Below are 60,948 nucleotides of genomic sequence, written 5' to 3'. Positions count from 1 at the left end.
AGCCTATTTTGATGAGACGTTTTTGTGTGATCGGTTGATCATGTTACAGCGTATGAGAGCTGCTGGATTTTTCTGAACACACAGAGAGTTCAGATGTTGAAGATTTTTGTGTTGAAGATTTTGTGTGATTGATTCACATATACCGTGTTGCTGATTGGTGTTGACAACACTCAAAAACAACACTGACGCAGAGTGTTGATCGAAGAGTGGTTGTGTTTGTTTTAAGCAATACGTTTTTATTTTATGCATCTAGTTTTTATGTGGTTTATTTTGATGCATTTTTAATTCCTTGGAGTGTCAAGGAATTTGGTTTTGTTTTCTCACTAGTATTGTTTTTTGGTGTAAACGATTTACATAAATTTTCTTGTGAATTTTTTGTCATGAGGCATCGCACAAGTATTCGTACTTGTGCATAATTTAAATATGATATTAATTTATTAAAGTTATATTTGTGTGTTAATACTTAATTTTCGCTGCATGTTGTGTGCTCGTGTTAACAACACCAGAGCACAACACTAACTTCTGATACACACATTATAATGTTTTAATTTATTTCCTGTACGTTTATGAACAACATCCCTTTCAATACTGAATATTAATTACTGAGAAGACCAACTTAATGTGACCAAAATTACAAAACGACCAATACTTAATGGAACAAAATCAACAGAGTGGTAGTAGTGCACTTGGAAACACCTTTGTGAGCAAGAAAATGTGCCATATCAACATCTCCATGTTGGCCAAAATCGACTACCCAATTAAAAAAATCCATGAACATAGCACACTTGCACGATATCAGGGCATGCGCGCCATCCTCCGGGAGAATTTACGACCTCTCCTCGCCGAAACTGGCGCAGAGCATTCAACATATCTCTCCATAGGTCCATTTTGATCAAGAATTAATATTTTTAGACACTGTTTTCCTACTCTCTTAAAAATTGTGTAACATAAGCAAGTATGTCATCCACGCCCATATTTCTTGACTCAGGTGGGTGATAATAGTCTTAGTATTGTGTTTCCTGAATACTTAAATAAGTTTGGTCAATTTTTTTTTTTAAATGTTTTTCTCATATGTATTTGAAAATATTCACTTTGAATTCTTGGATCCCATAACGGGTGAAAGAAAAATACGATGACATGGCGAAGCGGAGATGACGTGGCGTAAATGATCCATTTATTATTTTCAACAAATTTGTATGATATAAGCAGTTATTTATGACTATATGTAAAATATCAATTTCTCTCGTCCTTAACGCATAAAATCCAAATTACTCTAATCCAACTCAAAGACATTAGTCAATAAAAAATTAAGTAATGGAGAACAATCTTCTCTTGTATTCCCATCCGTGGATAGAGAACCTGATGATATATTTGCTTTCTAATTATCGAAACCTTCAAATTTTCGTAATTATGGGTCAGCTACATGCTTTCTTCTTTCCCTTGTTGGCTCAAGGTCACATGATTCCTTCACTAGAAATGGCCAAATTATTCATTTCAAGAGGTGTGAAAGCCACCATAATCTCCACTCCTTTCTTTGCAGAACCCATCAAAGAAACTCAAGAATCAGGGATCGATATAGGTTTAAAAATCATCAAATTCCCAAGTCCAGAATCCGGATTACCGGATCATGTCGTTAGCCTCGAGCTAGCAAACACGGATGAATTAGTTTCACAGTTTGGTAAAGCCATAGCTATGATGCAAGAACCATTTGAGGAGCTGGTCCAAAAATTCAAGCCAGATTTTATTGTTTCAGACATGTTCTTGCCTTGGACGGTCGATTCTGCCGCGAAATTCGATATCCCGAGATTGGTTTTCCATGGAACAAGCTGTTTAGCGCTCTGTGTGGCAGAGCAAATGCAGCGGCACAAGCCTTTCAAGAATGTTTCCTCGGATTCGGAATCGTTTTTCGTGCCTGATCTTCCTCACCGACTCGAGTTTCTTAGGACACAAATATGTCAAGCCGATTTCGAAGAACATGAGAGTGACCTTTGGCAGGCTTCTAAAGCAAGTGAGGGAATCGGATTGGAGAAGCTACGGTGTTTTGGTAAACAGTTTTTACGAGCTGGAACCTGCTTACTCTGATCATTACAGGACGGTTTTGGGAAGAAGATCATGGAACATAGGCCCTTTATTTTTATGCGACAGTGGAAATAATGAAGGAAGAGGACACAGGGGGAAGAAATCTGCCGTTGATGCAGACAAATGGAAGTCATGGCTGGACTCAAAAGAGCCTGATTCTGTTGTTTACGCCTGTTTCGGAAGCCAAACAAGCTTTACTCATGCTCAGTTACACGAAATCGGAATCGGGCTCGAAGCATCGGGGCAAGATTTCGTATGGGTACTTAGAAAATGTGAAAACAAAGAAGATGAAATCGAAGATTGGATGCCCGAAGGATTCGAAGAACGAACGAAAGACAAAGGGTTGATCATTAGAGGATGGGTGCCGCAGTTGCCGATTCTAAATCATCCAGCAATAGGGGTTTTTGTGACGCACTGTGGATGGAATTCGACTTTAGAAGGCATATGCGCCGGGGTCCCTATGGTGACATGGCCCTTGTTTGCAGACCAGTTTTTTAACGAAAAATTGGTGACTGATGTTTTGATGACCGGAGTTTCTGTTGGGAATAAAATATGGCGGACAGTCGGCAGCGAAGGGGTGGCGAGTGCGACGGTGTCTACGGCGGTGCGGCGAGTAATGGTAGGGGAAGAGGCGGAGGAAATCAGATGTAGAGCTAAGGAGTGGAAGGAAATGGCAAGAAAGGTTGTTGGAGAAGGTGGATCTTCTTACAATGATTTAAGTGCATTGATTGATGAATTGAGCAAACAATAAATGGACGTTGAAATATAATAAATCCTAAAAATTGTAATTAATGTCGATCATTTGTTACATAGTCGATCCTATATTAATCGTTACAAGGGATGGTAATGGTTGTTCTTCGGTGGTGTTATCTGCTGGTTTCAATCATTCAAATTTCAAGGTTACAAAATGACTCAAAATCGAAAAGATATGACTCTCTTTGCTCCTTTGGAAAACCCACCTCGACAGATCTTCTACAAGATTGAGATGCATGTTGTGTATATGGTTTACTAAAATAGTAAATTAACAACAGACGGCAAAATACTACAGATTTACGTATGAGTAAAAATACACCAGGAAAGGAGATCGAAAAAATGAATTTATAGAAATTGTGACTGCTATTTCAACAGCTATTCACAAAACCGTTGCGCAACATATATAAATGTGTGCGCGCAAAAGGTGACGAAGATTCACACGGCGGGCATAATTGTTGGAAATTTGAATTAAATTTTAAGTTATTTTAAAAAAATTATGAATCATAAATATAGGAGTATCTTTTGACTCTTCACATTATTTAGTTGCTTGTTAATCATGATCGTAGAAGTGTCTTTTGGCTCTTCACATTCGTAAATTAATCGGAGACTTTTTGCTCTTCATGTTCTTGAGTTAATTTCAAAATTGATTGAGTTAATTAACATTGCATGACTTTTAGTGTGTATTTTGGAGCTTATAAATAGTTTGTTCATTTCTTCAATTCATATATAAAAAATATATATTTTACAAACACACTCAAGATCTCACTCAAGTATTTTTTTTGTATTTCATATTGCTAGCTTTCATTTGGCATCTGTTAAGTTTTAGTGATAAAATGAAGTTACATTTTCAGTTCGCCAGTGTAGTTATTTCGTACTAAGTTGTTGCATGGTTTTGCCATTGTATCCTGGGAAACAGTTGTCCGTCCTGGTCCTCGAATCATCATCGAAGGGGACGATTTTTTTTTTTTTTAAAAAAAAGAAAAATGTACTTTGTACATTACTTGATTTATTTGCTTGTTTTCTATTATTTTATCTACTCAATATTTAGATTTCCAATTGCATACTTATTTTGTTTAGTGCTCGATCTATATCTATATGACACTGTTTTTGTTTATTGTTATATAAAAATTGTTTTTCGTACTACAGATTTTAGCATTTTGACTAACAATCTTAAAACACATTTCTTATTTCCCAAATATTTGATTTTTTTTTCTTGTGTTTCAAGAGATGACTATTGAATCAAATACGTCAGCACCATGTCTTCGGGTGAATACAACAAAAGTCATGCAACATTAATCGACTCAATTTTATTGCAATTAATTCAAGAATATGAAAAATCAAAAGACACTTCCAAAATGATACACAACTAACTCAAAAATATGGAGAATCAAAATACACTTTCACATTCATGAACCATAAATTTAATCCAAACTTCTAACAATATTCCCTTGTTAATCTCTACACATCATCCGAAAAAGTTTTTCATAATTAAAACTAAACCTAAAATACAGATTAAGATCAATGAGAATTAATCACCGTACATTAATCACCGTACAATGAGCTTCGGATATTTGTCTTCGTTTTGCCATAGAATTATTAAACATCGAATATAATAATTAAAGTATAAAATCTAAATATATCCATAACTAGAAATTAAAATTGTGATCTTTAATTTCAAATTACTAATGCAGTTCATTATATTATGAATAAAACGATAATGCCTAGGGATATCTGAGTTGGTATAGTAGGTATACGCTCAATCAATGATCAGGAGTTCGATTCCCCTGCCAATATCTTCTCGGACGAGCTTGTCACATAGGCTTGTCCGGTGGTATACGTAACTAACGTAATTCGCAGGCTATTATGTTAATATGAGAGTTTATCTAGTGCGAATCAAATGATAGCGACCACGAGTTTTCTTGTAGGGGTGTTCAAACCTTTGTTGCCAAAGAAACCGTAAATCCAAATCGAAGAAACAAAAAACATAACCGAATCGAAAACTGAATTTTTTAATTTATATGTAAATGTCATAACCGAAGTTTATATGGTTTGGTTTAAAATTATAAATGTCAAAATAGAACCGACTAAAAATCGGATTATAATTAAATTAATAATTTAGTTTATGTTTTATTTAGATTATATATTTTATGAAATGATATTTAACGAATTAAAAATATTTTTATAAAATTTTAATTGATTGTTATTTATTTAATTCATTCATATTTTATATTTAAAGATTTTAATTAAAATACCTAACAAAAAATGTATATTTAAAAATAAAATTTAATTACTAATTTAATTTTTGTCAAAATAGAATAAACTAAACCGAAATCACCAAACAATTTTGATAGAAAACAAAACCGAACAGAAAGAAAATAGTCATAATATCATATTATATATTTATAAAACCGAAAACCAAAAAAACTAAAATAAATTGCGTAAAACCGAACCGAGAGATGAACAACACTAGTTCTCACATAAAAAAAATAAAAAAATAAAAAAATCTTATCCAAATGATCAATCATAATATTATTGGAATGAAATCACTTTATATAATTTGATATGGATACATCGGGTTTGTGGAAAAATAATCATTGAAGAGCCTTGCGTGTACGACTTCACGATTTTTTTCGATGAACCTTCTTCTTTGCTGCATCTCATTATTACTTTGACATGCTTCAACTATTTGTTGGCTTTGTTGAAGTATCAATAACATCGGTTCTTCCCCCCGATCATAACATTTGTCATCAATTTCAACTTGGACTTTTTTCACTTGTGGAGCCGGAGCTATTGGAATATTGAGACATTTTTGAAGAAGCAAATGAAAGGAATATTGTATTCCGAATTCATTTTTGATATTATTTTGATTTTGCACTTCTAGACAAATTTAATAGATTTGTTTTCCAATATTTAATATATTCTATCATTAGGAATGATTCAATTTAGTTGGAAAATTATCTATAAGATATAAGGTATTATATTTAAATTGGACTTTGATTCCTATTAAACTCTAGTTTTCTTGTTTATAGGTGTGAAGGATCCATGAAGATCTAGGTCAAAGAAGAGTCTATATATAAGAGGGTCAATTATCAATAAAGGGGGAAGGAGAAAAAAACACTTTGACGGCGACATGAGTTTTGCTCAAGCATATTCAGTTCGTGAAGAGTTGCATACGAAGCAAGGGTGGTCCGTCTATCGAGTGACCGTGTTGCAAATTAGTGTTGCCAACACTCGAAGAACAGCACTGACGCAGAGTGTTGATCGAAGAGTGGTTTCATTTGGCTTTTAAGCAATACGTGTTTGACTGATGCATCTAGATTTAATTTGTTGTTTTTTTATGCATATTTCAATTCCTTGGAGTGTCAAGGAATTTATCTTTGTTTTTTTCACTAGTATCGTTTGAGGTGTAAATAATCTACATAAGTTTTCTAGTGAAATTTGTGCCATGAGGCATTGCACAAGTCTTTGTACTTGTGCATAATTTAAATTCAAGTATTCATTTGTTAAAGTTACTTCCGTGTTAAATAATAAATTTCTGCTGCTGTGTTGTATGCCGTGTTGACAACACCGAGCACAACACCCAATTCAAATATACCAGTTTTTTAATATTATTCCTGTTAATTTATGCGCAATAATTCTTTCAAGTGGTATCAGAGCCTTCACTTGATACACTAAGTGATTGATTCTGGTTTATTGTTGTTTTTACAGGAAATACACTGATAGCTTAATGGATCCACTAGCGACTAACACTGCTTTTAGACCATCAGTCTTAGATGGTTCGAATTATGCTATCTGGAAAGTCAAGATGAGGATGTACATCAAATCTATCGAAGAAAGGGCATGGCAACGAGTCTTAGATGGTTGGTCTCCACCAAGGATAGTTGATGATGATGGAGATAGTCGAAGCAAACCAGAGAGTTCCTGGTCCAATGATGAAGTTCAAACCTCGAACTTCAACTCAAAGGCGCTAAATGCTATATTCACCTCTGTTGATGTCAATATGTTTAGTCTCATTATCAACTGCACTTCTGCCAAAGAAGCTTGGGATATTCTTCAAAAGCACTGCGAAGGATCTGAAAGTGTTCGCAGAACCAAACTCAGGATGTTAACCTCTAAATTTGAAAGCTTAAGGATGGAGGAAAACGAGACTATTGTGGAATATGATCGGAGATTGCGTGAGATTGCAAATGAAGCCTTTAGTCTCGGTGATCCTATGTCAAACGAAAGACTGGTTAGCAAGGTCCTGAGATCCTTTCCTGAGCGTTTTAATATCAAAATATGTGCTATTGATGAATCCAAGGACACCTCTACACTTAATCTGGAAGACCTAATTAGCTCTCTCAGAACATTTAAGATGAATCTAGACTTACAGAAAAGAAATACTAGGAAGGCTGTTGCCTTACAAACTACTGATGATTCTGTGGATAGCCTAATTCAAGAGGCAAAGGACTCTGATCTTGGCGAGGAAATAATCTCCTTAATCACAAAAAAAATTGGCGACTACCTAAAAAGAATGAGAGATAAGAAGAAGATTGTATCAACATCAAGACCACAGATTGTTCCTTTTGAAAGAAATAAAATAACTACATCAACTCAAGGGAATTTCAGATCGATAAATGATTCATCAGCTCGAACAGAAACAAAGAAACTTGATTCAGTCCAATGTAGAGAATGCTCTGGATTTGGTCATTATGCAAATGAGTGCGCAAATCGGCTTCGCAAAAACAAAAATATGGCAGCTACACTGAGTGATGAGGACCCTGATGATGATTTTGAAACCAAGGAAAGAGATGATTGCACCTCTTTATCTGCCATCCAGGAACAAACATACAAACTGCAGGTCAATCCCTTTGGTGTTGCACTGGTGCTGCAACATCAGGGCCAACACTGTGTCAGAATCACTGTGTCTCAATGCTAACTCTCTGGAAATTTCAGAAGCTGACAAAATTCAGGAATCTGACCAAGAAGAGCATACTATGGAAATTGTCCAAATGATGTATGAAGAACTTTATGATGACTGGCTCAAAAGAAATAAGGCAAACTCATTACTGTCAAAAGAAAACACTGAGTTGAAGAGCAACTTGTCTCGTCTAGAAGTTTTGCTGAATAGGAAGGATCTTGAACTATGTAAAGTCAAAGATGACCTTGAGAAAGCATCAAAAACTCTTGCCAAATTCAATTCAAGCTCATCAAAACTTGACACAGTACTGAATATGGGAAAGGACAGCAGATCTGGCCTTGGTTATGTTGCAAGTATGTATGAACATGGTGAGTCGTCTAACTCCAGTTCAAGGACCACAATATTTGTGAAGGGTGTAGGAGTCGACGCTATCGCTAAAACAGAAAATCCACCCATGAAAACTGTACAAAGCTCAAAGCTGGTCTCTGAACAGACACTGAAAACATCCTGTTAAGCTTCCTCACCGTCAAAAAGTCACTTCTCAGCAAAGATGGCTCAAGACAAGAAGCATGTATCAATCTCAAATCCAAAGCAGCGAAAGCATCATTTCATCTGTCACTACTGTCGTAAGTCTGGGCACATCAAACCATTCTGCTACAAATTCAGAACTGACTATCTCAGGTGGCATTCAAATCAGGTGTTGCATAAGGTGTTGTCCAACACCATGTCCAACATCACAGTCAAAAGTTCTTCCACTAAGAAAATTTGGGTACCAAAAACTGTTATACAATGCAATGTCATTTATATATCACTAAAAACTAACATTGCAGGAGCATGGTACTTTGACAGTGGGTGTTCCCGTCACATGACAGGTTCTAAAGAACACCTCATTGATTATTCTGAACTAAAAAGTGGACGTGTAACTTATGGAGGTGTGCCAAAGGGAGAATTGTAGGCAAAGGAACCCTAAATGTTGATGGGCTTCCCATACTTCACAATGTTCTACATGTTGAAGGACTTAACTAAAATTTAATAAGCATAAGTCAACTTTGTGACGATGACTTACATGTTAGGTTCAACAAGAATAATTGTGAAGTTTTTTAATGATGCAAATGTTTGTGTTATGTCAGGAACACGGTCTGCTGATAATTGCTACCTTGTGGGAGATAATGATAATTGTCGAAGTGCCAAGGTAAGCAATTTGGATCTATGGCATCAAAAAGTGGGTCATGTGAGCTTCAAGACCTTGAAAAATCTCTGTAAGTATGAATCCGTGAGAGGTATGCCTAATTTGTGTTCAGATAATGCATATATATGTGGATCATGTCAAAAAGGTAAACAAACCCGTGTTGCACACCCGGTGTTGCAACACTTTGGGACAACACGGTGTCTTGAACTTCTACACATGGATCTAATGGGTCCAATGGATGTTGAAAGCTTGGGTGGTAAGAAATACTCACTCGTCTGTGTTGATGATTTTTCACAGTTTCACTTGGATAAGGTTTATAAGAGAAAAATCATATACTTTTGATGTCTTCAAGAAATTGCATGCAAGAATAACTAATTTGCATGATGAGAGAGTTGTTAAAATACGGACTGATCATGGCAAAGAATTTGAAAAATCTCTTTTTACTTCCCTATGTGAAAAGGAAGGAATCTCTCATGAATTTTCTGCCCTCTAAAACTCCTCAACAAAATGGAATAGCCGAAAGGAAGAATCGAACTCTTCAAGAAATGGCACGAGTCATGCTGAGCTCAAAGAATGCGTCAAAAAGGTTTTGGGCTGAAGCCTTGAACACAGCTTGTCACATTTCAATCGTGTATTTCTAAGGAGTGGATCCACTATGACCTCCTATGAAATCATCATGGGGAGGAAACCAAACCTCAAATACTTTCATGTTTTCGGATGTATTTGCCACGTTCTAAATGATCGAGAACATCTCGCGAAAATTCGACTCCAAAAGTGATAAGTGCCTATTTCTCGGATATTCAATGAATACTCGGGCTTATCGTGTGTTTAACTTAAGAACAAGAACAACCATTGAATCTATTAATGTTGTTTTTGATGATCTTGCAGGACTAACAGAAAAAACCAAAGAGGATGATACTGAGGGACTGTTGGATTCAAGTGAGCCATCAACCAGCATTGGTGTTGAGGCTAGTGTTGAGCCCAGTGAGGCAACACCATGTACAACACCGCCACTAACCAGAACGGAAGCCATGGAAAATGAAAATGACGATGATGATGATGTGATACACAATGAAGGAAGAGATATTCCCAGCAAAATTCAAATGAATCACCGATCATCACAAATTATTGGTGAAATACATGAGGATGTGCAAACAAGAAAAAAGGAGAAGGTTGACTACCGAAAAATGATCGGATTAGTGTGTATGAACTCCACATTCGCCCAGGTAAGCCACTCATGCTTTGTGTCTTTAATTGAACCTAAAAATGTGAATGAGGCTCTAAAGGATGAATTTTGGGTTAATGTCATGCATGAAGAACTAGAACAATTTGTCCGCAATGATGTGTGGGACTTAGTTCCCAGACCTTCGAATGTCAATGTTATTGGATCAAAATGGATATTCAAAAATAAAACAGATGAATCTGGTAACATTATTCGAAATAAGGCTCGATTGGTAGCTCAAGGGTATACACAGGTTGAGGGGGTGGATTTTGATAAAACCTTCGCACCTGTGGCACGAATGGAGTCTGTCCGATTGTTACTTGATGTTGCATGTCATATGCGTATTAAATTGTATCAAATAGATGTGAAAAGTGCTTTCTTGAATGGCATTTTAAATGAAGAAGCTTATGTCTGTCAACCTAAGGGATTTGAAGACCCTCACCACGTGGACCATGTCTACAAACTGAAAAAGGCCCTGTATGGACTGAAAAAGGCTCCACGGGCCTGGTACGACAGGTTAGCTAACTATCTGATATACTTGGGGTTCAAACGAGGTGAGGTTGACAAAACCCTTTTCATTCAACAACTAAATAATGATATTTTGATTTGTCAAGTATATGTTGATAATATTGTTTTCGGTGCCTCATCCCAAATACTTGTGAGTAAGTTTGTGGACTGCATGGCGTCTCAATTCGAAATGAGCATGGTAGGTGAACTAAATTTCTTTCTTGGATTACAAGTTAAGCAATTGCATGATGGTATATTCTTGTGTCAGTCCAAGTATGCAAAAAATTTGATCAAAAAGTTCTCTACTGACAGCTTAAAACATGTGAAAACACCTATGGGGTCGAGTGACAAGTTATCTAAGGATGGTGTTGCCGAGAGTGTTGACAACACCATGTATCGCATCATAATTGGGAGTCTTATGTACTTAACTGCTACTAGACCCGATATTATGTTCAGTGTGTGCTTATGTGCTAGGTACCAAGCAGATCCAAAAATTTTGCACCTAAAAGCTGTGAAACGTATACTAAGATACATTGCAAGTACACTAGAATTTGGTTTGTGGTACACTCATGACACAAACACAAACTTGGTAGGTTTCTCTGACTCTGATTGGGCAGGTGATTTAGATGATAGAAAAAGCACCTCGCGAGGGTGTTTTTATTTAGGAACTAATCTTGTATCTTGGGCTAGTAAGAAACAAAACTGTGTCTCTCTGTCCACAGCTGAATCTGAATACGTGGCAGCTGCCAATTGCTGTTCTCAACTTATGTGGATGAATCAAATGATTGATGATTATGGGTTTCATAGTGACATAATGATTGTGTATTGTGACAACTCTAGTGCCATAGACATTTCTAAGAATCCTGTTCAACATTCTCGAACTAAACACATAGATATAAGACATCATTTTATTCGAGACTTGGTTGAAAAAGGTATTATACGACTCGAGTTTGTCAGGACTGAAAACCAGCTGGCCGATATCTTCACGAAACCTTTGGATTTTGAGAGATTTTCCAATCTTCGGAAATCTCTCAGCATGTGTGTACTTTAAAAACATTTGTTCAGTGTTGTCCATGGTGTTGCCAACACCAGAGACAACATCCGTTTGTGCATGACTATTACTAGGATATTAGGCATACTGCATATTCATAATCATCCTATTTATTTGTGCAATGACTGAGCAGTGAAGGCAAATTTCTGAAAGGCACTCTCTGAGTGTTCATACTTCCAACCGAATGATGGGGAATAAATTATGCTCAATCCAAGACATCGAGTAGTTGAGGATATTCATGGAAATCGTGATTTTGTCTAATGTGAAAAAGTGACTTGGAAAATGTGAGCATAAGAAGAAAAACAGAAAAGAGGCAAATAAAAAAAGGAGTTTTAGAAGAAAATGAAAAAAGCTACCTAGAAGAGTCCATTGAAGACCGTTCTTCTAGTGTGGGAGCTACCACTTCTAAGTAAAAATAGTAATGGAAAAAGTTACCTAGGGGAGTCCTTTGAAGATCGTTCTTTTAGTGTGGGAGCTACCATTTCTGAATCTAAATAAAATATTACGGAATTTTGAATTAAAACTCAGTGGTGTTGCCAGGAGGTGTTGCCAACACCAAGTTCAGACACTGCACAATTTATACACTGCCTGACATTTTGAAAAACTCATCATATTGGATGCATATGTAGGACATGCATATTGACTTTTGTTTCGTGATTTCATCATATACAGTGACATATCAGTGTTGACTCATGACAGTTGATAAAAACCTTAATTGGCCATGTTGAAAAGAAATGACATCTTATGGATATGGGGTGAACTCGAAGTGTTTTTGCTCAGGCTGGTCTTTAAAAGTTATTGTGACTTGAATTGTTCTTTACCATTGGATGTAAGGAGTAAAAGTGCAATTTAGTAAGATAATTTCGAAAATGGTAAACGTTGAGTCCGGAATTTTTTTTTACCGTTACTGTGCAACGTTCCGAAATTGAAATTATTTGTTACCATTGATGTGTTGTTTTTTATACCAATTTATTTGAATTCTAATTAATTTCGTTTTTGCTCTCTTCTTTCGGAGTTATCAAAATTTGATTATTGCTCTCTGTTTTCTTCCGTAACTTTGACAATTGCCCTTCTTAATTGACAGTCTCTCACTCTCCCTCTCGATAAAACAAATGGCAGATCATCAATTCGATCCACAGGACATACGAAGTGAAATGGTGGCAAGTCATGGTGTTTCTCCTCTGGCGACAACACCTCCAACAACACCACCGTCTGAGAACCCTCATGAAAACCCATTGCAGATGATGGCTGTTGACCCAGAAGCAGTCCCGTTGGAAGAAATTCTCCCTGGAGAGCCTGGAAATCCACTGGATGCTGACAACCCCATTGATAACGAGATTTATCGAAGGGTTTTTCCCACTCAACCTCCAGTTTTTCGAAGGAAATCAAAGCGACAAGCAGGGTATAGCCCAAACTTTGATGCGCCAAAGAAACCCCGAATGGCCACCTATTTTGCTTTCGATCCAGATTTTTCATCAGGAGATGATTCAAATGATGAAGACTTTGAGCTGGTTGCTCGAAAGCGGCCCTCTCCCACGAAAAGGACATCGGCTTCCACCTCTGCTCCTGCTGCTCCGCCTGACCACCCTCCAGAGGTCAGTCTCTCATCGGATGACGAACAATCGCTGGCTGATTTTCTTAACAGCTTGCGCGAATCAAAGAAAAAACAAGAATCTGAGAATAAAAGTGGGGATGTTCAACCTGAGATCTTTGAGAAGAGCCTATCAGAATCCGAGACTGAAGGCGAAGAATCTAAGGATGGTTCTGATCAAGGAGGTAAGACTAAGGAAAATACTGATGGTGTTGAGCCCCGTGTTGAACCAAGTGCTGACAACACTGATTTGGATGACTACAACCTTGCATCCTCCTTCTCCTCGAAGTTCTACACTGAGACGGCTGTGGCTCAATGGTATCTGTACGCTCATAGAGAGTTTATCGAGGAACGCAACATAGATTTCGAAGCATACGGGAAATACAATCTGACTGCCTTCCTACAATCCCGCCGATTGAGTACCACTGTCAACTCAGTGATGCATTACACATGAAGACCAATCCTCGAATTCTACTGCAATTTGGTCTCTAGTGTTGGTGATAGGAGATCTGCCAAGTATGAGAGGGTGTTTGTCCGAGATACCATATATTATTTTTCTCCCTACACCATTAATGAGTTCTACAACACTCCCACTCCTGAATATGAGGATGAACTCCCGCACATCAACGATATTACAGCTGAACTCACGGGGGGCCTTATCACTGAATTTCCTAGTCTTCCCAAGCGACTTGCTGCGGCCAATCTGACCTCATTTTACTCTGTCCTGCACAAAACTGCTATTCGCAACTGGACTCCGTCTTCTAACACCACCGTGGTCACTAGACCACAATAAGTTACTCTCTTAAGATCGGAACGGGGCGCAACTTCAATTTTGGACAGTTGGTATTCACCATTGTTCTTCAATTTGCAGAAGGTGGGTTGAAATCGACGAAGCTCCCATTCCCTTCCTTGATCTTTGGCATTCTGGAATCCCAAGGCTTTGTCTCTGATGCTGAGGATCAGTTGATCGACATAGGAGAACCATTGAAAATTTCACTTGCATACTTTAAAGGGAAAAGAGTAGTTGATCTTCCGTGGTCTGCGACAAGTGCTACACCACGCACTGCTCCCACTGCTCCCTCATCTGCTCCTCCACCTGCTGCTGGTGTTGCTCCCAGTGTTGCCCCCGGTGCTGGCAACACCACTACTACGTCATTCTCTGACTCTGAAGACTATATTGTTTTGATGGTCTTCGAGGTCCATGAACAAATTGCTTTTGGTCTTCAACAAATTCAACAAGCCCAGGAAACCATTGCCTATGCAAACACGCAAATCAGCCAATCAAATGCCACAATAGCCTATTATGAAAAACTTATTGCGGATTATCGGCTGCTCCTCGAGGTAGGTGTTCATTCTGGCCAAAAAGGGGGAGATGGAGATGCTGCTCTAGGATCGGAGGCTGGTCCCTCAAATACTAATCGGGAAGACAGTGATAATGAGGAAGACACTGATGAACAAGTTGATTAGGCTCATGTGTTGCTCCTTGTTTTATGCCTACTTTGTTTTGTTTTGTTTCTAATGAACTTGTTTTATGCTTACTTCTCTTTGTTATTCTCCAGATATATGCTGATTGAAGTAATGATATTGTGTCTTGACAATTCAGGGGGAGAAGCAATTTACAACTCAGGGGAGTCATGGCTCAGGGGGAGTTGGGTTATTTTTGTCAAATTTTTTTTTTTTTTTGAAGTAGTTTTTTGTCCAGAATTTCAAAAAGGGGGAGAATGAAATGAATATTGTATTCCGAATTCATTTTTGATATTATTTTGATTTTGCACTTCTAGACAAATTTAATAGATTTGTTTTCCAATATTTAATATATCCTATCATTAGGAATGATTCAATTTAGTTGGAAAATTATCTATAGGATATAAGGTATTATATTTAAATTGGAGTTTGATTCCTATTAAACTCTAGTTTCCTTGTTTATAGGTGTGAAGGATCCATGAAGATCTAGGTCAAAGAAGAGTCTATATATAAGAGGGTCAATTATCAATAAAGGGGGAAGGAGAAAAAAACACTTTGACGGCGACAGGAGTTTTGCTGAAGCATATTCAGTTCGTGAAGAGTTGCATACGAAGTAAGGGTGGTCCGTCTATCGAGTGACCGTGTTGCAAATTAGTGTTGCCAACACTCGAAGAACAACACTGACGCAGAGTGTTGATCGAAGAGTGGTTTCATTTGGCTTTTAAGCAATACGTGTTTGACTGATGCATCTAGATTTAATTTGTTGTTTTTTTTATGCATATTTCAATTCCTTGGAGTGTCAAGGAATTTATCTTTGTTTCTTTCACTAGTATCGTTTGAGGTGTAAACAATCTACATAAGTTTTCTAGTGAAATTTGTGCCATGAGGCATTGCACAAGTCTTTGTGTTTGTGCATAATTTAAATTCAAGTATTCATTTGTTAAAGTTACTTCCGTGTTAAATAATAAATTTTCGCTGCTGTGTTGTGTGCCGTGTTGACAACACCGAGCACGATACCCAATTCGAATATACCAGTTTTTTAATATTTATTTCCTGTTAATTTATGCGCAATAATTCTTTCAGCAAATATAAGTCTATGTTGTTTCCAAACAGGTGTGCTTTTAGAATGAAGAATTGCAGAGCATAAGGTGTCTATATAGTATTATTGTCATGCAACAACTACTTTTTTTACGGTTAGTTTGCAACATTTTTTTCCAATTGCCACTTTGCAATAGTTAGTTTCAAACAACTACATTACATTAATTGAAAGAAGAAATACATCAATTAAAATTTAAGTTAATTGAAAATTACATTAACTTAAAATAAAATTACATTAAAACTTAAAGGTTGACTACACATTTTAGACATTTCATCTTCTGCTAATCTCCTGAAATAGACGTTCATAAAATATAAGTCATCTGTTATTTGCGAAGTATACTTGGAAAGGATTATGTATTTCTTCATCTTATGTTGGTGATATTTAACTTCATATTTGGCTAAGATAACTTTTATTTCATCTCATCTATTTCGACTTATCTTTGTTTCACTTCAACTTTAGTCATTTAATGTTGTATACTCAGTAAACTTTTGCAAACATATTATTTAAGTTTACAGTCATATCCTTTATGATCGATTTTGCTATTCTTTTTTTCTTTTGTTTTTGCTACCTTCTGACCATTGGACGAGTATCTCGAATATGAGGTCCTCGCTTTCTTCCTGCCAACAAGGTGATCAGTAAATTGTAGAGTAAACATTGGACGATATTTCATTATTGTCCGCACATGCTTGAGATTAAATTAAAAGCCTATTTTTCATGATATTTTCATTCGCAAGCCTCAATATATCCTCATCGTTGTAATTGATTTCGATATCCACTTTAAACTCTATTATAATTTGCGTTAAAGCGATATACTTTCTTTTGAATTGTATTTTGCCGATGCGATCATATCACACTTGCACTTCTGTTGGGTGAACCTGGTAGATGATTCTCATTGCAGTAGCTTGCAACATGTCCCCTAAAAGAATTTGTCTTCTGACCATTTTCGGTGATTGAGTCATCGCTAATAGCGACGAACGATCTCGCTAAGACCTAGTCTCAAACATTTCTCTAGGTTGACCACTTTCTTCTACCCTCAATGTCTGAATTAGTATTTCCAAATCTACAAGGTCAATTGGGGATTTATATTTATATATATATATATATATATATATTTATGAAAAAATAATTAGAAAAAAAGAAAAATAGAATATTTTTTAGATTTAGCCGGTGGCTACGTACACGTCAGTGTGAGATGCGACGTTGGTTTTGGTGTTATTACATGTGGCCGGGTGCCCTTTGATCCACGCCAAGTTCTGTACAAGGAGGACGCTCACGACCTTTAAATTTGATGGATTTTGTGCGGTTGAATGGACATTACAGAAAAACAGCTTTATCTCCAAACTTTAATCGTGGCGAAGATAAATAAGGTGGAGGAGTAGAAAGAGATCCTGAGAAAATATTGTTGTCTTCTCAACTCCTTTCTAATCTCTTCAAATTTTCCGTCATTATGGGTCAGCTACATGCTTTCTTCTTTCCCTATTTGGCTCAAGGTCACATGATTCCTTCACTAGAAATGGCCAAATTATTCACTTCAAGAGGTGTAAAATCCACCATAATCTCCACTCCTTTCTTTGCAGAACCCATCAAAGAAACCCAAGAATCAGGGATCGATATTGGTTTAAAAATAATCAAATTTCCACATCCAGAATCCGGATTACCAGATCATGTCGTTAGCTTCGAGGTAGTAAACACAGATGAATTAGTTTCACAGTTTGGTAAAGCCATAGCTATGATGCAAGAACCATTTGAGGAGCTGGTCCATGAATTTAAGCCCGATTTTATTGTTTCAGACATGTTCTTCCCTTGGACTGTCGATTCTGCGGCGAAATTCGATATCCCGAGATTGGTTTTCCATGGAACGAGCTGTTTAGCGCTATGTGTGGGCGAGCAAATGCAGCGGCACAAGCCTTTCAAGAATGTTTCCTCGGATTCGGAATCGTTTTTCGTGCCTGATCTTCCTCACCGACTCGAGTTTCTTAGGACACAAATATGTCAAGCCGATTTCGAAGAACATGAGAGTGACCTTGGCAGGCTTCTAAAGCAAGTGAGGGAATCGGATTGGAGAAGCTACGGTGTTTTGGTAAACAGTTTTTACGAGCTGGAACCTGCTTACTCTGATCATTACAGGACGGTTTTGGGAAGAAGATCATGGAACATAGGCCCTTTATTTTTATGTGACAGTGGAAATAATGAAGGAAGAGGACACAGGGGGAAGAAATCTGCCGTTGATGCAGACAAATGGAAGTCATGGCTGGACTCAAAAGAGCCTGATTCTGTTGTTTACGCCTGTTTCGGAAGCCAAACAAGCTTTACTCATGCTCAGTTACACGAAATCGGAATCGGGCTTGAGGCATCGGGGCAAGAGTTCGTATGGGTACTCAGAAAATGTGAAAACAAAGAAGATGAAATCGAAGACTGGATGCCCAAAGGATTCGAGGAACGAACGAAAGACAAAGGGTTGATCATTAGAGGATGGGCGCCGCAGTTGCCGATTCTAAATCATCCAGCAATAGGGGTTTTCGTGACAGCACTGTGGATGGAATTCGACTTTGGAAGGCATATGCGCCGGGGTCCCTATGGTGACATGGCCCTTGTCTGCAGAACAGTTTTTTAACGAAAAATTGGTGACTGATGTTTTGAAGACCGGTGTTTCTGTTGGAAATAAAATATGGCAGAAAGTCGGCAGCGAAGGGGTGGCGAGTGCGGCGGTGTCTACGGCGGTGCGGCAAGTAATGGTAGGGGAAGAGGCGGAGGAAATCAGATGCAGAGCTAAGGAGTGGAAGGAAATGGCAAGAAAGGCTGTTGGAGAAGGTGGATCTTCTTACAATGGTTTAAGTGCATTGATTGATGAATTGAGCAAACAATTAACGGACGTTGAAATATAATAAATTGGAATTTGTATTTGGTGTCGATCTTTTCTTACAGATTCGAGCATGTACTAATCATCAGAAGAGATGGTTTTTCATCTATGCTATCTTATATTTCTATTCGATTTTACATGATTTATTTCCATTTTAGAAATATATAATCTGATATCCGAATAATTTACTTAGTTTTTTTTTACGTAGAGGGTTAGATTTCTTCGGTTTTCACGTGTAAATCAATCACACCTATAGTTGTTCTTGGTCATTTCTCACATATTTTACCTTATTTCTTCCTTTCAAATTTAAGCATTCATATTTAAAGTGTGTTTTTTCATATAAAAATAATTTTTTTAGAAGAAAATAAAATCTAGTATCACTAGCTCCATGTTACGAAATTACTCGAGTTCTCAAATGAGCATAATTTACCATTTGGGAGAGTAGATTAAGTCTAATCGCTGGGAGTAGCTTTTGGGTGATGCAAATATTGGTTCCTTGAACGTTGCACAAAATGGATTCATGCTCCATACTCGCAGTTTCAAATAGCTCGTTCAAAATTATTTCCGAGTATTGGAGTTTCTATGTCACACCTTCTTCTTTTTGGGAAGACTCACATTAGAAGGTTTTGATCTTCAGAAACAATTTGCAAAAACTCAATCAGTTTAGACTTGAAACTGCCAAACTGAAACTTCTAGTCTACTCAACTGAGCGAATAAACAGTATACGAATTGTTCTCGAATACAATGAATTACAAAGAATTTCTAACACTTGATGATCTTCAATGATAAGATATAATATTTTGTAAATTGTGGCTTAGTGTGGGAGCATTTTTGCTTTAATTTTGGGACTCGGTAAGTGTTCATGAAACTTGATAATATCGGTAACTTGGTCACCTCTGCTCAACTGATTTTCATCTCTATTTATAGATTCTGAATTGCAATGGTCTCAAACTTAAAAAAGAATATGTTTCATATAATGTAGCAGTTGCTATTGTCCAGGTTATCATTCGTTACATCCTTACAAAATGTAATGAGGTTGCTTCTGGCTATGTCAGCAAGGTACGAAAAAAATTATCCAAAAATCATTTTAGCCCCATGGTATAAACTGTTGTCTTTAAGACTGAATGATGATATCTGATAATTGATAAGAGTCTTAAGATACATTTCAATTTAGGTCCGAGTGTGTTCTGCTTTGACTAGCCCAATTTATATAAATCAATTTAGCTTAGTCAATATCGTTGGGTTTGGAATTCAGTTTACTAAGATCAATTTTTCCTCAGTTCATGAGTTATTGTTAGACCGATACATCCAAAAATAACATTTAAATATGGATAATAATTGTAAAATCAGTAAATACTAAATTCAAAATTTGAAATATTTAAAATCGGACTCTTCAATAAGATTAATTTGTTTCAAAGAAAAATGGCAAGAGCATTTGATAAGACTAAGTTTCCAAAAACTCTAGCCAGAGCGGACAAAGTTGTGTACTGATTGAGTACATTGTTTTATTATCTCGAATTTTGTTCACCTAAATTTATGCGTTAATTTAAATCAATTAAACAAAATATATTTCAGAAATAATAAAATTTATCATCTGGAAGTGGTTTAGTGAATATGTCGGCAGCTTGATTGTGTGTTAAAATGTATTCCAACCTGATATCCTTCTTCATTACATGATCTCGGATGAAATGATGTCTGATGTCAATGTGTTTGGTTCGAGACTGAAAGATGGGATTATAGATGATTGTTGTGATATATGTATTATCACATAACATTGGGTACTCTGCTGCTTGAATTCCTTAATATCATAATTGTTGTTGAATCCAAAGTAGTTGTGCATATCAACTCATAGTGACTAGATACTCAGCTTCAGTCGTTGATGTGGATATCGATATTTGATTCTTGTTGAACCAAGAGATCAGCGTGTCTCCTAAGAACTGACATGATCCAATGGTGTTTTTCCTGTCGATCTTGCAACATGCATAGTCTGCATCTAAATATCCAATAAGTTAAAAACTTGAGTCTTTGGAATACAAAAGACCCACACATAGAGTTCTTTTAAGATATTTAAGTATGTGTTTAGCTGAAGTATATTGAGATTGTTAAGTATTAGTGTAAAGCGAGCACATAAACAAAACACAAACATTATATCTGGCTGGCTAGTGGCCAGATATAGAAGTTACTCAATTAACCATCTGTACATTGTAATGTCTATTTAGATTATCCGTGCGTATTTTTCTAGTTTGATTGATGAATTTTTTGGAGTGACATTCACAATACAATTTTTCATGCCAAACTTCTTTAATAAATCCTTGGTATATTTGTCCTGGTTGATGAAAATGCCTCCTTCTAACTATTTTACTTGTAATCCAAGAAAGAATGTTAATTTTTTCATCATGTTCATCTCAAACCATTTCTGTTTAATCTTAGATAATCTCTCACACAGTTTAGCGTTAGTGAAACCAAATATTATATCAACATAATTTTGCACAAAAAGTGAATGATCACCATTACTGAATCTAAACAGTGTTTTATCTGCGGTTCCAATTACAAATTCATTTTCAAGCAAGAATTTAATTAATGTATCATATCATGCACGAGAATTTTGTTTTAGACCATACAATGCTTTATCGAGTTTATAAACATAACTAGGATGAATGTGACTAACAAATCCATGAGATTGTTCAACATACACTTTTTCATTTAGTAAACCATTGATAAATGTGAACTTAGCTTAAATTTGATGTATTTTTATGTCTTTAAAGGCAACAAATTCAAGAAATATTTTAATGACCTAAAGTCTAACTATAGGAGTAAATGATTCATGAAAATCTATGTCTTCTTTCTTTCTATAACCTTGAGATATAATTTTATATTTATTTCTTACAATTGATCCACTCTCATCCATTTTATTCCTAAATACCCATCTTGTTCCAATAACATGTAGGTTTTCCGATCGGGAAACTAGATGCCAAATCACGCTTCTCTCGAATTGATTAATTTCTTCTTGAATTGCATCTATCCAGTTTGAATCTCCTAGGCCCCATCAATCTTCTTAGGCTCAAGTTGAGAAACAAATGCATCATGCATAAACTCATATATCATTTGTTTTCTAGTTCTAAGAAGAACGGTCAGGTTACCGTTGATCAGCTCGAGTATATGCTTATTATTATGCCCGAGGCTTGGTGAAAATGAATTTGGATCTGACTATTGAACGGTTGGATCTTCATTAGTTTAAGCTTCATCCTATTCTCGATGTATTTCGAGCCGGTGATCAATCATCGGCTCAACTTCTTCAGCGATCTGATTCTGTGTAAGTTCTTCATGGACGGCTGGACTTGCTTCATGGATGATTTCAGTCATTCTTCTTAAATATATCTCATGATCACTGCTAGGATCAAGGTTAGTAGTATCAAAGTTGCTTCTTATTTCATGTATATTTATATTACTAGTAACTTGACAGATAGAAAACTCATCAAATACCATATGCATAGTTTTTTCAGCTGTTATAGTTCTATAATTTTAAATTCTATAAGCTTTACTAACAGAAAAGTAACCTAAGAGCACATTGGCGTTATATTTAGCAGCAAAAATGGTTAAATGTATTTTCGTTATTATGAATGAAATAATTACAACCAAATATGTAGAAATATGATATTTCTGGATGTTTTTCTTTCCAGTTCTCATTGGGAGTCTTTCCATAATTCATGTTGATTACTGATTTGGTCAGTGTATAGCTTACAATGTTCACAACTTCAGCCAAAAATCTTTGAGAGAGACCAAAGTTAGGTAGCATAGTTCGAGCCACTTTTTGAGTGTTCTATTTCTTTTCTAAAAAACTCCATTTTGCTGAGGTGATTTAGCAACTGAAAACTCATGCTTAATATCATTATATTTCAGATATGTTGAAATGAGTTTATTTGTAAACTCGGTTTCTCTGTCACTCTTTATTCTATCCATCACGGGTATTGGACCAAATAAGTCCATGTGTAAAAGTTCTAGACATCAAGATATTGAGGTACTTTCTTTGTTCTTGAAGGTTGATCTGACTTAATTATTTAACTGACATATAGAACAAACCTTATCTTTTGTAAAATAATGTTAGGCAACCCTAAGACCAATTTTTGTTTGCTAAGATCAGTAATCGATTTGAAATTCAAATGATTGAGCCGTTTATGTCATAGCCAATTTTTATTTTCATGCAAGACAACTAAACATGTAGCAGCATTTATTTATCATCATTCTGGATAACTTTATAGGTATTTTGTTCTTTTGGTCCGATTAATATTATAGCACCATTTGTAGATTTAACCATGCAATCGTATTTGTGAAATTCAACAAAGTAATCATTATCAAAAAGTTGACTTATGCTAATTAAGTTGTAAAAAAAAATTCAACCAATGAAACATCTTTAATGATTACCTTGGCATAGATAATCTTACCTTTACTCACAGCCTTACCTTTGGAGTTATCTCCGAATGTGATTTTTTGTCATTTGTGGATAGTGAATGTGAATAACAGTTTGATATCACTAGCCATGTGTCTAAAACATCTACTGTCCAGAAATGAAAAATATTTTTTAAGAATCATCTTCTTTAGTTCTTCCAATCATTGAAACAAGATTTTGTTACCTAAATCTAGTTGGGTCTTGAATGAATTAACCCTTTCAAGACTCATACTAGAATTAGCCTAATCGGCTTGCTAGTGTGTGTATCCAAAAGAGTGCAAGCTTGTGCATAAACCAGTGAGGTTATGTGATGTATTCTCTCTCTCATCGAATGTTGTTTATGTCGTTCATTCTTCTCATTTGGTTGGTATCTCTTTTGAACAGGTCCATAGTCGTGGTAATGGCTAACTTTCCCTTCGCAGAGTAATGTCCGGTTGGACTTGGTTTTCTTTGAGAAACGTTTGAGCCATTGTAACCGGATTGACTTCGTCTACTTTTTAACATGTCGGGTTGAAATTAGAAGTTTCTGGTTCCATGTAACCATGATAAGATCTGTGCGTATACCTTCGTTTGAGTCAAAATCAAATACCATGTCATCGTCAGTTTCAATTCGACTTTTGTGGTCTCTGGCTCAGTATCTTCCATCAGAAACTGAACCTTCTCATCATTACTCTCGCTGGTAGATGTATGTGAACTTGATTTTTATGAGTCTGAATAAGCTCATTTACTCTTATTTTCCTCATCAATCAACACTTTTTGGTCCTTTTTTTTCCTATAGGATATGTTCTCGTCTTTGGATCATCTTCTCTCAAATGGATTTTTATTGTCTTTCTTTTGCCTGTTGCAATCAGCAATAAAAGGACCTTCCTTTCCGCAGTTAAAAAAGCTTCATTATCATCATTTTGGTCTTTTTAACGATAATAATTGAATTTAGACTTACTTTTCTTCATAAATTTTTTTAAAAAAATTAAACATATAATGATATAGCCTCATTAATTATCTGGTCAACAAATTTTCTGTTTAAATCTTCTTCGTTGCAGGTTTGAATTGAGTTTGTGGTAGCTAGAGCTTTTGTTGATTGTAAAGTGGATGACTCTTTTTATGTCCGGATCCGTAGCTCAAACTCATGGGCTTTAATATTAGCAAAGAAGTCGAGCAACTCAAATTTGTTGAGATCTTTGAATTTCCTCATGGTCACCATCTTCATATCTTATTCTCTGGGTAATGCTCTCATAACCTTCAAAGTAATTTCGCGGTTAGATTATTCTTTGACAATAGATGTTAATTTAATGATGATGTTACTTAAAAGGAAATATTTATTCCTAATTTTAATTGATATATCTTATTGATTTATTTCCCTAATATTATCTTTTCCTTGTTGATTTAATTGAGTATAATATTTAATTATGGTTTTGCCTTTCTAGATAATTATGTTAAGATTTTATTGTGATATAATATCTTCCTTAAGTCTAATTTGATTCTTGATAAGATTATATGGAATATTGGATTTGACTTTTCTAGATATTATATTTATGATAAAGATTTTGAAGATATTATATTATTGATTTAACTCTTGATTTCTTTATTTTGTAGATTTCCTTGTGAGATGAAGTGAATTATAAATAAAAGAGATGAAGATTAAAAAGTGGGCGACTGTGATTTAATAAAAAAAGGGGCGAGAAGAGTTTACTTGGAGGAATTTTTCGTGGAGATTTTTTTGTGTGAGTTTTCGTGAGACTGTTTTTCGTGAGAGAGTTTTAGTTGAGGAGTTCACGTGTAGGATTTTCGTGGAGGTGATTTTCTTGAGAGCTTAAAAGAAAGAATTTTTGTGGGAAAAATTCAGAGAGTTTGTGTGTAGAATTTTCGTGGAGTCGGAGTGTTTTTCGTGGGAAGTTTTCGTGAAAAGTTTTCACGTGAGAATATTTTCTTCGAGTTTTTAGTGAGAGTTTTTCTTGCGGCTTCTTTCTCTCGGTCAATATTCACTCATGTGTGCACGTTCAGAGTTTCAGAGAAAACCTTATTCAAGAGACGTGCTGTGATTTAAAGAGTTGTGATAGGGTGTTGCTGTGAATGTTGAGAACATCTGCGGACAACATCTGGGAAGAAGTTGGCCGAAGATTGCTTCTCGTGGATCTACTGTTTGGCAACACGTTTTTGCTTTCTTGTTTTAGTTTTATTCTGGTTGTTTGTTTTTAGAAAGCATTTGTTTTCTCAACTTGTTGAGGAAATTGATTTTTGTCATAATCATTAGTGTTAGGTTTTTGTAAACGATTTGGTTTTTCTAGTGATTAATTTTTGCCATAAGGCACCGCACAAATATTTATACTTGTACATATTTAATCTAGTCCATCTATTTATTTCAAATCAATTTGTGTTATAAAAGTTAATTTTCCGCTGCATATAGATGTTGTCCGAGATGTTGTAACATCTGGTACAACATTTTAATTCTGATAAAACACAAATTTATTATTTGTTAATTCTATTCTGATATTTTTATTATTTTCGATATTTGTCGGACAAAATAATCCTTACATTACTAAACCTTCATCAAATTCACTTAGATATTGTCGAGCTTCATTTTTGCATTATCAAACCTCTGGATTGCAATGGCCAGCTTTTTATCCTTGGTTTGATCATTGGCTACGCAAAATTAGGTAAGCTTCACCCATATCTCTTTGGTCGTTGAACAAGTCTTGATTTTGCTAAACATATTATTGTCAAGGTATTGTAAATAATGTTTTTGATCACATTGTCAAGGTTTGCTTTCTTCTTGTCATCTGCAGTCCATTCTATCTGGGGCTTCTCGACCATCTGTGGTGCACCCTCAGTCATTGCAATTGCTATATTGGTTTTTAATATCTTCATCGGATCATTGATGATGACATGAGGTATGTCATCATCTTGAGCTGTTAAATTTTCCTGCATATGTATTTTTCGTTCATCATAGTCTTTTTTTAAAATATTGGAATCTTGTTAAAAGACGTTATTTTAAAATATAGTTATCCGAGTTTAAGAAAAATCATTTTTGATATCATTTGTTGAGATTAGATTAGAGTTTAGAGGTGTTGAATAAACATTTTAAATTTTTTTAAATTTTGAAATGTTCTTAACAATTTGTATGATGTTAAGAAATATTCCTGTGACAACTAATTTTGCCATCTAATCAAAATAATGTATCTGTTTCCAAACACAGATGTCGTTGTTGTCATGTCATGTCATCATCCTTTCTGACATTTTGTTGTGCGCAGGAACCTGACATTCTGTTAAGATTCAGTGATTGTTGGTACGAAAAACTTTATCCGCTATTTCAGCTGGATTTTGATTCTTTTTCAATGATTATACTGATTCTTCGTGGATTATTTAGATTTGGACTGACTGATTAACTTAGGTAGACTGTGAGTTGGGCTTCATCAGTCAACCTTTAATCGGTTTAGCAATCAATATATTTCTTAAGCTTTATCATCTTGGCTCTGTAGTAAATCTTCTTAGAAAGCTTCATTTTAGGAATATTAAGTTTTCCTTCTTGAATTCATTTAGATTAGCTCTGTAATTATCCGTTGAATCAGCAGACTTATTAAATCACCAAAACTTAAAATGTTCAACACACTAGCTGTGTTATCAAAGATACATGGTATTCATGGTCACCAAATATATGTTCTCTATTTTTTCCTTCACTAATAATGTTTAATTAAAAAGATTGTTTTATCCGCAATAAAACAAAATAAAATAAAATCAAAGCTCAAAAATAAATTTTTTAAAAATTCTACTTACACACTTACATCTATATAAAAATTTAAGTGAGGCTTAATTTTCCACCTGTTGCAGCAGAGGCCATACTCAATACTTTTTTTGAATCGGATTGGGAGTGAGGACATTCGTTACTGGAAAGATAGCAAAGACGAAAAATATTCAGTTAAGACCGAATATCTCTCGGAAATTAAATATACAGCTCCCCCACCATTTCAATCGAATCACACGCATCATGATTGGTGGAAGAGAATCTGGACTCTAAACATGCCTCCCAAGGTACGCATTTTCTTGTGGCGTGCTTCGAAAAATTTCATTCCGTCTTCGATGAATTTATTAGCGCATCATGTTCCAGTTGATGGTTGTTGTGATTTGTATAAATTATCTTTTGCAACCGCATGCCATGTTTTATTCTTTTGTCCTAATATTAAAGTAATGTGGAAACCTACTGTATTTTGGATTGTGTTGAAAAATTTGACGGGAGTTGTTTTCATTGAGCTTGCATCTGTGATATTTAAGCATTTTGATACTGAGGCATTCGAGTTGTCTGTGGTTATGAGTTGGGCTTTGTGGACAGAAATTTGTAAAGGTAAGCATGCTGCGAAGGAGCTTAGTAGCGATTTTAGAATTGATTGGGTTTACTCCTTCCTGAGCGCTTTTCGGCAGCATGGTAAGACTTTGTCCACCAGACTAGTTTCGGTCAGATTTGAGAGTCTTTGTTGGGTGCCTCCAGCTCCGAATAAGTTGCGCCTAGACGTTGATGCTGGATTTGATGAAGGTAGAAACCAGTTCAGTGTTGGGCCTGTGATCCGAGATAATTATAGTAGAGTTTTGGGAGCTTCAGCTTGCATTATTCGTCATCGGGGGTCGGTTAAAAATGCGGAGTTATGTGCTATCAGGTTCGACATGGAGTTTTGTTTGAATCTTGGTCTTTACGATGTTAATATTGTCTCAGACTCGATACTTGCTGTTCAAGCCATTAACAGCTCCTCAGTTGACATTGGTACGAGTGGAATGCTTACAATCGACATTCTCAATATGCTGAAGACGGATGCATTCTTGTCTATCGACCACATGCCGAGATCGGCCAACTGCGCTGCTCATCGGATAGCTCGTGAAGCTTCTGATGTTTATTCTTCTGTTGTTTGGTGTTCTGGTGATATACTTACAAAATTAATATATTTAACAAAAAAATAATATGATATTTATCTCGTTATCGAAGTTGGTTACTAGGCGAGCATCTCACGTGATAGTGTGATGATGTATTTAAAAGACCTCTTGAAATTAATTAGTCAATTAGTTATAATAAATTTCAAATATATAATTTAAATCTTTCTTTTATATAATATAAACTCCAAGTTCTGTGCACAGTGCTGATTATTTACAAATATATTTCAAAATTTAAAAGTAGGGTAATTAATAAAGCCATGTTCTAGCTATTAGTCTAACAGTCAATGGACATTCCATCTCCAAAATTCCATAATCCAAGCCACTTTTCACTCCAAAATTCCATAATCGCAGCGAGTCGCCTATATCGACAGTTGTCCACTAATCGGCGACGGTTTTACGATAACCGTCGCTTTTAACAAGGCGATGGTTTGCGATAACCGTCGCTTTTAACGACGGTTATTATCAAACGTCGCGAAAAGCAACGTATACACAAACCGTCGCTGGTATAGATCGGCGACGGTGTTTTCCAATACTGTCGCTCTTAGCGACGGTTTAAGATATTGCCGTCGCAATTAGCGACGTTTTTTATTGACCGTCGCTATGATTCTATATATACCGAGGTTGACGAACATTTTCCTTGCGCGATATTCGCCTATCTTTGGTAGTAGCGAAACTCTATAAACTCTTCGAAGTTTCGGTTTTTTATTTTGTACTAACATTTTTTCATATTTATTTTGTAAATTTGCTAGTCGGTGCGGTCTACCAGCGTTACGTGGAACTGCATATCTTCGCGCACATCAGGTTTTCAAGATTTTTTTTTTACAGAAAATTTAATTCATGATTTTAATTTTTGCGTAGTAGTTTATTTGTGAATTTTATGGCAGTGTTTATATACAAACCGTCGATTCATTAAACGACGGTTTTTTTAAAAAACCGTCGATTAATATAGCGACGGTTTTAACACCACCGTCGCTAACAAACCGTCGCTCAATATAGCGACGGGTTTGTAAAAACCGTCGTTTGAGGATATGACATAGTAATATTATAAGGAAACTCTACCAAATTTTTCTTAAAAAAGAACAAACATCATGTTTTTCAATGTTATACATAATCATTGGCAAAAGCACAATCTGCTATGAAAACAAACAACATAATTTTCTTACAATCCATCAATCACACAACACTATTAACAAAACTTTCTCATGTTTCACGGCTTGCATCAACCAACGTTCCTTTTATCATTAATTTGACCACTAAAAGTCAACAAATCCACAAATACATCCCCCAAGATGCAGTAAGAACAACACATTCTATAAACAACAATTTTTATTTATTTGGAAGTGCTTCATCATAATCTACAATTAAGTTTTGTAGGAAATGAGTTATCAAGGTTATTCTCCACATTCTTACGACTTTCTCGATACACCTTTATAAAGAAAAAAAGAGCAAAACTAATAAAAGTGGTCACACAACATACTTCATACAATATTTCATATTTTTCTGCACTAGAAAATTCAAATTTCATGAAATATTTCAAATCACGCATCTTCAAATATCACAAAATGTAACCATCATACCGTAATATTGAGAGAATTCACTTTAATTGGCAATCAATGTTATGACAATTTACACTTCAACCCTTACATATTATGATATTTCCACGCGAAGCAATATCTCATTCTCTTTAAACAACTCAAATATTTCTTGATTCACATCCTCCTCTAACAACATACTGATATAAGTAGGTTTAGATCATTCTGTATTCCTGAAGTTCACTTCTTTCAAGGGATCTTGGGTCTCCGGCTATCGATCTTCCATTTGAGTTGGAGCTAAAATTAAATCATCCAATTGCAGCTCTACTTCTTCCTTATCTTCACATTATTTCTCACATATTATTTCGTCCCATCAATATTCCATAACTCCCAAGACAACCAGATCAGGTTTTCCGAGTTCTGACCTGAACACGATCAGGGGAAGTGTTTCGGGTAAATCGGGTTTTTATCCGAACCCATATATTATTAACTGGATCAGTTTTGGGTGGAAAAATTCTAACCGATTAGTCTGATCTAGTACTCGATTAAGAAATATTAAAAAGGAAAATTCAATATGGGCTTGGATGGATGTTGGCCCATTAGTAAACTCCAATGCCCGTTTCCAGAACTCCCAATTCCTAAATCGATTTTCAGACCATTCTCAAACCCTTCTGTGGTTCTTCCCTATTTTACTGAACGCCGCTCCCTTCTTCAATCTTTGGTACATAGCAAAGCAGTTAGCAACACGCCAAAACCCATCAACGATCGATTTCACCAGGACGTCGCTTCCCTTGAGAAATCTGTCGAACGATTTATTTCTTTCAGGTGATGCCTCGACGCTTTGTTATTTTTCTCTATTATTGATCATTTGATTTATTTTTTGTAGTTTATTGACTAATTATGTAGAGTGTATTGTTTGGATGACTGCAAATTTTTTTTAATGTAACACATTTATATTTGGTGCTATTGTTATTTAATATATTAACTGAAAACTGATTTAGTTTCTAGTTTGATATTCATATCATATTGTTTTGATGTTGTTTGATTAATATTGATTTGTTTATACAACCTGGCATCTAGGTTCTTGAAAAAGTAGAGTATTTTTTAATAGGTGAAGGATTAAATTTTTTTACTAGGTCAAGGGTAAACTATCATAGTATAAATTTCTTTGTTTTGAGTATTTTTTTAAATAATACTTTTAAATTTACAAAATATTTTTGATTTTGTTGGGTTGGTTGCTGTACGGCCGAATGAACAGAGGCTATTTGAATTTTGAACATTAGTTTGGCTGAAAAAAGTGAGTGGCATTAACTTCAAAGTTTGCCGTATTAGTTTATTATAGAGTTATGTACTTTAAATTACTTTTAAATGTGTCCCTTTGAGGCACAATGTTAGGTGCAATAATTGTCCTTGCTTGGTAGAGCGATCGAACCATGGTGATTTGAGTTGCACAATTACCATCAGCTATAGCTTTTGGTAAAGCGGTAAACGCTCGGTCCTACAATTGGTATCAGAGCCAAGGTCACGAGTTCGATTCCCATTGATTGCAAGAAGTGCAATTATTGGGAGGGATATTGTTGAGTGCAATAATTGTCCTTGCTTGGTAGAGCGATCGAACTATGGTGCTTGAGCTGCTGTGCGGTTTAAAATATTTGAGTTTCACCATTATTACTAGCTATAGTTTTTGGTAAATCGGCAAACGCTCGGTTCTACACAGAAGAATATTGATTTTTGAACCACCTTGCCGCTTGTCCTAAAAATAATGTTGATGTCATAAATTCGGTATATACATCATTTGTCATTCTTTCTTGGTGAAATATCTTACCTTCTCTTTTCCTCCTGGCCTTATATTATCCAAGTTGTTAAAACAATGCCTCGGAAACCATTGAGGTGTCATAAATCATTAAGACATCGACAGCTCAGCTTTTCTCCATTTGCTCGTTCAATGGCTATGATTGCATGTGCTAAGAAGGCCAAGAACAAGAGTCAACAAATCAAGTTAAGAAATAAAGACGTACAAAGTGCTTCTGGTAGGTTTTTCCCATAATTTTAGCTGTTTCAGCTGGTATTTTTTATTTATTATCCGTCGGCCTTTATGAAACCAACATCTGTTCCTAGGTAATGGTAAAGTTGAGATGTCAGACAGTTCCGTGGATGAAGAATTTCAGGTTTGCTTATATTTTCACCTTTATATTACCATTGATTCCTTTCGTGATTGATAGTAAATGATTTAGAGCAATGTGCCCTTTGAGTCGTGTGCAAATAAATAATTTGTTTGTGTGGGAAGGGAGTTGTGCAAGCAGATTTTGTCTTCTTTGATCCAAAACCTGGCGACTTCCATGGAATTAAGGTCCTGCTACAAACATATCTTGACCATAAACAGTGGGATCTTAGTGGTTTTGTCGACTTGGTCTTGGGACAACCAACGGTTGGAACTGTTGTCAAGATAGAGAATGATGATGATGACGGAGTATATTCTGTTGTGACAGTTCTTAGTTTAGAAAGATACAAGGCAAGCTACCTACTTTTTGATATTCATTTTTTTGCCTTTTATTGTTCTTCTCTTGTCTCTTAAGAATTTTTGAAGCTGATCATCTGCTGCTTTTGGTGTTATGACATATCACATAGGGTCAATTAAAAGCAGAAACAAGTGGCTTAAATGCAATATTGATTAAAGTCTTCTTAAAAAATAAAAAATAAAGAAGCATAAGCAGTTGTGCGTTTGGATAGAACAGAGAAAATAGAATCATAATTTTTTTCAAAGAGAAGTTGAATCAAAAACATAATCTTAGTTTCCAATAGTATTTTTTCAAATCTAAAAGCTCAGTCAAGCACCATTATTCTAACAAAATCATTAAAAACAACATTTTCTTTTAAGTTGGCTTCATTCATCGAGCTTGTAAAAGCCGTGCTGTAGGAGTACATCGTTGATGTCCATTAATCAACTTCAATTTAACATTTCTATTAACAATTCATGGTTAATATATAATGGTTTGGTTCAGTGCAGAATAACAAATGTTTGACCGAGTTGAAGGATTACCTTCTTGAAGTCTGCCAGGGGAAGGACGTGGTAGCTAGCCTCAAATCTTTATTTGGAGAGCATGCACTGGGTGTTGGTATTATCGTTTCTCAGCGCGTGGTTAACCTTCCATCTCAGTTGTTGCCTCCCCTTTATGATGCTCTCTTTGATGAAATAGCATGGGCAACTGAAGACGAGGTTAATATGATGGTTAAGCTCAATTGAATTATTCTGTGTGTTGGCATTCAGCAATTTAGCACTTATCTTTTGTTATTTTGCTTGTTCTAGCCCACAGAGGAGCTTCGGAATTCATTCCGTTTTAAAACGTATATAGTTATAAGCAAAATATACAAGGTATATTCTCGGAGGAGCTTAATAAATAATCATTAATCGGATAAACAATTGTTGTAAATCGGCAATAATTATTTTTTCTTTACTGCTAATGCCAATAGCACAAGAATGAAGACCAGAATGCAGGGAAAGCTAGAAATGGAGATGAAGTCGTGATACATATTAAACCTGAAGATGAAATTTTTCTCGAGGTACTGGAGTTCTAATTTTTCTGCAATTGCCTTTTACTCATTGATACTGGTCACCTGACCTTTTTAAAATCTTCTGCAGCTTAGCTCATGGTCCTTTTGTTTTCCCTTACATGCTCAGCAGGTCACCACAAGTGAGGCAAGTACCAGTATTTGTCATCGTTTTAATTTGTGCGTAAAATTATTGCAGATTATGCATATTACGTTCAACTAATTCATTAAGTTCCCCTATTTGATTGTTTTTAGACCTTTCGTTTGTTCCATGGTTTTTTACCAAAACAGTTTTTTTATTAAATCTCATGTCAGTGCAGCTTAAAAACTATAGATTGATGGGTTTGGCCATGGTTGTTGATGCCAACAAAGTCAGCATGTTCAGAAAACAGCTGCACTCATTGATAGACGAATCGCAGTACCATGAATCCTTCCAGCAGGTTCGCAATTTTCTTGTCATTTGATTTCAGTTTCACCTTGATCTCGGGGAATCAAGAAGTGCAGTCTGCTAACTTGTCATTGTCAATGATCAGAGCTGCCAGATTCAGGATTCGGTTGTATCTCGTCATTGTCTCTGATCAGAGCTGCCGGATTCAGGATTCGGTTGTATATCCTCATCGGATCAACGAAAAGATCTTCCAGGAATAGCTGAAAATTGAGACCCGAAGGTCATTAGTGCGTACCTTGTCATTCTCTACTCCAAAGTGCTGGCTGATTGATATCATGGGGAGTGGCTTTGAGCCATAAATTTTGATGTTTAATTATCATGATTTTTTGTTTGGCATAATATTAGCTTTTTATTACTCATCATTTCAGCAGTTTGTAAGGATACTCGTACACATTATTCGTCATAGCGACAAGTTCAATGATTCCTTAGTTTAAAGATTCCTTTAACAAGGTTTGTACTTGGCCTTTTTTAATCTCATTAGATCGTATTAAATATAAAATGTTTTTCATCCCGTCAACTCTAAACTCAATTTTAGAAAAATTATTCTTAAAATATTTCATATTTTTTTATTAAGAACAATTATTTTATTCCATATATTACTTATTTTATTAATTATTAAATTATATAATAGTTTTATTAACATTAAATAATAAATATACATGACAAAAAAACAGATGGATTAGCGACGATTTAATGACAACCGTCGCTTTTTTAGCCACGATTTATTAACAATTTAATAAATTGTCGCTAATATTGCGACGATGTGACTAAAAAAATTGTCGCTCCCAATATAAGCGACGGTTTAATGAAAACCGTTCTTTTTGTAGCCACGGTTTACTGTCAACCGTCGCTATTGTAGCGACAATTTGTAATACATTGTCGCTAATATTGCGACAGTGTGACTAAACCGTTGCATTTTTGTGCGACGGTTTTATTTACAACCGTCGCTAAACAAAATAAGCGACGATTTATTAAAAACCGTCGTTTTTTTAGCAACGGTTTATCGTCAACCGTCACTATTGCAGCGACAGTTTTTGTGCGAGTGAAGCCATGTTCTAGCTATTAGTCTAACAGTCCATGGACATTCCATCTCCAAAATTCCATAATCCAAGCCACTTTTCACTCCAAATTTACCCCAAAATTTCTCAAATCAATGCTGACTTTTACATTCTATGTCGCAAGAATAATGGCTATCAATTCTATGTTTTATTTATATAATCAATAGCCTTTTTTTTGAGAAGAAATTTGTTGGGCTGTCACGATATCATTATGTCTAAAATTCTATTTTTATATTTATGTAACAGGGAAGGAAAATTGTTTTTATATTTTAAAATTTTCATCTCAAAAAGCCATTATATTATAAATTATATGGCCACTTAATGCAACCAGACAAAAACTTGTGTGAGACGGTCTCACGGGTCGTATTTTGTGAGAGATCTTTTATTTGGGTAATCCATGCAAAAATAATTACTTTTTATGTTAAGAATATCGATAGGGTTGACATGTTTTACAGATAAAAATTCGTGAGACTGTAACACAAGAGATCTACTCATGCAACAAATGACAAGTGACAAGACATTTTGAACTAAAGTGTTCCATTTGCATTAAACAATAATCTACGTTTTACTGATTAACTTTATTAGTCAAAAGATTTTCAAATTTTGTTTTAAATCGACATACACCAAACGATAATAAAGCATGTTTTTCTTGAAATTTGTGGCCATACTCCAAGCTCCATCACATTAGCTAAAAATAGTTTTTAATAAACAAAATTATTTTCTCAAACAAATAAAATATAAATTACACACTCGAAAATAAATTAAAATTTTCAACTTATCTAAATTTATTATCTAATTTATCAACTGATAGATCGAAATATGATTTATACTTATAATAAAAAATAATAATTTTTACCAAAAAATATATAATGCATTTTCTTAAAAATGTTATTTTTGAACGCGAAACTAGTCGGTGGCTTTTCCCCTTCCCCCTCCATACGTACAATTTATTGGACCCGGACCCTCAATTTTCTCTACGTTATCATTTCAAATATTATTGTATCAATATATCACCGATATTTTTAATTAAAAAACACACATTATTGGCCTCGCTTTAAATTTTTATATTTTAAATTGGTTATTCCGAAATTGTATTCTGCACGAAATGAATAACATTTTTTATCTATCCATTACCAATGATACATAATTTATCGATATAACAATGAATCAAGATTTCGTAAAAAAATCATAATTTTAGTTTTGAGATGACCGATGAGATCTCAAATTTGATATTCAATTATAACAAAAGTATGTCTCTTGTGAAACGGTCTCACAAATTTTTACCTGAGACGAGTCAACCCTATCGATATTCAAAATTAAAAGTAATACTTTTAGCATAAAAAAATAATATTTTTTCATGGATGACCAAAATAAGATATATGTCTCACAAAATACGACTCATGAGATCGTCTCACACGAATTTTTATCTTATAACAAACACCTCATCTCCGCTTTGAACTGAAAAAAAAATCATCATTTTGACAGAAACTTCAATATTTTCCAAAATAAATAATAAATCATTAAGAAATGCCACCTAAAAAACATTTACGTGGTGCTAAATTGGGAATCATATATTTTTATTCAAAAGCTAAATAAAGAAAAATATATATATATTTTTTAAAAAAAGTCGAGGCAATTATTAAAAAATCTAGGAACATTTAGTACAAAGCACAGACACCCTACCTATGAACTCGTGCCACTGTCTTAAATTCCTCCATGTGAGCGTTTTTAAAAGAACCTGAAAGCTCTTTCAGTACTCCTCCATTGCTAAGCAACTCATCTCTTTATCTTTTCCAGCTTTAATCAAACACTTGGGACTTCAAGAAAATGAAGCCCACCGCCAAATTCATCGTTCTCCACCCTTCTGTCCACAAATCCGGCGGTGTCGGTGGCCCAATTGTCCCCTCACACCGCGCTTGGCTGGCGGTTTTAGCTGTCTTTATTTTCACTTTTGCTTTCATTATCATCACCACAAGAGAACCAGACACCATCTCCGGAAAAACCGCCGTCTCCGGTAAACCGAAGTCTCAGCTTCCTAAACCCGTATTTGACGCACTTCTTCACTATGCTTCTACGAATGCTACCTCCTCGGACCACATGTCGGCCGAAGAGGTGAAGGCCGTCGCCGCCGTCCTACATGACTGCAACCCTCCGTGTAACTTCCTAGTGTTCGGGCTCACACACGAGACCCTCCTCTGGAACTCCCTCAACCACAACGGCCGCACGGTTTTCATCGACGAGAGCTCCTATCTAGTCTCGAAACTCGAAGAGAAACATCCGTTCATCGAAGCCTTCGACGTCCAATTCACCACGAAAGTAAGCGAACTGTACGATTTGATGGAGCATTACAAACAAGAAATCAGCAACGAATGCCGCCCGGTTCAAAACCTCTTGTTCTCGGACTGCAAATTGGCGATCAACGACCTGCCCAACCACGTGTACGATGTCCCATGGGACGTGATCCTAATCGACGGGCCTCGAGGGTATTTCGCGGCGGCACCGGGAAGAATGGCCGCCATATACACCGCCGGAGTTCTAGCGAGGAGCAAAAGGATCGGCGCCGGCAGTGAAACCCACGTGTTCGTGCATGAAATTGAGAGGGAAGTTGAGCGAATTTGCAGTGAGGAGTTCCTGTGCAAGCATCATTTGGTGGAGACCAAGGATCGGTTGGGGCATTTTGTCGTGGGAAAAATGGAGGGTAATCTGAATCGGTTCGAATTTTGTCCGACTTCTGATTCATCACCACTTTCTCCCAACTGAATTTCTGTCAATTTTATTTTTATATTTCAGTCAAATTTCCAAATCAAAATTTAAATCTGCCTAAGATTGTATAAATTTAAGTAATTTCAAATTTCCAACAAACGTTCAAATGTAAATATTTGGACTACAAATTTGAAAACAAACTCGCGATCTTTCGCATATGTCGGCTATATACTTTGTATGGTACCTAAATATCGTTAATCAGGTAAATAACACTGAAATTCGTCGAAAAAATTATTGATTGCTAATATATAGAAATATATTTGATCGCAAGTCGATTGGAACCTATCGTGAATTCACATGACGAAATGAATCTAATAATTTGATGCGCAGCTTCGAGATTTATGCGATGTCACGTGGCTCGGGTGACTAAAGCTGCTAGATCAATGAATATTATATTTGCCATTTGACGAAATTAAATTTTGTATTAAAATTTCATTCACCAATGTACGTACATGCGCGAAATAATATGTTCGATAAATTTGTTAAGAAATTTAAATATTTTTTTCCGTATAACTGAAATTTATTTTTAATAAAATTAAAATATATGAGTTAAATGTGTACAAGTGAGAATAACACTGAGATGAATGACTTCCTGAGAAGTTCTTATGCGTTAAACTGATGACATTGCGTCGCTTGATCTGGTTGGCTAGGTGTGCCGTAAAAGAGGGACGACAGATCTTAACGAGTAGTAATGTCTTTGTTGGAGAAAATGTCGGCGGTAGGAAATGGTATGATAGATTTCCAAAAGATATGAGACAACACCAACAGATAAATACACATCTTCAGACCATTGACCTAATAGCTTGACCCATTAGTACTTAATTAGATACACTCTCCACTGTCAGATATATAAAGAAATAAAATTACGTATTTGCTAATAATTATAGATTATGGTCTACTAATAATCGGTTGATCCTCACACATATTGAGTCATTCCTCTATTCGATCTCATTTTTGAATAAAATTATAAATGTCAAAATATATGGGAATCAAATAGCAAACTTTACATCATCATTTTCTCATAAAAGAAGATTAAAAATCCAAATTTCTTGTATATTATTTAACCTAAGTACTTTTATGTAAAAAACAGTAGAAATCATATTAAAGTTAAAAGCTTTAAAAATTTTCTATTTAATTATAATAATTATTTGAATATAAAAATTTTATTTTAAAATTTATGATCTTTTTTCTTTTATAATATTGTTTTTGTTGCCCTCAGTAGTTAGTTGGGCTCTTAGCTGGCATCTCCTGGATTCCGTTATGAATCATCTCAGTAGTTGGATTATATATTCAAGAAAGCTCAGGATGAAGGGACACACAGGAAGCATAAACAGGAAGAAAAAGAGAGAAAAACTTGAACAAGCGAAGAAGTCTTTTCTCTGTGGCAGTCTCACGAAGAAGTCTATGCTCTTTTGTAATCAATAGAAGAAGAACGATTAGACTTGCTGTATAGAGGGCTGCTACTGCATGCCATAGTGTCTTGTATTCGAAAACCATTGATTAATGAGAGTGGCTCCCATGGATGTAGATCAAATTGATCGAACCATGTAAAATCTTGCGTTGTTTATCTTTGTGCTATATCTGTGTATCAAGTTCTGTGCGTGTGGCTATTGTTTTCTTTTGATCAGTCATCGTGACAGAAGACAAAGGATATTTAACAACAACAACTGGTATCAGAGCTCCAGGTTCTTAGGAGTAAAGATCACACGATGATGGCAAGGAAAATCGAACTAGATCGATTCGATGGGAAAGGGGATTTTGCACTTTGGCGCAGGAGAATGCATGCCATCTTGGTGCAACAGAAGGTTGCCAAGGCGCTGGAGGGCAATAACAAACTCTCAGAATCTCTATCAGAAGACAAGAAGATGGAGATAATGGAATTGGCATTCGGTACATTGACACTGCACTTAAGTGACAAAGTTCTCCGTGAAGTCTCATCGGAGAAAACAGCTGCGGGCATTTGGGCAAAACTAGAATCTCTCAACATGACCAAATCGCTTCAAGATCGAGTATATCTTAAAGGGAAGCTATTTGGTTTCAAGATGATCGAGTCAAAGACCATTGGTGAAAATCTGGATGAGTTTAAAAAAAACATCTTGGACTTAGAGAACATAGGAATTGAGATCGAAGATGAAGATAAGGCCATCTTGGTACTCAATTCATTGCCCAAATCATTCTCCGTATTTGTGGATACAATGAAGTATGCCAAAGAATCACTAGTTTTCGAGGAGGTTCAAAAGGCATTAAAGGCAAAGGAATCTCAAAATATGCTGGAGAAGGACTCAAAAGACATAGGTGATAGCCTACATGTAAGGGGAAGGCCAGACAAGAGGGTTTTTTGAGCCAAGAATATAAGCAGATCCAGGTCAAAGGCAAGAAAATTGAAATGTTTCTTGTGCCATAAACAAGGGCACTTCAGAAGGGACTGCCCTGATTGATTTAGACCAGGAGACAAAACTAAGGATCAAGGTGAAGCGTCCACTGTTCAAGCAGGCTATGAAAGTGCTGAGGTATTGTGTGTTTCAGACTTTAAACCAGATCAACATTGGGTACTTGACTCTGGATGCTCTTTTCACATGACACCTAACAGACATTGGTTCGAAGAAATAGAGGAAGTTGAAGGTGGAGAAGTCATTCTTGGAAACAACAAGACCTGTCTGATTAAAGGAATCGGTTCTATTAGGTTGGTTATGGAAAATGGTACTGATATGATCCTCAAAGAAGTAAGACTAGTCCCAGACTTGAAAAGAAACCTGATCTCTTTGGGTAGCCTCGACCATGATGTATATACTTTTAAGGCAGGAAGAGGAACATTGACTGTTTACAGAGGTGCATTGAGCATGATGAAAGGACATAGATCAAATGGGCTATATGTCCTCTCAGGGAACACATTAGTGGGCTCAGCAAGCCCAGCAGAACAAAAACAAGACAACTCCAGACTGTGGCATCTGAGACTAGCTCACATCAGTGAGAAAGGTCTACATGAACTCCACAAACAAGGCTTACTTGGAGAGAAGCCTTCGAAACAAATGAAATTCTGCGAAGACTGTATAAGAGGAAAGTCTACAAGGGTCAAGTTCAATATGGGGAGACACACATCTACTGAACCTCTGGACTATGTCCACTCAGATCTCTGGGGTCCGTCAAAGGTACTTTCGAATGGCGGAGCAATGTATTTCATGACAATCATAGATGATCATTCAAGGAGAGTATGGTTATATACCCTGAAAAATAAGAGTGATGCATTCGACAAATTCAAACAATGGCTCACACTTGTTGAAAATCAAACAAGCAAGAAGCTAAAGAAACTAAGGACAGACAACGAACTAGAATTTTGCTCAAAGGAGTTCCACGACTACTGTAAGAATAAAGGAATATCGAGGCATCTCACAGTACCAAATACTCCTCAGCAAAATGGACTCGCCGAGCGAATGAATAGAACAATTCTGGAAAGAGTAAGGTGCCTTCTATCACACTCAGGAGTATCAAAATCATTTTGGGCCGAGGCTGCAAGCACGGTATGTCATCTGATAAACAGAAGTCCTTCTGTCCCACTTGGATTTAAGACTATAATGGAGAAATGGACATCCGAACCTCCTCATCTAAATGGCTTGAAGGTGTTTGGATGTGCAGCATATGCACATGTCAGGCAAGGGAAGTTAGATGATAGGGCCATTAAGTGTATCTTTCTAGGACACCCTGAAGGGATCAAAGGCTACAAGCTTTGGTGTATAGAGCATGGAAAACAAAAGACTATAATAAGCAGAGACGTTACCTTCAAGGAGGACTTATTCCCATTAAAGTCTCAATCTACACCTAGTACAATCACTAAAGCCTCTGAAACAGAAGGGAGCACAAAGTTTGAGGTGGAGCTGACAGGAACAAAATATAGAGACCAAGATGACACATTAACAGAACATGATGAACTAAGCACAGATAATGAAGGCTCATCTAGTCTACAAAACTACAAGTTAGCAAGGGACAGGGAAAGAAGAGTAATAAAACCACCAGAAAGGTTTGGACATGCCGACTGCATGATCTATGCTCTCTCTGTGGCATCCCAAATTGAAAATGAGCCACTAAACCTTCATGAAGCAATGAAATCTGAAGAAAGGGATGAATGGAGGATTGCTATGACAGAGGAAATGGAGTCACTCTTGAAGAATAATACATGGACATTGGTTCCAAAGCCTAAAGGTCAAAGGTTGATTGGGTCTAAGTGGATCTTTAAGAAGAAAACTGGAATACCCGGGGTGGAAAAGCCTAGATATAAAGCGAGACTAGTAGCAAAGGGGTTCTCCCAAGTTGAAGGAATAGACTTCCACGAGGTATTCTCCCCTGTTGTCAAACATAGATCAATAAGGTCCATGCTAGCGGTGGTTGCAAAAGAAAACTTGGAACTTGAGCAACTCGATGTTAAGACCGCATTCCTCCACGGGGATCTTACTGAAAGAATCTACATGGAACAGCCCCAGATGTTTGAAACCAACACAAACCCTCCTGTGGTATGTCTACTGAACAAGTCCTTCTATGGTCTAAAGCAATCACCGAGGCAATGGCACAAACGCTTCGATGACTTTATGATAGCACACAAGTTCACAAGGAACAATTATGATTGGTGTGTATATCATAACAAAGTCAACACTGATAGAGCCATGTACCTATTACTGTATGTGGATGACATGCTGATTGCTAGCAATGACGTAAAGGAAATACAATCCTTGAAAGCCCAGCTGAGTGCTGAGTTCGAAATGAAGGACCTTGGGCATGCCAAAGTCATCTTAGGCATGGAAATACAAAGAAACAGAAAGATGAGAGATTTGTTTCTGACACAGAAGGGATATGCTCAAAAGATACTGAAAAGATTTGAAATGGAAAGCTCAAAACCAGTCTTAGGACCTATGTCTCAACATTTCAAGCTTTCCGTGGGACAATCCCCAAAAGATGATCACGAGGAAGAATACATGAAGAGAGTTCCTTATGCAAGTGCTTTCGGGAGCCTAATGTACTTGATGATATGCACAAGGACTGATCTGGCCTACTCGGTTAGCATTGTAAGCAGATTTATGGCACACCCTGGAAAGGAACATTGGCAGGCCCTAAAATGGATATTGAGATACATTAAAGGCACAATGAACAAGGGACTAATGTATAAGGGTGGCTCAGTGGATGGAAATGTGATAAAAGGCTATGTGGACTCTGATTATGCAGGGAGCATAGACACCAGGAAGTCCTTAACAGGCTACATATTCACACTAAATGATACTGCAATAAGTTGGAAAGCCACTCTCCAACCGGTTGTCGCTCTATCATCTACAAAAGCTGAATACATGGCTGAGACAGAAGCTTTCAAAGAAGCAAAATGGATGAAAGGTTTCATGACAGAACTTGGTTTTGAACAAGAGTTATTGATATTGTATTGCGACAATCAAAGTGCAACACCAGGTCTTTCATGAAAGATCTAAACATATAGATGTCAAGCTCCATTTTGTAAGAGACATAATTGAGTCCGGAGAAGTACATATCCAAAAGATAAGTACTGTAGAAAACCCTTCAGATATGTGCACTAATGTTATACCCACAAATAAGCTCCTTCATTGCATGGAGCTAGTGAATATAACCGAACCAGGTGTCACCCCATGAATGTAAGGTGCCAGGAGGTTCTCTCATTAGAAGCTTAAATTGATGACAAGGTGGAGAATTGTTGCCCTCAGTGTCATAAATTGAAGGTCACTTTGGTCGAAGGTTGCAAAACAATTGAAGGAAGGCAAGTCAGTTAGTTAGTTGGGCTCTTAGCTGGCATCTCCTGGATTCCGTTATGAATCATCTCAGCAGTTGGATTATATATTCAAGAAAGCTCAGGATGAAGGGACACACAGGAAGCATAAGCAGGAAGAAAAAGAGAGAAAAACTTGAACAAGCGAAGAAGTCTTTTCTCTGTGCCAGTCTCACGAAGAATTCTATGCTCTTTTGTAATCAATAGAAGAAGAACGATTAGACTTGCTGTATAGAGGGCTGCTACTGCATGCCATATTGTCTTGTATTCGAAAACCATTGATTAATGAGAGTGGCTCCCGTGGATGTAGATCAAATTGATCGAACCACGTAAAATCTTGCGTTGTTTATCTTTGTGCTATATCTGTGTATCAAGTTCTGTGCGTGTGGCTATTGTTTTCTTTTGATCAGTCATCGTGACAGAAGACAACAACAGTTTTTTTATTTTTTAGAGAAGGTGTGATCATCTAATCCTTTAGTGATTATTATTATATGTTTATACTAAATTGGTCGCTCTCTCATCTGTCATAATATAGTACATCTTAATGATTAACATTATTTTAAAACAAGATTAACTCGTAATTATACCAAAAAACTTTATCCTAAAAAAATAATAATGTTTGATTTGACTTTTGTTTCAAAATTATTTATATATCAGATGCTAAAAATTATGATTTTTTTTTACTTCAATTTCTCTTCAGGACGTTAAAAAACTTCCACACGTAAAAAACTATTTCTTATTTTTTGAAGGATGTTTGTTTGCCTAAAAAAAAACCATCCTAACTGTTTTTATAACCAAAAAAAAAAATCAAAATTTGAAATTAGTTTATTTTTGTTTCTGAAAGGCCATCTTGCCAATTTTGATTTAAAAACAATTAAATGTTGGCACATTTTTTCAATTCAAGAAAGTCTTGAAGTTATTTATTACTTAGTTATAAAATCTTCACAAAAAATTTATTTTGTTTAAATGAATTAAAACTTATTTATATTAAAATAAAGAAAGATGTGTGAAATGAACTATTATGTTGATACTTGAACTAAATTAAATTAGAATTTACAAAAAAAAACGACGTTAATTTATTAAATAATGAAATTATTAAAAAATTGTTTTAATTAACTATCTAATAAAATCAGGTTATGTTATCACACTTGCATTTTAGAGACTTAACAAGATTTCTGATTCAATAGATAAACACAAAGTTTAGCAAAACTAAATTTAAGGAAAGAAGCTGATGATTTATGCGTACATGTGTTTTCCAAGATTTGATGTCAGATTTGATTTTACCGACGGTTGGATCGAAACATATAAATAGAGAAATACATAAATATTTTTAGCTCTCTTACGCTTGCTTACACTTCCAACACTCTCGTGCATTTGTGAAAAGTTTAAAGCATTTTTTAAAGTATTCAGGACCCAACTGATAAAAGAAAGCACACACTTAGTTGTTCATTCGGATAATCGAGGATCTTATTTGTACTCAACAGTTCATTTATGTAATACTTGTAATCTGAGAGTAAGTATATTGTTCAATTTTGTTAGAAGAAGTTGCTAAGAGTTTTAGTTAGAGTGTGTGACAGATGCAACATTTGTAACTGTCAAAATCTTTTAACAAAATCCTTTCGTAAGGAAGAATGTGTGATATAGGAGTACTGAATTCTCCGAAAATCTAAAAACAAATCACTGTCATTTATATTTCAGTCGGCCTATCTTTAATTATATATTTGATAGCCTAGTCAATCATATTCAAACCATTTTCTGTGTTTGACCCATTAAGTTAGCCTCTTCCGCGCAACAACGCACTGTATGTTTATTGGATTGACCAAAATAACATTTTAGTGTTACTAACCCAATTGAAATATTTTCAAAATTTACTGAGATAATTTATTCAGTCATCTAAATTAATCTTCGATCCTAACATATTATATTTTATTTTTAGTTTGAAAGTAGAATAGAATGCTTTAAGACGTAATAAAAGTGAAGCGCATTATTTATTATAAAATTTACAAACTATTTACTCATTTATTGACAAACCTTTTTTTTTTTTTGATACAGACAAATTATTATTTGATAAAAAGGAATAACGTTAGGTATACAGAACTGGGCAAAGATACAGGGCGTTCACAAATCTTGTGCCCAAGCATTTATTTGTTTTATTATTTATTGTCTTGTAGATATTTGATAGCCCCTTACTTTAATTAATGTCCCGTGGGAAATTATTTATAAACCAAGAAATCTTTAGACGTTGAGATTTGTGGGACCTCATTTTCGGATTTGATGTTATATGTTTGAATTATTATGATTTTATTATAATATTGCAGGTTTTTTTTTTTTTTTTGCATCTTAATGTTTTTTTACCATTGTAATTATTCTTATTTTGCAAGAATTTTAATATAGCGCAACAGACATTCGATGTTATCCATAAGGTAGTGTCTCAACCCTTAATCTAAGGGATATAAGGATCATGTCACATGTATTTTTTCATATATGCCCTTAGATTGTAGTAATGAAAAAACACTAGAGTATGTCTCTTGTGAGACGATCTCACGAATCTTTATATGTGAGACGGGTCAACTTTACCGATATTTACAATAAAAAATAATACTTTTAGCATAAAAAATAATACTTTTTCATGGAATGACCCAAATAAGATATCTGACTCACAAAATACAACCCGTGAGATCATCTCATACAATTTTTTTGCCAAAAACCATATGTAGCATCTTCTAGCTTTGGGATAGTTTTTGCCAAAAACATATGTGGCCTCTTCTAGCTTTGGGATCAAATGGTATTGTTCATATGATAACATAAACAAATTTGTGTCACATCATTGTCAATGTTATATCGACGACATATTAAAATGAATAAAATTATAAAAAAACAAAGTTAAATGACTGTGATTAAAATTTAACAAAGAAATAAATATATGTCATCAAAATTTCAATTTTCTAATTTTTTTTTATATATAAAAATTTAGAGGCGATGATGGACAATATAAATTGCACTTATCCAAATAATGTCCGTGGAATAATCAAAATTTTTATTTTTATTTTCATTTTTATTTGTTGCTTCGGTGATATTTCCATGGTCAATTTGTTTCCTGTGTATTTGGAGGAGGTGGGTGTGGGAAATGAACAAATCTAAGATTGGGAAGAGAGTAATGCATATAAAATGGATTTCTTTTGTAAGAATGTTTTCTATAACATCATCGATAAATATTACGTATCTTATACTATTTATAAACTCTTATTAAGCCCACGATACTAATGGCTTCTTTTGGCTTTTGGTATGCCAATTTTGATAATGGTCATATCACTCACATATAACATATATATATATATATATATATATATATATTGATTATATGCATATATTAGTTAGTAATTTTAATCATTTTTCATCAAATTTTTTCATATTTTTCTCAACTAACTATTATAAATACGAGAAAGAACTTTTCAATAAATTTATTTAGAGTAGGTCTCTTGTGAGACTCTCTCACAAATATTTATCTGTGAGACGGGTCAACCATACCGATATTCACAATAAAAAATAATACTCTTAGCATAAAAAGTAATACATCTATCAATATTTATAATAAAAAGTAATATTCTTAGGATAAAAAATAATAATTTTTAATGGATGATCCAAATAAGATATATGTCTCACGAAATACGACCCGTGAGACCGTCTTACACAAATTCATTGTTTTATATGTAAAAATTCATAATTAAATAAATATTTGAGAAATTTTTTCTTACATTTAAAAATCATAACAAAATTAATTATTATATATATATATATATTATATTATTTATCAATAACATCGATGATGCTAGTATTCTATAATTTAAATAGTAATATTATCCATATTCTACCAACTAATAGTAAAGCTATCCTTGATAAGCTAATTATAAGCTACCAGAAGTTTAACTACATACTAGCAAAGAGGTATACAAGAGAAGAGACGAGCTCGAGTAGTATAGTACACGAGATCGACTAGTGTATGTATATAGTTATTATAGTTCGAGAACGAAAAGCTCGAAATTATGAATTATAATACATAGATCTTGAACTCGAGTGCTGATTTGAATATGTATCGACAAAAACACTCCTCATTTTTTCATATTTCTAAATATTATATATTTATGTAGTTAGTCAGTCATCGAGTAACTAGCAAGACACTCAAATACAAATAATCGAATCTCAAACTCAATTAGAAAAAATATTTGAGCTAGTCAAACTCATTGAAATCAAGATCGAACCGAGTTTTGACTGAAATGGTTACGAGTAGCTTGATTCACTTGCACCTCAGGGCGGAGCCATGTGTTGCTTCGCCTGGACGGTAGTATGGATGGCTCGGTTTTTTCCACTAATTTTTATACATAAATTTTGTCCCATTTTTCGGTAGTCTAGGGACTATATTTGCCATTACTAGCTCAATTATGCCTTATAATTTTAGGTCGGATAAAAATGAAAACATGACTCGTCACTATGCACCCCTACATATACTAGCATGAGAAAACGACAAATATATAGAATGTTACAAATTGCGAAGTTTTTAATTCTTAAAAAAAAAACGGCTATATAGATTCATGAGGCAATGCATGTACAAAAACACTGATATTAGATTATTTATGTGCAAAAGTTCAACACCTAATATTGACAACTTCGGGAGAAATGAGGAAAACGGGATTGATGGAAGTGTACATTAAAAAAAAGAGTAAATGTAATTTACATTTTTATCTTTTTTTTAAATTTGTTTTAAAAATAATTTTTTTCATTAGTGTATTTAAAATTTTATTTTAATTTTATATATAATAAAATTTGTAATTTAATTATTAAAAAACTTACGTGACCCAATCTTACCCAACTCAACCCATCCACATCTCACTCCATTCCTTCTCAATCTTCACAAAACATCTTTTTCTTCTCAACGCTCCTTACATCCATTGTTTTGGTTTTTGGCTAACAATGAGTCTACAAGGTATTCGTATGTCAGAAATCGAATGAGAAAATCACGTATTGGTAAGAAATCAACTTTTTATTTTGAATTTTATTGGGCCGAGGTGTGAAATCCATTGTTTGTTTTTTTGTTCGCATCGACCAACTCGACCCAAGAGGATGGGTCTAGGTGCTTCACAGTGTGAAGAGCTCACCCTTCACACTATGAAGAGTTTGCGTGAAGAGCTCGACCCACAGCGTGAAGAGCTCCACCCGCTCATCACACCTGGGTCGAGCTTGTATCATTTTTTAATGAGAAAGAAATAGAATATTTGGTCTAGCATACACAACTCGATAATTTAATTATATGTGCTAAGGATTATAACAATTCGAATCAATTGTTATGGTTTTTGATAAGTAGAAAAACTTATGACAGTGGATGTAATGAATTTTGGATGATATATCGTAAACGACCTTTACGGTTTTCATTGTTAGCGTATTATTTGTTAACGAACCTAAATTGTTCAAACTTTTATCCTGTGATACCTGAGAAAGATGACTTTAGGTGGATGCATTTTGGTGGAAGAGACTGTATAGGTTTGGGGGATTTCATAGATAAAATGGATGAGTACAAGAATGACTTAGGGGAAGAGATAGACATTAAGAAGTTGAAATTGGCATGTCTTTGTTCGTGGCAGGTGTATTGGGGAGACAAAGAAAAAATAAAAATGATACAGTCGATTTAGAATGGATTAGATTAGTTAATAACTTTGATAGTTTTATTAACTATCCCTGGGGTAGAATAGCTTTCGAAAAAGTACTTTATGGACTTATAAAAGATCTTGAAAGTAAGTTCAAAAGATATAAAAATTTGGTAGCACGCCGTGGGAATGATCCAGATTTCAGTAGGTGCGGTAGCTTCCATATAAGTTGATTTATTCATTCTTTACAGGTAACTAAATATTGTTCATTATATGAAATATCCTTGTTATTTTATATCATACTAATAAATGTGTTTATTTTTTTGTGCGAGATTTTGGCCTATGAATATTTTCCAGCAATTGTTGAAGTGTTCGTTAGACGTCGGGAAGGTCCCAATGTACCGATACCTCGGATGTATCATTCGTTGACTAGGAAATGGAGTAAGAATCATTCCCCTTCCATGGATGACGTGAACAAAGCCTTTAAAAATGTATATATCAAGGTAAATAAAAAAATTCATTTTATTTACTTTTTATATTATCTAATATATTTTTTGTTAATTGTTAACTAATTTTCATGTTTAATGTTAATGATTAATATATGATATTTTGGGGATCCTCATTCCCACCAGGGAGGAGCTGTTGTTTGTGCATTATATGACTGACGATTTTGTTGATTCTAATAATATGGTAATAAATCGCATTATGGAGTTGATTAGCCGGTGTATTAAATTAGTGTGCAGTCAAGATCCATTGGACGATGCAGAGGCTAAAGTGGGTGTACAGACTGAGGATCAACAGTTTCCCTGGCCATTCACATATACATACTCAAAATCATCTCGAGATAAAGTCCAAAAATCTTTTCGGCCATCTGGTCGTCCTTCACACATGAATCAACCGTCTTCTCCATTGACTGACATGAGACATACATCTATGCATATAGATCATACATCTCTTGCAGATATGTATGACGTTCGTTTGACAAGTTTGGATGATAAAGTTGCGACGATGCAAAAAGACCAAGCCGAGATCATGAATCTATTGAAATATATGCAGACTGATATATCGAGTGTTAAGGATATGTTTGGGAGATTACCTCCAGTGAGTGCCAATGTTGGTTATTTTTATCGATATTTATATGATTTTTAATTGTTAGTATTAAAAATGACAAAATTGTATGTATTATTTTCTCACATTATGGCGAGACATCAAGGCGAACACATGAAGAGACTTTATTTATGAGAACGGATGAGGTGGATCCAAATACACTACTTGTGAGCGATCCGTCTTTGACTCGTGCTTTTGAAAAAACTTCGGGCCATAAGTTAAGATTGTTCACAATTGAGGAAGAGCCTATGACTGATGAGGAACGACATCATCTTCTTGTGAATGATATGATGTCTATGTCTTTTGAGAAGAGAGCTAGAATGTTCGCCAATAGATCGTGAGCTCGAATAAGTGCTGAGATTAATTCTTGTATGGAAAATACGAGGATATCTGGGCTGTACTCGTCCTACGATTGAACGTGGTTTCTTGAATTGGGGACACCTGCTTGTTGGTTGAATGAGACTGTAAGTTTTTTTTATTTTCTTTTTTGTTTATTACTGATAAGTGCAATTTATTGTACTTTTATTACTTGTTTTTAACTTGGAATTCTATGATTCTTGAGCAGGTTTTATGTGATTTGTTGTTATTTTTTTTTTATAGTTTGGAAGCTTAGAATGAGAGTGTGGAGTATTAAAGTGTTGAATTGGAAAGTGCAAAAGATAAAAAAATACAGAAGCAGCAGCGCACCCGCGCTTATACAAGCACCGCACCTGCGCTCACACACCAGAAGCAGCAGCGCACCCGCGGTAGGTTCTGCATCGCACCCGCGGTTCTCGCAAAACAGAATCCGGAAAATCTGTAATTTGGTGTGCTGCGCATGGAAGTCCAAGATATTGGTGTGCTGCAAATTGAGGCTTGTCTGGACTATAAAAAGACATCATTTACTTACCATCTAGGGTATTGGGAGCCAAGGAAGGAGTAGAGGCTGCTGCTAGAGGACTGAAGATCCAAGTTCATCAAGTTTTTGGGAACTCTTTTGCACAACTCCGGGGACGGAATCAGCTCTTCGAACTCTTGTTCTAAGTTCTTCTTTCTTTTATTTTTCAGTTGATATGTCTTGTTTCAAAACCTTGTTTCGTTGTTTTGTTTGTGTTATTATGAACTAATTGTTATTTCTAGAGGAAAGATGGAACAAAACCAGAAACCATGTGTTAGAATCTATGAACTAAGCTATTTAAGTTCTTCATATTGTTCATTTGTATTGCTCTAATCTTAATGCTTTCAATTTATTGACCATAATTTGAGTGATTTATATGTTTACAATTTATCACTCAGAAGAGGAAATTATAAACAAGAAAAGGGAAAAATACATCAATGGTATTTATAGAGTTCGGAAGTTCCTATAATGCTATCGAAGCCCATAGAGAATCTAGTGCTTGATGTGTTATTTAATTGTAGACTGTTGATGGGAACATTGCAATCTATTTTTATGTAACTAATATTTACTTAGCACTCGGGAGAGGGAGTAGATAGTTATAGGATTTTTGGCTAATGAATAAGAAGGATTTTTATAACCTAGTTACAAGAATTTACACATGATGGACAGTTGCGTGAAATCGGACCTCTAGATCTTTTATTCTATTGTTAATTGTTATAAATTGGTGTTACATTTAAATCCATTTGCAATTTAGTTATTCTTGCAAACAAATCTTTTAATTGATTATTCTAAATAAAGTCGAGACTATTTTAATCACAAGTACTAATATACATTTATATATACATTCCTCGTGGGATCGACACTTGTACTCGAAAATACATTTTACTATAACTTGACGTCGTGCGCTTGCGAGCAATCAAGAAAACACGCAACAAATTTTTGGCGTCGTTGACGGAGATGTTTATTTTAAATTTATATTTGTATTGTTACCAAAATTTGTCTAGATTTTAATTTAGAGCTGCTTTTATTGTACTACATTAAACATTGATTTGTTTCTTATCTTTGTTTGACAATGCATGCGAAGATCGCAAAATCTTGACTTGCTTATCTTTGATCCCGAGATCGAAAGAACCACAAGAAGATTAAGAAAGGCAAGAAGAGAAGCAATTCAAACAATGACTGACAACAGAGATAACGAAAATCCACCCCCTGAATACCCATCAGAGATCATTTTAGGCCGGTACTAAATGCTCATTATTCGGGCATAGCACGAGGGACTATTAATGCAAACAACTTTGAGCTCAAGCCCGCATTGATAAACATGGTTCGACAGAACCAATTTGGGGGAGCCGCTACTGCAGATCCTCATCTACATCTCAGAACATTCCTTGAAATCACTGACATGGTAAAGATAAATGGTGTTCCTGATGATATAATTCGATTGCGCTTGTTTCCTTTTTCTCTTAGGGACCAAGCAAGAGGATGGCTCCAATCGCTTCCTTTGGGGAGTATCACTACTTGGCAGGAGTTAGCAACCAAGTTCCTTGCTAAATATTTTCCATCTGCCAAGTCTGCACAGTTGAAAATTGAGATAAGTACTTTTAGGCAGACTGACTTTGAGCAATTATATGAGGCATAGGAACGGTATAAGGAGTTGTTGAGGAGGTGTCCAAACCATGGTTTTGAAGATTGGATACAAATTGAATTGTTTTACAATGGTTTGAATGGACAAACAAGAGGCACTGTGGATGCAGCAGCTGGTGGCACGATATTTGCCAAATCACCTGATCAAGCATATGATTTGCTTGAACAGATGACCATTAACAGTTATCAGTGGTCGTCTGAGAGGTCAGGAGTAAAGAAACAAGCTGGAATTTATGCCGTAGATCTTATTACATCACTAACCGCACAAGTTTCAGCTTTAACAACTCAAATTGCAGCTATGAATAAATCTAGTACACTAGAGGTTGAAAATGCATCGGTTGTTATTGAAGAACCACATATTCCTGATGAGGCGCATTAGAATCAACAATAGGAATTTTGGTGGATACGGAGGATATCGAGGTAACCCTACCCCTAACACTTATCATCCTGGTTTGAGAAATCATGAGAATTTTTCATATGCTAATAATAAGAATGTGTTGAATCATCCACCGGGGTTCAATACATTGAAGGGGGAAGGAAAGCCTTCACTTGAGGATCTAGTTGGGACATTTGTTGCTGAATCTAGTAAAAGGATGGCTAGGAATGAATCTCGTCTTGATGGCATGGAAAATCACATGGGAAATATGGGTGCCACAATGAAATCATTGGAGACACAGATTGGACAGTTGGCTAATGCATTGAGAGATCATAATAGAGGTCAATTCCCAAGTAATACTGAAATGAATCCAAAGGAGCAATGCAAAGCTGTAACTTTGAGAAGTGGAAGAGAACTTGAGGTTAAAAAATTCAAAGAGAATGATGAAAATGAGAAGAGAGTTAAAGAAGATGGATGTGAAAATGGAAAGGAGAACAAGGTTGAGGAGTCTTGGATTGAAACTGAAGTTGAACGGATTCCTATACTGAAACCGACTCTTCCATATCCACAGAGATTTAGGAAGAAGATTATTGATGATCAATTTGCAAAATTTTTGGAGATTTTCAAGAAGATTCACATCAACATTCCATTTGCTGATGCTTTAGAGCAAATGCCAAACTATGCAAAGTTCATCAAAGATGTGATGTCAAAGAAGAGGAAGTTGCAAGAGTTCGAGACAGTGAAGTTGACCGAAGAGTGCAGCGTCATTCTCCAAAATAAGTTACCACAAAAACTAAAAGATCCAAGGAGTTTTACTATTACTTGTATTATTGGCAGTACTCATGTTAATAAAGCTTTATGTGATCTTGGAGCGAGTATTAATCTTATGCCATTTTCTGTTTTTAGGGACTTGGAGCTTGGGGAGGTAAAACCAACCACTATAACTTTGCAACTTGCAGATAGGTCACTCACCTATCCTCGTGGAATTGTTGAAGATGTTTTGGTAAAAGTTGACAAGTTTATCTTCCCTGCTGATTTCGTAATACTTGATATGGAGGAAGATCAAGATGCCCCATTGATTTTTGGGCGACCTTTCTTAGCCACTGGAAAAGCATTGATAGATGTACACAAAGGAGAACTTACATTGAGAGTTGGTGGGGAAGCTGTGATATTCAACATCTATAAGGCTATTAAAGGTAACGACGAGGTGAGTACTTGTAAAAGTATTGATATAATTGACTCTTGTATTGCTGAGATTGGTATAGGTCATACAGCAGAAGATCCATTAGAAAGATGCCTTTCTAGTACTGTCAGTAGAGTTGATGATGATGATTGGGAATTGAGAGAGCAACTTTTAGCTCTTGAAGAGTTGCCAAAGGTGAAGGAAGCCGCACAGGAGAATTTGGAAGAAGAAAAATGTTCAGAGATAATACCTTCATCCCCTGTTTTGAAGGAATTGCCAAGCCATCTTTGCTATGCTTTCTTGGGTGAGAAGTCGACATATCCTGTAATTATCTCTTACTCTCTTACTTTAGATGAAAAAGAGAAATTGTTGAGAGTGTTGAGGAAATTTAAAACTGCATTTGGGTGGTCGATTTCTGATATCAAGGGGATTAGTCCCACCATATTCATGCATAGGTTTTTAATGGAAGAGTCATACGCTCCTTATGTGGATCATCAGATAAGGTTAAATCCAGCCATGAAAGAGGTAGTCAAAAACGAAGTGTTGAAATTGTTAAATGCTGGAGTTATATATGCTATTTCTGACAGCAGTTGAGTGTCTCCTGTGCAAGTAGTTCTTAAAAATGGTGGAATGACTGTGGTAAAGAATGAAAATGATGAATTAATATCTACTCGTACTGTGACTGGATGGCGAGTATGTATTGATTATAGGAAGTTGAACAATGCCACACGTAAAGATCATTTTCCATTACATTTTATTGATCAAATGCTTGATAGATTTGCTGGTTATTGTCACTACTGTTTTTTTAGATGGTTATTCAGGTTATAACCAGATTGCTATAGCACCAGAGGATCAAGAGAAGACAACATTCACGTGCCCCTATTGAACGTTTGCTTTTAGGAGGATGCCTTTTGGGCTATGCAATGCACCTGCTACTTTTCAGAGATGTATGATGGCCATATTTGCAGACATGGTGGAAGACATCATGGAAGTCTTCATGGATGATTTCTCGGTATTTGGCTCTTCATTTGATCACTATTTACATAACATTTCCCTCGTTTTGCAGAGATGTTAAGAAAAGAACTTAGTTCTTAATTGGGAGAAGTGTCATTTTATGGTCCAAGAGGGTATTGTTCTTGGACATAAAGTGTTTTCAAAGGGATTAGAGGTAGATAGAGCCAAAGTAGTTGCAATTGAAATGCTTCCACCACCGAAGAACATCAAAGGGATAAGGAGTTTCTTAGGACACGCTGGGTTTTATCGTAGATTTATCAAAGATTTTTCTAAGATTACTAAACCTTTGTGTAATTTGCTTGAAAAATAATCCACTTTTATTTTTTATGATGATTGTCTGCAGGCATTTGAGAAGATCAAGAAGGCATTGGTGACAGCACCAATCATGATAGTACCAGATTGGAAGGAGCCCTTCGAGTTGATGTGTGATGCTAGTGATTATGCAGTAGGTGTGGTGTTGGGCCAAAGGCGTGATAAATTTTTTAGATCAATCTACTATGTATGTCGAACCATGGATGCTGCACAGCAAAATTACACAACTACTGAAAAGGAGATGCTTGCAGTAGTGTTTGCATTTGACAAGTTTAGACCCTACTTGGTCGGCACAAAGGTAATTGTTTTCACTGACCATGCAGCTATTCGATACCTATTTGCCAAGAAAGATGCAAAACCACGCTTGATAAGTTGGATTTTATTGCTCCAAGAGTTTGATTTTGAAGTGAAGGATAGAAAGGGGTGTGAAAATCAAGTGGCTGACCACTTGTCACGTCTTGAACTTGAAGATAAAATAGATGAAGGAACCATAAAAGAAGCATTCCCAGATGAACAGCTGTTTGAGGTAAATGCTATACTCCCTTGGTTTGCTGATATAGCTAATTTCTTGTCTTGTGGTACTCTCCCTCCAGATTTGAGTTATCACCAAAAGAAGAAATTCTTTCACGATGCAAAGTTTTACCTATGGGATGATCCATACGTATTCAAGAGATGTTCTGATCAGATGATTAGAAGATGCGTAGCGGAGGAAGAAGCGAAAGTAATTCTTGAACAATGCCACTCTTCACCATATGGCGGCCACTTTGGAGCATCGAGAACAGCAGCAAAGGTATTACAGTCTGGTTTTTATTGTCCCACTTTGTTCAAAGATAGTTATACCTTAGCCAAATCATGTGACAGATGCCAAAGGGTTGGCAATATTTCTAGACGCCATGAGTTCCCATTGACCAATATTTTGGAAGTTGAACTTTTTGATGTTTGGGGTATTGACTTCATGGGACCATTCCCATCTTATTTTGGTCAATCGTATATTTTGCTTGCTGTGGATTATGTATCAAAATGGGTGGAAGCAATTGCCACCAATACTAATGATGCTCGAGTGGTTGCTAAGTTTGTTCACAGGAACATCTTCACAAGATTTGGGACACCAAGAGCCATAATAAGTGATGAAGGTACACATTTTTGTAATAAAATCTTTAACTCACTTTTGGCTAAATATGATGTGAAGCATAAGGTGACCCTGGCATATCACCCACAAGCAAATGTACAAGCCGAAGTATCCAACCAGGAGATTAAGCAGATATTGGAGAAAACGGTGAAGACAAACCGGAAGGATTGGGCACTAAAGTTGGATGATGCTTTATGGGCGTACAGAACGGCATACAAGACACCTATTGGGATGTCACCCTATAGGTTGGTCTTTGGTAAGGCTTGTCAGTTACCACTGGAATTGGAACACAGAGCTTTTTTGGGCCGTGAAAAAGCTTAACTTTGACATGGAGGCATCTGGTGAGTAGCGGCTATTGCAATTGAATGAGATGGATGAGTTCAGAAATGAGGCCTATTAGAACGCAAAAATCTACAAGGAGAAGACCAAGAAGTGGCACGACAACCATATCATGCACAGAAATTTCGAGCCCGGACAACAAGTATTGTTGTTCAATTCACGCCTCAAACTATTTCCTGGTAAGCTAAAATCAAGATGGTCAGGGCCATTTACAATAGAATCAGTCCAACCATATGGAGCCATTGAGCTAAAGTGCAATGACGGAAGAACGGTTAAAGTAAATGGACAACGGATCAAGCATTATTATGGGACTGAAGTAAGGCATCTTGACAACATTCCTTTGGGAGGATCGTCTTGATGTAGACTGATGGTAGTCGGGCTGATGACGTTAAACCAAGCGCTTTTTGGGAGGCAACACAAATTTTTTTGTTTCTTTATTGCATTTCGTTTTCGATTTTGCTTTTACTCTTGTATTATTATTTTAGGTTGTGTATTTTTGGTATAATGTGTTCGTATATCTTCCCAAATCTTATGAATCCCAGTTGTGTTTTTTAGGACTAAAAATTGGAGTAGAAAACAATTTCCGAGGGTGCACCCGCGCTGAAAATGTATCGCACCTGCAGTATCTTAAGACAGAAAATTAAAAATTTCCAGTAGCCATACCGCACCTGCAGTAATTTATAGAGCGCACCGGCGTTAAGTTGACAGAGAGAATACCGCACCCGCGGTATAAATTGGACCGCACCCGCGTTGGCTGTAGAATAAAAAACTGAAAATTTCCAGTAGGCAAAGCGCACCCGCGGTCATTTTGTTAGTGCACCCGCGCTGTATTTCCAGAACCAATACCGCAGCCGCGGTCAAATGTGCACCACACCCGCTGTTGTTGAAGGTCGACAATTGAAAAATTCCAGTAGCAACACCGCACCCGCGGTAAGGTATTCGTCGCACCCGCGGTCTCTGAAGATCGAAGAATCAAAAATTTCAGTAGCTACACCGCACCCGTGGTATCTTTTGGACCGCACCCGCGGTCGTTGATTTTAAAAACAGAAACAGGCAAACATTGGCATAAACGAAGAACCCTTCTCCAAATTTTCTCCTCCACTTCGAAATACCTCCTCCGAAAACACACTCCACACTCAAATTTTGTTCTTCCAAGCACAAATTTTCCACTACACACCTACATAACTTCAATAATTCCATCCAATATTAATATCCATCTTATTCCACAAATTCAACACAAAACCTATGGTGTGAAAAGGGGGCTCGAAAATTTCACCAAGAATTGATTGGAGCTTTGATTATGTTCTTCCAAGAAACATTTCAACACTAAAGGTGAGCAAATCCATACCACATTTGCTTTGAAATTCGAAATTATTGGTGCTATTGGCTATGGAAGAAAATTAATAGTGCTGTAATTTTAGTGGAGTATATTCTTGAAATTGTTGATTGGATTGGTGTGAATATTGTTGAGGTGTAGTTATTGTGATTAACAAGTTTGGGGGAGTGAAAGAATCATCTAGTTTAGTGCATTAGATTGAAGGGGAAGTTGGTGATTTGAAGGTGTTTGACAAAATGCCTCCAAGAAAGAAACAATCAAAGGGTGCATCCTCGTCTGCAAATTATGATGCACACAAGTTCTGGGATGAAAACGCGGAGGGAAATTATGCTAAAATTCTGAACAAGAGCATTGTGGAAGAGAGGGGATTTGACCTGAGCGTCCCACGAACCGAGATTGGATTAATGCTTACTGCTAGGCATTGGGAGGAGTTTGACAAGCAACCACCGGATGCGGTCATTTTGTTGATTCGGGAATTTTATGCTAATCTTAAGGTTAAGCATGATCACTTGAAAGTTTTGGTGCGAGGAAAGATGGTGGCTTTTGATTCTCATACCATCAACACGATGTATGGTATCCCTCTAGTCATGCATGATGAATATAAAGAATATCGGGCCGAGGAAGTTGATTATGATAACATTCTTCAGACTATTTGCATTGAGGGAGCGGAGTGGCGAATGAGAGACAATGTACATTTAAGCCTAACCAAACCTGATCTGAAAAATGTTGCCAAGGATTGGTATTCCTTCATTTCGGCTAGGATTAAGCCTACTGACCATACTACTACTGTCATCAAGGAGAGGACATTCCTGACTTTTTGCATCTTAACAGGAAAGACGATTGATTTAGGTCAATTGCTTCAGAACTCAATGCTAGATTATGCAAAAGGTAACTCTCCTAGTGGACTCCTCCACCCTTCTCTTATCACAGACTTATGCCATTATGCGGGAGTGACTTGGGCAGCAAACGAAGAATTGTTGAAACCAAAAAATGCCATTGTGGTACTTCAACCACATAGGTCACTGACATCTGATCAACAAGATACACGTGAAGCTCAGAGAGAATTCAACAGAAGAGCTGCTGAAAGACGTGCTCATGCTCAGGCCCAACAACAACGAACACAACCGCAACCAAGAAAAATGCGAGATAGATTAACTCATTTGGAAGAGGAGATGCGCCAACAACGCCAAGACATGGACGCGTTTCGGTTTAGGACCGATACATTCATGGATTATATGATGGATTTTACGTCTGTCTTGGCTCAACAATTTCCATCAGCTTCCACATCTGGTAATCCATTTCCACAACCTCCGCAATGGCCGTCCGCATATGATCCGCCTGAGTATCACCCACCACAAGAAGGAGCAGACGATGAGGATGGCGATGACCACTAACGGTCATTGCCCGAGGTATGTGTATTCCCTAACTTTCACGATCATTTACATCGAGGGCGATGCACATATTTAAGTTTGGGGGAGATATATTTGCTTGTGTGTTTGTAGTGTCATTTAGTTTTATTTGAGTGTTTTATTTACTTTTGAGATATATTTGCTTGTGTGTTTGTAGTGTCATAGTCATGAAAATTTTTGAAATGACCAATGATGAACAAAATTTGTGTATTGGAAGAAATGTCATGTATTTCATTCATGATCATCAATCAATTGGAAAAATTTAGAGAACAATCATGAGATTTGGTAAGTTTGAGACTTATAATTTCTATACAACTCTGTGATTTTCATTTAATATTGAAATAAATTTTTGCAAACACATATATGATTGAGGCAATCTTTGATTTTATTTGGGCCTATTTATATTGTTCATAAATATTCATTTGAAGCCTTCTTGAGCCTATATGAGAAAATAATTGTGTTCTTTAAATTTCTTTGAAGCCAAGCACTTTTCTTTTGAATATATATGTATTTGGTTGATGCATTGAGACACCATTTTTTCACGATGATTAGATTCTACTTTGTGTTGGTGAATTGAGATTTTGTCTAGAACTATCCAAACAACACTCGAGGCGAAATACCAACAAGCTATGATTTAGGAATGATTTAGGTGAATTTTTTGATCGATTGAGCCTTTCAAGCCACCAAATAAAAATAATTTATCATTTGTCACCTCTTTGTAGCTTATATGAATTCGAATGGCACACGTGAATATGTGTAAAAGACCCCCATTCGATATCCTTTCAAATATCCCATATTTACCAACCCTTTGAATATCTTATACATTAATTTCCTACCTTCTCAAGGGAGTAAAAATTCAAAAGATTAAAGAAAGTGAAATTCTCCTAAAAAAAAGAAAAAAAATGATGAATGGTGTTTGAATGAAGAAGTTGGAGAAAAAGAGATGAAATGAATAAAAAATGAAGATAAAAGAAAAAGTGGAGTATGCAAAAGAGATAAAAATCCAACTTACTCCCTTATTTGAATTCCTAACCTTCATTTGTAGCCATAAGCCAAGGCCTAACATTACAACCATTGCAATCCTATTGACCTAGTCATAGTTGTCCAATATACTAGTGGAGAGGGATTGGGAGGATCAAGCTTATGGACAATCGATCAACACTTCCATTGAGTACGAATCTTGATCAATATTACACACACCTCATTGCATCAAATATTTATTGGGTACTCATTTCTTGCTTGAATATAGCTTTGAACCCAATTTTTACCGGAAAAGACCTCTTGATTTGTGTTTGTAAAAATTGAAATCGATTGAGAATATTTTGAAACATGAGTTGAATAGATTGGAAGTTAAGAAAATTAACCGATTGCATGATTA

The 60,948-nt window shown here is 35.8% G+C and overlaps 2 protein-coding genes and 2 pseudogenes across 7 annotated transcripts; all 4 read left to right on the top strand.

Annotated features, from left to right (window-relative positions):
- Positions 1-1,374: 1,374 nt before the first annotated feature.
- On the top strand, positions 1,375-2,960 carry LOC142527237 (scopoletin glucosyltransferase-like; annotated as a pseudogene).
- A 14,177-nt stretch (positions 2,961-17,137) lies between these two features.
- LOC142527518 (scopoletin glucosyltransferase-like) lies at positions 17,138-18,852 on the top strand (annotated as a pseudogene).
- A 9,894-nt stretch (positions 18,853-28,746) lies between these two features.
- LOC142527679 (protein BCCIP homolog) lies at positions 28,747-34,097 on the top strand. 6 transcript variants are annotated; one of them, XM_075632566.1, is made up of 11 exons: positions 28,862-28,880; positions 30,341-30,436; positions 31,471-31,641; positions 31,730-31,779; positions 31,899-32,123; positions 32,619-32,828; positions 32,919-32,984; positions 33,083-33,172; positions 33,252-33,303; positions 33,476-33,600; positions 33,694-34,081. In XM_075632566.1, the coding sequence occupies exons 3-11, from the start codon at positions 31,482-31,484 to the stop codon at positions 33,736-33,738; spliced, it is 1,023 nt and encodes a 340-aa protein (XP_075488681.1). In that variant the 5' UTR covers positions 28,862-28,880; positions 30,341-30,436; positions 31,471-31,481; the 3' UTR covers positions 33,739-34,081. The 6 variants fall into 6 exon arrangements, with proteins under 6 accessions (XP_075488682.1, XP_075488678.1, XP_075488677.1 ...); XM_075632567.1 differs by lacking the exon at positions 30,341-30,436 and having other exon boundaries at positions 28,747-28,880; positions 33,694-34,082; XM_075632562.1 differs by having other exon boundaries at positions 28,771-30,436; positions 33,694-34,089.
- Positions 34,098-36,325: 2,228 nt separating this feature from the next.
- LOC142527847 (protein IRX15-LIKE-like) lies at positions 36,326-37,490 on the top strand. The gene has a single exon (XM_075632823.1). It carries the CDS (start codon positions 36,494-36,496, stop codon positions 37,424-37,426), a length of 933 nt encoding a protein of 310 aa, XP_075488938.1. The 5' UTR covers positions 36,326-36,493; the 3' UTR covers positions 37,427-37,490.
- Positions 37,491-60,948: the final 23,458 nt, after the last annotated feature.

The sequence above is a fragment of the Primulina tabacum genome, chromosome 15 (genome assembly GCF_025594145.1).
Source record: "Primulina tabacum isolate GXHZ01 chromosome 15, ASM2559414v2, whole genome shotgun sequence".
Classification (NCBI taxonomy): Eukaryota; Viridiplantae; Streptophyta; class Magnoliopsida; order Lamiales; family Gesneriaceae; genus Primulina; species Primulina tabacum.
Note: the sequence above shows the minus strand (reverse complement) of the source record. Positions and strands in the feature narration are given on the sequence as shown.

What these genes read in the sequence shown, in the direction of transcription:
- LOC142527679 (XM_075632562.1), top strand. Translation starts at nt 30,196, where the DNA reads ATGGATGTTGGCCCATTAGTAAACTCCAATGCCCGTTTCCAGAACTCC. An exon ending in CCGTGGATGAAGAATTTCAG is followed by an intron (nt 31,780 to 31,898) that starts GTTTGCTTATAT and finishes TTGTGTGGGAAG; the next exon opens with GGAGTTGTGCAAGCAGATTT. An exon ending in ACCATGAATCCTTCCAGCAG is followed by an intron (nt 33,601 to 33,693) that starts GTTCGCAATTTT and finishes GTCAATGATCAG; the next exon opens with AGCTGCCAGATTCAGGATTC.
- LOC142527847 (XM_075632823.1), top strand. Translation starts at nt 36,494, where the DNA reads ATGAAGCCCACCGCCAAATTCATCGTTCTCCACCCTTCTGTCCACAAA.